We start from the raw sequence: 72089 nt of genomic DNA on the forward strand, positions 1-72089 counted from the left end.
AACTTGACATTGTTTACTTGCCTTAAATTTTAAAGATTATCTATGGTCAACTCTGTATTAAATTTAGTAGAATTTATCTTTCAATGTTAAATAAATTAAGAATTCGTGAGAAAATCATCTTCCATTGTTAGTAAGATATATGTTTAGTATAATCGGATCCCACTGGATTAACAAAATTAATCTTGATTTATGTGTTCATGTTTCAAGCAATGAAACATTGTTATAAACTTAGGGATTGACTTACCTCTAATACTTTTTAAAAATGAATCTCATTTTGTTTTAATAAGAGACCGACACATCACTCACTCACTAAATAAATGTGGAAATTAAAACCTACTACCACTTGCTATTATATATTTAAAACAAAAGGATATATCCAATTAAAAAAGTACTGAAGGTAAGCCAAACCTATAAACTTACATATGTTACTTGTTTTAGCAAAGGGAGGGGGTTTTAAAAGGTGACACTGATATTATTCAGTATAGGTTTTTTTTTTTTTTTAATTATTATTATTACAACAATTCAATGTATTATGGAAACCTTTAACTCTTTAGTATTTTCGAAGTTCAACAATGTTGTTACATGATATTCATTTCTCTCACATGAATTGCTGGTTTTACTAATAAAATTCACAATGGAATCTACTATTCACATGAGAGGAATGAATATCGTATTACTATACTTTAAAAGTACTTAATAATTTTTTATACCTTTAATGGTTGATTTTTTATTTGTTCTCAAGCTTCATTAAGTACTTATTAATTTAATGGACAAATTCATATCAACAAAAACTCAAAAAATTTATTGAACTTGAAAACAATGATTTTATGAGAGGCCCATATTTCCGCTTGTTAATGATCCAAGTAAAATGATAGGTATAAGTGTATAATAACCACAGAAGGTACTAAAGAAACCCTTGTACTACTAAAGAAACAAGCTAGAATGCAACTATTTACTCATCAACTAATATATTTCTCTTTTTGATACAAGATAGAAATTCTACTCTAATCTAATTTAAGTATATAAGTGTGTGAAGTTCCATCATGGAGACTTGAACCCTAGCCCTTGGCCCCCCTCCCCCCTTACACCCCACACCTCATACCTCACAAGCACTTATATTTGTGGAGTGACCACCACATTAAGAGTGTGCGGTGGTCAACTAATATATTTTTAAAAAGTTGAAAACTAAGTGATAGGGGTTTTGCCATACGTATTTTAATTCCCATTACCTTTTTCTTTTCTTTAAAAAAAAAAAAAATCTCATTACTAATTTTATAATTTCACCATGGCTTTTAAATTGAGCTGGCTTCTCAAAGTTGGTGATCGAAGGAGACAATACAAATGTGATGAAGGAAATCTCTTGCTTTGCAGATAACAACTCTTTGCTAGGACACAACTTTGAGGATATTCATAACCATATCCGTGGGCAGCAATTTGCTTCAATCAGCTTCATTAAAAAGGAGGGGGAGGGGATATGGTAGCACATTCTTTAGCTCGACATGTTAGGAATATCATTGATGAAATGTATTGGTTAGAAGATTCTCCACCACCTGCTATGGACGCTTTGTACCAAAATTATTTACATAGTAATGAATGAATGAATGAATTCTTTGTTTTCAAAAAAAAAAAAAATTGAGCATATTTGTATTAGAATCAATCTCTCTCTCTCTCTCTCCTGAGTTTGTGTGTTTGTTTCTCATGAAAATTTCATAATTTCAGACTTACTTTATTATATAAATAAAAGTGAATTTTACCATATTCCTTACTATTTTACTTAACCAATGAGTTTTCTCCCAAAATAATAATAATAATAATAATATTGTCCGATTGGAGTGAGAGTACGTAATTAATGCACTATAGCACACATAAAATTGGAATCATTACCATCATTTTAATACCATACCTGTGCTTTTACCATATTCCGAATCCTAGTTGGACATTAAGCAAATTAGGTAAGTTTTAATTTGTGTGTGTGTTTTTTTTTTTTTTTTTTTTTTTTTTTTTTTTTTTAAAGTTTCATACATTTACAGATTTACAGTTCACAAATGTTGAAAGAAAAGTTTTAAAAGGTGAGAATCCGACGAGATTGTAATCTTGATTCTCTCCTCATAAATATATAAATACCATACCACCCCTCCCTTCTAGTTCCTCTCTTTCTCACTAAATTCTCTTTCTTACAAAGTTTAATTTCTACGAAATTTTTCTCTCTACGAAGGTTTTCTCAAATCAACCCAAGCTAATTAGGTACTTACTCTCTTCTCTTCACTCTCCCTTCTAATTCTTTTTACTTCATTGTTTATTTATAGCTGCCAATGCTATGTACTATGTTACAAAGTTTTGATTTTGAAAGGAAAACAGATTAAGTTTTGGTCCTATATATAATTACAAAGAAAAATTTGTCCTCCAACTTACAATTGAAATAATAATTCAATTTGGTACGTGGGGTCTATTCAATATTACAATGAATAGCCTAATTTCAATATGCTTTTGTATTCTGTAAACTGTGTTTGAATTTGAATGTATGTTTTATGTTTGTACTTGGGTTTTGTTGATGTGTGTTGGTTTGGTCTCCTATATTAAGAAGGAATCTAGTTTTTTTTTTTTTTTAATTATTTTTTTTAGAAGAAAGAAGGAATCTAGTTGTGCGTCATTTAGAGTTTTTTTTAATAATAAAAAAAGTGGGTCCTAAACTCCTAGGTATAGACTCATTGACCTTACATCATGTGACAACAATAGATAATAACATGTGTCATTGAGAGTTTGTACTTTATAGCATCCTATAGTAAAAAATGGATAATATTCAAGTAATCAAGGTTTTTTTAATTTTTTTTTTTAAATTAGATAAATTTCATTAACATACCCTGAGATTTGGGTTAATGCCAATTAGATCCAAAACTTTTTAAAACTAGATTTATTCCATAAAACCAACTTAATTCCTAAATATTGTTAAACTTGTTAATCATTTTTCTCAACCATCTCAGAAACTAAGTTAGCTTTAGGGATCAAATTGATTAGTTTTGAAAATTCTTAAACTTGATTGGCTTTAGCCCCCAAAACTTAGGGTATATTGATGGAATGTAATTACCCTTTTAAATTTTACTGAAGCTCGATCTTGGATTTTAATATAGCGGAGTGAAAGGTTGATTATAAAGACCATCATAGCCTTGCTTTTGACTTGAATCTAGGGTGACAATGAATAGAGAAACAAGTAAGATAGGGGTGAGATAGTCATCGTATTAAACAAACAGAAATCTTGCATCGATATTCATCAAAAAACTTTAGAATTTTGATTCTTAAAAAAAAAAAAAAACACTTCAGAATTTTAATTGGAACCCACTCAATTGGAGAAAAAGGATCATGATACCCTTCTAAATTTATGCATAGTAATTGGCGGATGACAAGGTCTCCGGTCTCCCTAGCCCGTTTTATCTTTTCTTTTATCTTTTTTTTTTATTGAAACTTAATTTAATCGAAAAAAAAAAAATCTAAGGTATTTGTCTTGATAACTTTAGCTTTATATTATAAGAGAAAAGCTTTTGGATGACAAAAAAATATGGTACTATAATCTCTAACAAGTAATTAAATATGATTTGCCAAGAATTTTGTAATTCAACTATTTAGTATCTTTTGACAGTTCTAATAGGAAAATCTATGATTTAAATTCCACATCTCCCAACTATTGAATTATATATATAAAAAAAATACTTAGATATATTATTAAATTATCCAAAATACATAGTTCTATTTTTTTAAAAGAAAATATTCTAGTATCCTTTATTATTATTATTATTATTATTATGGTAAGTTTATCAATTCTTTTGGTAAGAATTATTGCTATAGGGGTCTTAAAGATTGTCTATTAATGGTGCAAAGCTTCACCTTTTTTTTTTTTTTTGCAGGACTCCATTAAATATTTTTTTCTTCCAATTTTAATTAAAAAAAAATTTTTAAAAAAGGCCACACAAAGCAATATTAAGTGAAAATATGAAATACACGTTGTTTTTTTTTTTTTTTTTTTTTCCTTTTTCTTAACATCTTTGGGTGGTTAGTTGAATTAGTCGATCCACTTTTATCCCTTACGTTTTTAACCCAACTTTTTTAGTCAATTAAAGTCATCCATTTTCAAAAGAAAAAAATATATTAAAAGAGTGAATTATGCATGGTTGATATTGTCTCAACCAAATATATGTGAATGAACACATTTTCTTGTACCATTCTACCAATTATTCTTGTATCAACTATGAGTCTAGTCTTAGTTTCTTGCTTTGAGCTTGATTTATTTCCTTTCTTTTTTCATTTTTGTTTAATTAGTGTTGAAAAATTAACTAACTCAATTTTATTTAACTATGGTACATCTACAACCGCCTTCAGGTCCCTTAAACGTGGAATTCAACCCAAAAGAAAGATTTGACGACAATGGAGATACAATTAATGGTTCTTATGATGTATGGCTGGTAAGCACACACTATATTTAATGATCCAACCACTAGAGATGGCGATAGTTTATCATGTCATGCCTTATGTTACACCATTTCGCTATGAATCTTTGATTAAAAGAGTTTTCAAGTTTTCAACTCATTACAAACTATATTTTATACATAATTTTTTACTTTATGTATCTTTCTCTTTTGATTGGGTACATTATTGTGTTCATTAATATTTTTTTTAAGAAAAAAAAAACATATATTGCATTATGTACCATTTCTTAAAAGCTCTATTTTTTTAGGTTCAACTATATTCTTATCTTCTTTCAAAAAATAAACAAATCAACACACACCAAATCCAACCCAAAAGCATATTAAAGCTTTCTTGTTGTAGTAAATTACTAACAAGTGTTTTGTTTGGCTGCTATAGAAAAATCATCCTTCTGCTTTGAGCTCCTTTGATGAAATAAAGAGAGTGGCTCGTGAGAAACAAATGGTTGTATTTTTGGATTACGATGGAACCCTCTCACCAATTGTAAACCACCCTGATCGAGCTTTCATGTCTAATGCGGTAAGTACTTTATCTAAAAAAAGTTACAACATGCATTAATTGTGACCATACATATGTAGGGAAATACCATGAAATTCCTAACCCGTGAGAAACAAAATATAGAGAAAAACACACGCTAAAGAAAATATAATCATATGCACAAGACAATATTTATGTGGTTCGGTAATTTGCCTACGTCCACGGAGTTATAGGGATTTTATTATTATTACGGAAAAATACAAAGTCTGGCTACAGTTTTTTTTTTTTTTTCCTAAAAATTGACAACAACAAACCCTAATCACAAAAACAACGTTTTCTACATTCTGCGCATAGGATTTACAATGGGCTATGAAATGGGCCAAAAAAATTTTCTTAGGCCTGTCAACCCAAGCCTTCGCTCCATGGACTAAACCTTAGAAAATCTCCCATTAAAAACTACGCAACATTATTCAGGTCGAGTCGGGTTGTCAACCAGATCAAACACAACTAGGCTCCACAAAGCCCAACAACATACATTATTAAAGATTATATTTTTGTAGTAAAAAATTCCCACAAACTTTATGGAGGAAGAACTAACTTGTCTAATCTTTTTAACTAGTTCATGTATCATTTGGAATCAGGAGCGGCTTAATGTATTTTGGGGCCTAAGACAAAAACTGAAATTGAAGTCTTTTATATATTTAAATATTACTTAAATTCTATTATCTTGTTTTAGATGCAAAATTACTATTAATTAACACGAACCATGTAGATTTTTTTTTTTTGAAAGTCTATAGACAAAAAAATTTGACAAAACTTTTAACACATGTTGATGTGGCAAATTGATAATTTGATAGTGGTAAGTAAAAAAGTGATATTAGTGGTAGACTTAAATAAAAACTAATAAAAGTTTGTCAACTCAAATGTTGTGATTTTTTTTTATTGCTCTTTTTTTTTTTAGAAGTGCTACATTCATAATAAATCCTAGGTGTTAATTTGTTACTAGTTTTGATTTGAACTCATTACTGGAATTATTTTTTTTTTATCATCAATAATACCTTGTAACAACCTGTCTCTTAGGATTTATTTTGAAAGTGTTGTTAAAAATGATGTGAACGTAACATTTTTTTTTCTTGTTTTTTATTTGATAAAAAAATATTATTTTATTTATTGACTATTATTTTGACTTAATTAATACTATTATAATATATATTTTTTTTTAAAACCCTATTGATTAAAATTTGGGGGCTTTTTTTCTACTTGGGGCCTTAGGCGGCTGCATTGGTTGTTTCACATATAGAGTCGTCACTATTTGGAATTCATTTGGCTGAAATCAAAACATTAGGAGTTTATGCCTATTACTATGATTGGAATTTTTGTTTTTGTTTTTTTTTTTTTACTTTGTTGGTTAAGCATCGTGCTATAGAAGTACATGCCATACCATATAAAAATGAGCATGTTTTTTTAGAGAGAGTTTTAACTTATGACATCCGTTCCTGATAATTTTTTAAAAAAAGTTACTTGTATCAAAACTATTAACATACTATTTTTTTAATTACTACTTTTCTTACTCCAACAATCCCCCATATATGATATAACACAACCACTGAATTGTGCGATATGTTTGGAAGTACAACATTATAAAAATGATGCAAACTAACAGCATCATTTTAATATGGTAAGTGCAAGTTTTGTTAATGAAAAAAATTTATTCCTCCAAAAAAATGTTGTCTTATAACACTATAATTGTGTGCCTATTGATTGATAGATGCGTTCGGCGGTAAAAAAAAGTTGGTAAACATTTCCCAACTGCAATTATCTCCGGAAGGTCTAGGGATAAGGTAAATTGCTCTTACACAATTAATGCAACAATGAGCTAGACTTTATAAATACAAACTTTTTTTTTTTTTTTTCAAATTAATTAGCACACTTGTGATATTAACAAAGTGTTTTTTTTTTCTCTACTATAGGTGTTCCAATTTGTGAGATTAAATAATATCTATTACGCCGGAAGTCACGGGATGGATATATCAACCCCATCAGTTTCTTTCTATTATGGTAATTATAAGCATCAAACTAGGACTATTGATGAAAAGGTATATTTCTCAATTGTTTGTGGTTAATTTTCTATACTTGGTGCTTGTCATGGAAATTGCATGTTTTATGTTGTGCTCAAAACCTCTAAATCAAATTTTAAATTGCAACGAAAATATACCTAACGTTTTCCATTAATTTTTTTGATCTTGTAGGGTAATGACATGGTTAACTTCTGCCCAGCACAGGAATTCTTGCCTAGAATTCAAACAGTAAGAAATTATGTACTGTTTACAAACTTTGTATCCTCTTTGTCAAAGATAAAATAGCAAACTGATACGAAAATGCATAATTATAGTATCAAAAACTCCTCCTTTTGTTCCTAGCTAGGACTTAGTAGTATTAGAATGCAAATAAATTCTCTTTTTCTTTTTTTCTTTTTAAATTTCAATAATGCTTTGTTCTCTTGCAGATAAAGGTTATGTTGCAAGAAATAACAAGAGGCATAAAAGGTGCCATGGTTGAAGACAATAAATTTTGCCTCTCCGTACACTTTCGATGTGTGAATGAAGATGTAAATATTATAATGCAATAATGATAATTTGATCTGATCAAATAAAAATAAATGCAATATGATAGCAATGATATTGTTAACACATAAAAAACATGGTAAAATATAGTAGTTCTCAAGTTTGTAGATAATAAGATTGCATGTCAAAATCAATGCAGAATGTTGTCGTACTTAAGGAGAAGGTGGAATCAGCAATGAAATCCTATAAAGACTTTCGTATATCCGAAGGAAAAGAGGTATAAAATTTTTTTGTTATCTTTATAATAATTTTAAGATTTCTCCCTTCTTAAAAATATAATTTCCCATTAAGTAGTAGTAAAGTTTGGAATAAATCAATCATGCAATCATATAATCCATCTCTTTTGATTTTTTATTTATTTATTTGGAAGATAGATCATAGTATATGCATGTGTCCAATCCTAATTATTCTGTAAAAAATTTATAATTGACTCCAAAATTTTTTAATTAAGACTTAGTTGTTTTTGTTAATGTAGTTATTTTTGTTATAGGTCATGAAAATCCGACCTAATATAAATTGGGATAAAGGTCTTGCTTTGCAATATTTACTTGATACTCTTGGTTTTGAAAATTCTACCGAGGTCCTTCCTATATATATAGGAGACGATAAAACTGATGAGGATGCTTTTAAGGTATAGATTATCTACTTGATGGTACTTTATTATTGTTACCAATTTTAAAATGTGGTGATTCTTCTTAAAGCCTAGCAAGATAAACCCATTAAATATTGATCAAACCCCCTCTTCTTCCATAGGCTTGGTGCATGTTGCCAAAACCATTGAAATCATGCATTTAACTCTTTTGTTTATTTTGATGAATAATCAAGCTTCTCTTTAGAGCCACACTAATGTAATTTGTATATCAATGTTTGTAGATGATTAAGAACATTGGAAGAGGATTTCCTATAGTTGTTTCTTCTACTCCAAAGGAGACAGAAGCCCTATACTCTTTACGTGACCCAATAGAGGTCATGTCCTTCCTAATAGGTATTGCAAAGTGGAAAAAGGATTGTGGATATAAAAAAACATCTTTGTTTGGTATGTTTAGGAGGTTAATTAGGTAGAGAGATGCTAGCTAACTTCTCAGTATGAGGTATGCTTATTAGGCACAAGTGAACTGGTTCATACTAATTGGATATTGTTACATTATTATCATATATGGTCAATTGTTTATAGTTATATATAAGGGCTATTTCTTCTTATTTGCCTTTCCCCTATGCCAAGGTTCTAAAAAGTATGATTTTTATATTTACTGCTCATGAAAAATCATGTTAATTGCTTTATTAAAATCAGTTTTTTTTTTTTTTTTGGCACTTTGAACTTGGTCTTCTTTCTCGGTTGTTTGGATTATTCTTCTGTCTTTTCTTCTTCTCAGTTATATAGTCATTATTCTCTCTCTCTTTTTTCTCTCCCTTTATATGTTTGCTTTTGATAATTGCTCTTTATCATCATACCAAAAACATTAATTGGGTGTTTTGGTGTATGGGGTAGATGCGGATCAGAATTAGAATATCTAAAACTGGTTTTGGGTTATAGTTCTCTTGTAACCAAACAGCCATGGAACTTGTTCAAGAACTTGGAATAGTACTGTCCACAAATTGGAATAGTGCCTGTCCCTATTTCAGAAGAGTGGCATCCAACATGCATCACCAAACAACAATGATGAAATAATGCCATCCCTATTAAAGTACTTATTATATATAGCAACAATGATGAAATAATGCCATGCCCTTTGAAGCTCATGGCGTAAATCCCTTAGCAAAGTCGTAATTTTTTAGTACCATTTAAGGAATCCAAAGAATTTTAAGATTTTTTTTTTTTTTTTTTTTTTTAAAGATAGAAATTCTATTCTAGAATAATCTCACCTAGAGATTTGAATTTCACAAGAACTTGTCTTTGTAGAATGATTATCATGTTAAGGTTGCGCGGTGATAATATTACATTTTTAAGATATCACAAACCTTGTTTTTATAATAAAAAAATAAAAAAATAAAAAAAATAAAACATAAACCATAAAGAACAACCAGGCTGTTTATATAGAAATGCCTTATGTGCATGCTTCCACATGACTCTATCTCTTTGATTCCAATGCCCAATCTTATATTAATTGTATTATTTAATACATCAATTATATATGTTATCTTTTAGAGTGATGTTAACCCTATGACATCACATAGCAAACAGCGTTTTATACACGTCATACACATTTGAGCTTCTTCAATACACCCAAATAAATAGACATTTTGATGTGTACTATTTCATTTTATTTATTTTCTATTATAGATAGTTTCAACCTATGACGTCTGCTACTGAAAGTAGCTCTTTATCATTAAACTAAGACATCAATCGATTTTTAGTGTAGGAGGGGATTGAATCTCTGATCTCTTATTCAACCATCAGAGACTTTATCAGTTGAATTAACTAAAACCCACATTTAAATTAAACTTTAAAATTTGTCATTATTAGAAGTATAAAACACATAATTTACTGAAATACATATATACATTAGTTTTTTTGCCTTCTATTGCCTTTTTCAATTATCCATGAAAAAATTCTCTTTTTTCTCCAAATGATTATATGTGTCCCTTTGTCAATATATTCAATAATTATAGATGTTATCCTTAAATTTAGTTTCAATTTCAATTAATTTTTTTAATATAAAATATAAAGAAATATTAATATCCATACAAATATACAATATATAGAAGGGAGGTTTAGTAATTAATTTTGGTTTATTGACTTTTCTTTCTCCCTATCATTCTTCCAAACCCTTTTCTCCCTTTCTTAACTCTTCTTCTTCTCCCATAGTTCTTCACCATACTGTTACTCTTTTTCAAACTCTTCATATCTCTTTTCTAAATCTCCTTATTCCCATCTTTGTTTTTATAAATTTCATATTACTTCTCTCTAATTCATTCCACATTCTTCCTACAAATATATATATATATATATATTACTCTCTCTCTCTCTCTTCTTTTTTCTACATATTTATTATTTTATTTGCCTTTTTTGTAGCACAGTTTTTATTCTTTCCTGCAACTTTACCTTAAGTTGATACGTTTTAGTGTTTTGATTACCCATCACAAGCCCCCTTTTTTTTATGAATTTGGTTTGAATATATATATATATATATATATAAAGTTTGGGTATATACTTGTTTTGAAAGTGAAAATTTAAGTTTGTATTATAACATGTTTGACTTGGCTATGTATTTGAATGTGTTTATCAATTATTTGAATAATTGATTATTACAAATATTATATCTTATGACATTAATTTAATTTTAATTTGGGTTTGAGATACTTTTTCTTTATTTTGGACATTAGGGAGAGAAAGTTTGAATTTTGATGTTATTTTCGCTTTATTTTTTGTTTCAATTTGTGTTTATATTAGGTTTTTGATCCTAAAAGTGTACGTCCAAAAAACAATTCTTGATTTATAAATTTTTAGATAGATAACATATTTTTTTGGATATAGGGTGTGAAATTTGGATTTTATGATTTTTTTTAAGCAATATTAATTGCCAATATCTAGTGAACTTTGATGACGTATGATGATGCCAAAAATTATCAGCAAGTTGCACAATTCTCACATGCTCTAAACAACACCTGCGAAATAGAAATAAAGAAGACCTTGTAAAGAGTACAGGTGTAGTACTAGCCAAATACCCTCCGAATGTCAAGTTAGAGAACTTTCACAACTTTAGAGTGCTAGAGCTGGGATAAATTATGTGTACCTTGGTTTGTCAGGGTTTTAAGGTTTTTATAGAAGTGTAGAGTTGACATCCGTTTTTTGGCAGAGAAGGTCTTTCTTTGTAAGGAAGATCCTCATTAATATGTGTATCTTGCGGGATCCTTTCCTTGTAGGGATCCTTTTGATTAGGGTTAATCGTGGGACACAAGATGTTTTCTTATATACTCATGCGTGGAGGCCAAGCAAGGCATTGTCAAACCCGTCAAAGGTTTCTTTATCTCCGTTAGCTTCCTTCTACTAGCTTCTTATCCCATCTAGGTGTCCTGGTCGTCTCATACAAGTGTCGTTGATCTTAAGGTGGAGTCGTCGGCCTTGAGGTGGAGTCGTCTATGTCTCTGAATGCACAAGTAAGGATGACGAGTTCATTGGGACCGTCGGCTTCATCTTACGTGAACAAGTTTAACATATTTTTAGAATTACCCTTATCAATGTACAAAATTTTGTAAGAAAATATTGTTTAGAAATGAATATTTTCTCTACTTGCCTTTTGAGTTCTTGAGAAAGTTTGTTTTGTTTTACATATTTTATTTATTTATTAATTTATAGTTATGATAGTATTTCAATCTATAGCGTTTATTCTTTGATAACTTTTCTTTATTATCAAGCTAAGACACTAATTGATTTTTTAGTATAAACGGGATTCGACTCTAATCTCTCTTATTCATCGACAAAATACTTTACTAATTGAGCTAACTGAAACCTAAATTTTACTTTTAATCTTCTTAATAAAAAATGTTTTAATTAAAATGTGTTATATATATTAACTTCAAAAAAAAAAAAAAAAAAAAAAACTTGCATGCACATCACATAGGTTAGCGACTAGCTTCTTCTTAACTCTTAGCATAACCTTTCCTTGTCTTTTTTTTTTTTTTTTTTTTTTGATAACAATAACCTTTCCTTGTCCGTTCCTTGCATGTGTCTCCTAAGATAACTTTGAAAAATCCTTCTCAACTATCTATATTCCAAGTGGTGCCAACCGACAACCACGAATACTGGTATCTATAAAGACACAAATGGGATTAAAGAAACATAGTTTATATTTTACAAATTAAGCATATCTATAAAATAATTCATGAGTGTACAGTTAATAATTGCTAGATTGAATAATAGTTTGAAGTCCATCGCCTATAAAAAGCTTGGTATGTTGAGGGCAGAGAAGCAAAACTAGAAAGATAACACAGGCCTGTCAATATAATTGCACTGTTCATCTTCTTTCTTTTGTTTCAGTTCAGTCATCCCTCTATACGTGTGTCCGTATATACATGTTAAAATGTAATTTGTAATTGACAAGTGGCTCCCCAAGTGTCAAAGAAAGAAGCAATTGAAATCTAAGTGTCAACAAATAAAGAATCCAGCAGCAGCAAAATTGAACAAGCATGCAAGTGGACACCTTAAGGACCAGTGTCAATTAAAGAGAAATGAAGCAAACTTAAAATGAAGCTAACTTCTGTAGTATTCTTGAAGCTTGTAGTCATTCTAAACTCCTAACACATCTATCTATAGATGTGAGTTGTAAAATGAAGCATGTAACATCCGGAAAAAGAACAATGAAAATTACAATGAAATATTTGTGCTGCAATACTTGTTTTGAAAGTGAGAATTTAAGTTTAAAGTGAGAATTTAAGTTTATATTATAACATGCTTGACTTGGCTATGTATGTGAATGTGTTTAGCAATTATTTGAATGATTGATTATTACAAATACTATATCTTATGACATTAATTTCATTTTAATTTTGGGTTGAGATATTTTTCTTTATTTTGGACATGAGGGAGAGAAAGTTTGAATTTTGATGTTATTTTCGCTTTCTTTTTTGTTTCAATTTGTGTTTTTATTAGGTTTTGGATCCTAAAAGTGTATGTTCAAAAAACAATTCTTGATTTATAAATTTTTAGATAGGTAATATATATATATATATATATATATATTGGATATAGGGTGTGAAATTTGGATTTTATGAATTTTTTAAGCAATTTTAACTGCCAATATCTAGTGAGCTTTGATGATGTACAAAATTTTGTAAGTAAATATTTTTTTAGAAATGAATATTTTCTCTACTTACCTTTGAGTTCTTGAGAAAGTTTTTTGGTTTTACATATGTTATTTATTTATTTATAGTTATGATAGTATTTCAATTTATAGCGTCTATTCCTTGATAATTTTTCGTTATCGTCAAGCTAAGACACCAATTGATTTTTGTTATAGGCGAGATTCGACCCTGATCTCTTTTATTCATCGACAAATTAAATGTTTTACTAGTTGAGCTAATTGGAATATTTTAATTATAATATATATATATATATATATACACATATTAACTTCAAGAAAAAACTTTCTTGAGCATCACATAAGTTAGCAAGTAGCTTCTTCTTAACTTTTTTTTTTTTTTTTTGATACAGCTTCTTCTTAACTCTTAGCATAACCTTTCCTTGTCTGTTCCTTGCGTACGTGTCTCCTAAGATAACTTTGAAAATCCTTCTCAACTATTATAATCCAAGTGGTGACAACCGACAACCATGAATACTGGTATCAAGGAAGACACAAATGGGATTAAAGAAACATAGTTTATATTTTACAAATTAAGCATATATCTATAAAATAATTCATGAGTGTACTGTTAATACATGCTAGATTGTATAACAGTCTGAAGTCCATCGCCAATAAAAGGCTTGGTATGTTGAGGGCAGAGAAGCAAAACTAGAAAGATAATAGCCCTATCAATATAACTGCACTGTTCATCTTCTTTCTTTTTGTATCAGTTCAGTCATCCCTCTGTACCTTGTGTGTTTAAGTGTGTCTATATATACATATTGATGATGCCGAAAAAATCACCAGTGAGTTGCGAGCACTTCTCAAACCAAAGCAATACCTGCGAAAAGAAAATAAAGGACCTAAAAGAGAGCACCGGTGTGGTGCCGGCCAAAAACCCTCCGAAAGTCAAGTTAGAATCTTGTTTCTTTAACCCTAGGATGCCAGAGTTAAGAATATTGTACGTACCTTGATATCTAGGGTTTCTGGGGTATTTATATTGGGTAGAATTGCCTTTCTTTTAGGATACAACTTCCTTCTCAAGTTCCTTTCCATATAGGAGTCTTCTCAAACGTGTGTCGCAAGAAGTCCAAGTATACACGCTTGCGTGGAAATAAAGCAAAAGTCGATTTAAACATATCAAATGACTGGCAACCTAGGATCCGTAATTAACTCATAATATGACGGATACTCAGCAAAATCGAACCATCATACTCGCATCGTCTACGGTGTCGGTCCGTCTACATATTATCTGTCCCTTCAAGTTCAACGGAAAGACCCGTCTCCCATTTTTATCCTCTTCACATATATATATGGAATCAATCACCATCCGACACGTGGCGGCTATACCTTTCCCATGCCAAGGCCACATCAACGCCATGATGGGTGTCTGCAAGTCATTATCTTCAAAACAAGGCCATGGAATTCTCATCACCATCGTTGTCACTGAAGAGTGGCTCAGCTGCATCTGTGGCTCCGACCACAGCAAGCCAAATGATAACAGTAACAACACCATTCGCTTCGCTACCATCCCTAACGTGGTCGAGCGTGAAAAAATGGGTGACTTTGGGCCCTTCAACGAAGTGGTGAAGGCGAAAATGGAAGCTCCCGTTGAAGAACTCCTGGATCGACTCGACCCTCCGGTGGATAGAATCATAGCTGACTTTGAGCTGCAGTGGCCACTTGACTTAGCGATTCGAAAGGAAATTCCAATCGCCTCGCTTTGGAGCATATCAGCTTTTTTTTTCTCCATGCTTCATCGTTATTATGTTTTCACACGGCATCATCATTTGCCGCTTCACTTTATAGGTACTTCCTTTAGTAATAATGCATGTTTGAGTGAAATAAAAATAACAGATCTCATCTTTCACATTTTTTGCCCCAATTTAATAACACACGTGACTGTGATTTAAGAACCATTACTATCATATTGATTGACCCATCATTTTTACTCTTTCACTCACAATTGCATATATCATGATTGCACTAGAAATTATGGTACAAAAATTGTGTCTTAACCAAGAATGTTATGATTCAATTGGTTAACACAATCTGATATTTTCAACAAAAACCTTCACGATTCAAATGACCTTCTCTCATTGTAATTATTGAATTTTTAAAAGTTAAAAGTTGGGTCTATAAACTTTCTCTAAAAATGATAATCCTTCAAGCATATGATATACTCTTTCCTTGGGCCACAATATTTTTGCAATTCTTTTTTCATAGCTACTGACATAATTTGTTGTGATAGGTTCCATTATTAAAATAAATTAAAAATTAACAAAAAAACCTAATTGGAGTAGTGTAATAATTGTTTTTATAAAGTTGTTTCTATCAAAGATGTTCAAATGTTCAAATTTCTCATTTTCTAACTAACGAGAATATATATATATATATATATATATATATATATATATATATATATATATATATATATATATATATATATATATATATATATATATATATATATAAGACCCCGAATATATATATATATAAGACCCCGAATATTGAATCAATAAAATGTCAATCCAATTAAAAACCTAAACTATTTTATTAAAAAAATTGTTGTAAGAAAAGTATGACAAATTATTATTGACCATAAAGATGATCAATAATTTTTATGCCAAAAAGTAAGAAGAGTGTATTAGTTGTTATCAAATTAAAAGAGAGATGCAAAAATTTAATTAATAATTTTGTATTTCAAAATCAAGAAGAGTAAGGTTATGTTTGGTAACAAATTTTTTTTTTCAAAAACTTGTTTTTGAGAATTTAAAGAAAAAAAAATTCTTGTATTTTTGAAATCAAAAAATGTTTGGTTAGTTGAAATTAAAAAATAGTTTTTTGAAGAAAAAACAAAGAAAATACTAAAATATGTTGTTACTAAAATTTGAACTCTATTGCTAACTCATTAAATGAGATAGATTCATTAAATTAAATGCGTGTTTTTATTGAGTTTTGAAAATTAGAAACTAAAAACAGTCTTTTGCATGTTTTTAGTTTCCTTTACAAATTGAGTTTTGAAAACAATTTTTGTTTTCTATCCATTTTGGGTTGTCAAACAAGTTTTTTAGTCTCAAAAATAGAAAATTGTTTTTGGAAATAGAAAATAAGGAGAAAAAACAGTTACCAAACATACCCTAATTTTTACATAAAAAAAATTATGATATCTAAATTTAAATAGATGTTATTTAATTTATATCTAAATATAGATAGGAATTCACTTAAAATCATTGCTTTAGGTGTCAAATTCTATTGGGTAGGCTTTGACGATAATTGGTATATAACATAATAAAAGTAGTGTCTATGATGAATTCAGGTAAGAGTAATGTCACTCTAACCACAATAAGTCATGTCAACATTTTAGAAAAATGACATCCTTAGGAATAAAATCATATGTTTTACTCTTAGCGTTCCACTTTGCACCCTACTATATGTCCCTTCTTTTTTTCATTTTAAACTTTGATTATTATTATTATTATTATTATTATTATATAAACATGTGACAAATTATAATTAGTAGAGCATATATAAAATGGACTATTCAATATGGGACAAAAGATTTTTATTCATGTCCCTGGTATTACTTGAAAAATCTCCACTTCCTTACTATAATTTTAATATATGTATATGTTTACTAGTTGGACACCTCATAGAAATTAAATTTAATTGGTTTGCATGTTAGTTTCAAATCACAAGAGAGAATCCATTTCAGTGTACATTTTATTTCTTAAATCAAACAATATATTTGCCGCATCAGAGTTTTAAATGGTAAAGCAATGGATAAAATTTTAAATTTGTAATATTTAATCCTAACCATGAAATATGTTCATTTCAAATGTGGAGGATCATTTTCCTGGCTAACTATTCACTTTGTATTTTCAAATAAGCCCACCTAGCTATTTCAAGTGCAAAAGATTGATTTGCAATTAGTGCATATTAGTCGGTTTCATAAGATATTATTTTGTCCTTCTTTGGTGTGATAGATGACGAAGACAATCATGTGGAAAACATACCCGGGATTTCTTCAACTGATTTAGAAGACCTACGAATCGTATTTCATGAAAACAACCCAAAGGGAATGGAACAAATCTTGAATTGCTTTTCAATGGTGTCCAAAGCACAATATCTTCTTGTTAATTCCTTCTATGAGCTTGAAGCTCAAACATTTGACTCTTTGAAAGTAACATTTCCTTTCCCTGTGTACCCTATTGGTCCTACCAACCGTTACTTGGAACCAAAACTTGATCAACATAGTTCCTTTACAACTACATCGACTATTGAATATCTAAAATGGTTGGATTCCCAGCCTTCAGCCTCTGTCTTGTATGTTTCATTTGGAAGTTTCTTTGAGCTCTCAAGCACTCAAATGGATGAATTCGCAGTCGCGCTTTGTAGTAGTGGTGTTCGGTTCTTGTGGGTGGCTCGTGGGGAGGCTTCTAGGCTGAAAGAAACTTGTGGTGGTGATAAAGGGTTGGTAGTGCCTTGGTGTGACCAACTAAGAGTGTTGTGCCATCCTTCTGTAGGTGGATTTTGTTCCCATTCTGGATGGAATTCAGTCCAAGAAACTATTTATGCAGGCATTCCTATGCTTGCTTTTCCCTTATTTTTGGATCAAGTTCCTAATAGTAGGAAAATTGAGGAAGACTGGAAGATTGGGTGGAGGGTAAAGAGAGCAGAGATTGGAAGTGAAATTTTGGTGGCAACAGAAGATATATTACAACACATACAAAGGTTTATGGATCTTGAAAGTTGTGAGGGAAAAGAAACTAGGAAAAGAGCAAGAGAACTCAAAAATATGTGTGATCAAGCGACTGCTAAAGGTGGATCATTTGATTCTCACTTGGATGCATTTGTTAGTGACTTTTTAGAAGGCAATATCAACCATTAAGAAGTTTCGTTATTTTGTTATCATCAATAACTAGACGAATTGCAGCGATTGTAATATATGGAATTTATGTGACTTTTTTATTTCTTTTTTAAGAAGAGAATTTGGGTGGCTTGTTGAACATGAATATGAAATTAGTAGTAAATTTATAATATATACTATTATCTCAACTAAGTTAATATGCCAATAATTTTTTTGCATATGGTTGATTTAGCAAATTTAATGCAATTATGACCTTAAGTTGCTTAAGGTGATTAATGACATCATCAATATTTTTGTAATAGTAATGATAGTTACATACTGTGTATATAGGACACAGCTAAACATCATGTTTTCAAAACATAATTTTAGTTATAATTGTAAAATCATGTTTTAATAACAAGATTTTAATTGAAATATTCAACGTGTGTAACAATAATTAGCGTTTTTGTAATTTTAATCTTCTATATTTTGATGGGCCTCTTGCCCACAACAACAAGCGATAGCCAGCCCAGCAACATTTAGTTGATCTGTAGTGGCAAGTTATTGATGTTGTTGATCCTATATGTGGACGGCAGTCCAATTAGGGTGGAAGTCACACTACAGGATAGAATAGAGGGAAAAATTATGTATTGTCCAAATTATGGACTATGTCAATCTGACCCAAGATCCGTTCCAAATGGGTTGGATTTGATTCGATCGGAACTACTAAATTACACCTTTTTAATATTTAATCTGAACTACAATTAGTTTTCGAAATAAGAAAATATTGGGTATTTTTTACAACAAAAGAAGAGATACAAACTGGTAAATGACTCAATATTATAAGATGAATAATTATTAGTTCACTTCACACACCTTATTGCCCACAATTCATTTTTTGAACTAAAATGCGTGTACATTGTGGGTAATAGACAATGTTTAATTAAACACTGCCCTTATAAGATAGAATATGATAGGTTGTAAGAGCATTGTGAGAAGACGTGACTTTGCAACATGACAATTGGCCTAGTTCCCTACAGCCTAAAGGTTCAAATTCAAAGTCTATTGACTTGGCCTGATTGCGAAATGCTCGTTTTAACTCTATTTAGAAAGTCATAATGAGAGGAACACATTTACAAACCCCTAGAGGCTATAACTATAATTTCAATATCTTCCATTAATGCTTGAAGTGGGAGAACCTTGTGGCCCAAGTTTCCAAAGGGCCTGTGCTGAGTCCCATTCCACTTCCTAACGTTTTTGGACACATTGTTCTCAAATTCACGCTTAAGAGTGGATCAATAATCAGAATGTCGATGTCAACAAACGAATTAATGATTGCATGAATCAATTGAGGCTGCTCTGCAGCCGACCCTTTCTTCCATGTTGTAATCTAGTGAAGTCCATCCATATGGAGGCAGCAACATCTACAAGTTTCATCAGCTATGACTCAAGTTTATATATATTCTTTCACATGGCCAAAGGCATATAAGAAGAAGTGAAGAACATTACACAGAAAGGGGAAAAATGAAAAGAAAAAGAAACACAATGGCAAGCAAACAATAGGCACCCTTAGATCGGAGAGCAGTTGCAAAGACCAATCATATTGATCATTTGCAAACAACTGGCACTATCTTCACTCTTGGGGCTTTTCCCACTTGAGGGGCTTCACTACCTCCCATGTGAAGTCAGCGTCATCTCTTCCAAAGTGGCCATAAGCGGCTGTCTTCAAGAACCTGCCATTTCCACCTCTCTTAAGATCTAGGTTAATGGCAATCATTCCAGGCCTGAAATCAAAGCTCTCCTTAACAATCTTGAGAATCTCCTTGTCTGGAATCTTCCCAGTGCCATATGTGTCAACAAATACAGATAATGGCTCAGGAACACCAATGGCATATGAGACTTGCACAATGCACCTCCGAGCAAGCCCATTGGCAACAATGCTCTTTGCAGCCTGCCTAACAACATATGCTCCACTCCTGTCAACCTTGGTAGGGTCCTTTCCAGAGAAGGCACCACCGCCATGGGCTCCCCATCCACCATAAGTATCAATAATGATTTTGCGGCCAGTGAGACCTGCATCACCATGAGGTCCACCAATGACAAAGCGCCCTGATGGGTTCAGATGGAAGATTGTCTTCTCATCAAGGTACTTCTCAGGGATGACAGGCTTGATAACATGCTCTTTAAGATCAGCAGCAATCTCATCATTAGTAACAGTTTCATCGTGCTGAGTGGAAATAAGGACAGTGTGGACACGTACTGGAACCATAGCACCATTGTCATTGTAGTATTCCACGGTGACTTGAGTTTTACCATCAGGTCTCAACCAGGGGCAGGTCCCATTTTTACGAACATCAGTAAGCCGTGCACCAAGCTTGGTAGCCAAAACATGGCTCAGAGGCATAAACTCAGGGGTCTCATCTGTAGCATAGCCAAACATGTGACCCTGGTCACCGGCACCAATCTCCTCAGGCCTCTTAGTCAGATGGCCATGGACACCCTGTGCAATATCAGGGCTTTGTTGCTCAATGTTAACTAGAACCTTGCAGTTGTCAGCATCAAGTCCCACATCATCAGAAACAAATCCAATCGTACGGCATGTGTCGCGTACAATCTTCTCATAGTTTACATTGGCTTTGGTGGTAATCTCACCAAAAACCATAACCATGTTGGTCTTGGTGCATGTCTCACAGGCAACCTTGCTCTCAGGGTCTTGTTCAAGGCAGGCATCAAGCACTGCATCAGAAATCTGATCACAAAGCTTATCTGGGTGACCCTCATTCACAGACTCGGAGGTAAATAGGAAGGTATCCATTATTCCAAAGCTGCAAAGGACAATATAACACACAGATATGTCAGCATAGGGATGAGCAGAAGCCAAGCAGAAAATTGGTATATAATACAGAAGTAAGGGTCAATCTATTACTAAAAATACCTACAACTGAAATGCTCGCTCAATTCATTAGACAGAGCAAGAAAAAAGCATCTGAGATCAGTGCCTAAACAGATTCCCAAAAGCAGATATTCTAAAGGCAAATAATAGTAAAGAAAATAGCATCAAACAAGCTTCCACTACACACCAATTATGGTGTAAAAGTAAAGAAGCACCAACAAGACAAGTATCAAGTAATATTCTCTAATAATTACATTAAAATGAAAGTTTACTAGAAGAAGAATATGATCCTGCAATTCAGAGATTGAGAAAAGCCACTCTTAACACAAATCTAGAAAGCATAAAGACTGATTCTGTTTGGCATCAACTTCAGCTTTTTTCTTTTTTATATATACATCTTTTTGAAACCTCATTTTTTTTTCTACTATTAGTATACTTTCGGCAAAAAACTAGATAAGTTGTTCCAGCTGGGACACTATATAACCATACTTTCAAATCAAGCAAATCCCAAAGAGTTAAACAGAATCTTCCATGTGAAATAGTAAGAACAAATCTGTATGCTAAAGCTGAGTACAGAACAAGGAAACCCCATGAAAGTAATGTCACTTTGAACCCAAGAAACTGTTCACACAACTTCAACTGTAAAAAAATCACTAACTTTTTTTTCTTTAAAATTTCCATAGAACAAAATAAGGTATCAAAACTCAAAAGCCTCAATTTTATTTATTTTTATTTTTTGTAATTATAACCCAAGAACAAAAATAAGAGCACAAACAAAAGCACAAATTTCTCTAATTTTGAACCCAATGAAGAAATTTTCATCATTTCTACGCAAACTATAAGTAAAGACATATTAGTATTACACTGCTCCAAAGAGTTCTGCAACATTTGCAACCGCCCCATAACAAAGATTTTACTAACATAAATCCCAGCAAGTAAACACATATCAAGCATTATTACCCAGAAACCAACAAAAAACAGAGACAAAAACAGAACTTGCCAGCAACCCAAATCATACAACAAGTAACAAAACAAATCCCTCTAACTTAAATCTTACACTAACAAGAAAAACCAAAGCACTAACAAGGGAAATTATCAAACACAAACACATGGGCTAAACCCAGATGTGTGGTTAAGGCAAAACCTGACCTTTGAGTGTCAAACCGTGTCCCCGTCTCTTAAAGGACTCTTGTCTTGTGTGCCTCTTACACTGAGACTTTGGATCTGTATTTATAGGCTGATAGTAAGGTTTTATCTATACGACTGAAAATGACCACTTTGGATATAATATGCGGGATTATCAAAAAATAAAAAAGAATGGACGGTCTTGATTTTATATTTTTTTTAGGTGGCAAATGCTACTATGGCATAGGCACTTTTGTAAGTTACATGAGCTCTTTTTCTTCCCTATCAAATTTGTCTAAATAACGTGGTTTCAATTAACACAAATGATAAAATATTTAATAATTAAATAAAAAATTTAGGGTTCAATTTTTACCTACACAAAAATTAATTAGTGTTTTAGTCTGATAATAAATAACACAATCATTATAAATAGAAATTCTATAATAATAATAAAAAACATTTGTCCTAATAACATCAAAAGTATTATTTTTTTTTTTTTTTTTGAAAACAAATCACATCAATGGTTAATGTTACAAATTAGGCTAATATACTAGTATTTATCCCCTTTTTTATATTTTGGATTGTTTCAACACTTTTAAGTATTACAAGAATATATTTCTTAAAAAAGAAAAAAAAAAGTACGGATTATTACAAGAATATCAAAATGTTTCTTTTGTCAAGATTCGGTAAATGCTAATCCACTAAAAAATGACACTATTCTAAAGAAAATATAGAAAAAAAAAAAAGTCTTTTCTAATAGGATTAACAACAAATGCAATGGAGCATAATGGAATGAGTGCACTGACAATGTTATAATAATCAACTGTATAAATTACAAATTTTACAAATCTAATAACTGATTTTGAAGCAACCTAAAATTTAGAGGGTGTAAAGTAAACTTTAATCTACAATTTTTTTTTCCCAAATTATGTTGGTAAGAAAAGTTTGTACGAATTTTTTTTTTAAATTTTCTCTTGATAAATAATATAAGGAAAACTATATGATAAGAGATAAAATAGTGAGTCACTTCTTTTATTATCAAACAAATGAGTTGTAGTTTGTAAATATAAGAAAATAATAATTTTATTTAATTTTTCTTGTATGTCAAAACAATTTTAAAGGAAATGCTTTTTTATAAAATACGTTTTATTATAATTTTTTATGTTTTGATTGGCCTATTTTATTGAACTTATTTTGTTTAAAAATAACCTAAATGAAAATATAGATGCATCTAGAAAAAAGTGTGGAATTTGTTTACTTTTATAGTTTTACCAAAACTTAACTTTTTTACTAACATATGTAAACTTGTTTTTTTTTTTGGGTTAAATAATATGATTTGTACTTGGAGCCTTTTACTTTCTAATAATATTTACATGTTACACCATATGAAATAAACAGGAAGGAAAAAAAAAAAACTGAATAAATATATTTTGTTGAAATTAGTCGATTAAATAAATAAGAATGTTCATGGGAAGCAAAATGAGAATGGTGATGATGACCCCCAAATTGTTGGAGAGCTCATGGGAAGCAAAATGAGAATGTTCCCATCATAAGACAACTCTGTCTAACTAGTTTTTCGGTGGTGGGGTCCAGATTTGGAAACTTGTATATATGGAGTGAGATATGGACCGTTGGATGGGGTTGGATTGGCGGTGTGGATTGGTTGGAGTCGGTGGGAGAGAGTGACACAGCCACCGATAGATATAGGTTTTTTCTTGATTTGTCTTCGCTGTTCGGTGGGTCACCGGCTGAGCCGGTTGGTATTTTTTTTGTAGAGTTCACCCACTTTGATGTAATTCTTAGCTTCATTTTCATGGCTTAGCTTAGATGAGGGGCTTGGCTCAATTGACTCTTTTTTTTCTTTTTTCTTTTTCTGACTAAAATACATTATAATCCTTTTTAAGTTTTATAGGGCTGTTATTTTGGTCCCTCTAGTTTCATAACTTATAATTAACTCTATAAATTTCTTCTCAAAGTCCAAGAACTTGGTCTTTGATTTCATTTTTAATAAGAGCGACTCTAAAGTTGTTGTTGAGACTCTTTCAAAGGTAGAGTTCGAAATCTTATAGAGAATTCACAATATCTGCTCTAAAATGTCTCTTCTACTTTTCCAATTCATAGAAGTTTTTGTAAAATGGGTTCTTAGGATTTCTAATGGTGCAACCCACACTCTGGCCAAATGGTCACATAATATATTTGGTTCTTTTGATATAGGTTGTTGTCCTCCCTATTTTGAGTCTATTATCAAGGTCGAGGCAAGTAGTCCTGCTTCTTTATAGTTCCTCTATTTTGTTTTAATAAATTCTTCTTTCCCATTAAAAAAAAAAAATCCAAAAACTTAAACTCCTCTTGGCTTGACTTGAGTTATTAATCAAGTTGAGCTCAAGTTCAATATTAATTACAAACTGCACTAACAAATTCATATTAAGCATATTATTAAATCCATTTGGTTTGGATGTGTGATCATAACTCCTAATTAATTAAAGTTTTAATAAGTTATGAGTTATTTTTCAAGTCTATATTAAGCTGATTACCAAACCCATCAATGAGTATAGACTTTGCTTGTTTTTTATCGAACCCTCTTATTCACAAGTCTATTTATAAACCTTTTTTTTGCCTAGGCTCAACTCATTTAGTAAACAAGCCTAATACAAAGGCTCGAGATTGACTTGTTTATAGATAAACAAATATAAATAAGTTTTATATCGAGCCAAGTCAAAGTTGTTTGTGAACGACTTGAGTCATTAATTTACCGCCCTAGGTAAAACTCCCTATTTATTATTGATTATTCACAACTCTTAATGGATTTCAAACACACAACTTCAACCTACATTCTTTTCTAATGGGAGAGAAAGAATCATTAAAACGTTACTAAAGTTTTGTTAGAAATTAAATACTTAATAAGATAATGTACATTTTTCCCATCTTAATTTTTTGTCTATGTTGGAAAGTATAATTTACTTTGATGAAAGTGAAGAAAAAATCAAAGACATTGATTGCAAAAGAAATTATCGTTGAATAATATGTATAATTTCTATTATAAATATGAATTCCATTATAATGTATACTATCATGAAAACTGTATGAGAAACTATAGCCATTTGAGCTCTTGTCCCATGGATGTAGGCAAAAGGCCGCACCACATAAACTTTCTTTTTTTCTTTTTTCTTTTTCTCTTTTCTTTTCCACCTCACATCATAGATTTCTACGGTCTATTTTTCATGGTTGAATTTTTGGGTCAAGCTGATTGACATAAACTAAAAAACATAGGAGCATGAAATCCCATGTGTTTGAATGCTGGGGAAACACACACACACACCCCTAGAGGCAAGAAAGGTAAAAAATACAAAACCTTGAATGTTAGGTTTAGTATTGTACAGATATCATGTTTGGATCCTCTGTACCGACAGCCCTTAATACATTGTTTGCACCGGTTTTAGAAGTGTTGAATGTTTCTTTGACAGCTACTGCTCACATGTCTGGGTACTCAGAATCTGTTTGAATACAGTTTATTTAGTTAAAATCGAAAACTTTTTATTGAAAGTGTAAAAAAAAAATATTAAAAGTTAGTTGAATAATACAATGAGATAGTACCAAAAAGAGTAATGAGACCCATAAATAGTACTAAAAAAAAGGCTAAAAACTAAATAAGTTAAAGCAAATAAGCTCATCCCAAACTCATCCTCAGTGAAAGAGAGAGTTCTGCCATCTTAGACAAGTAATATATGCATGCATGACTAGGATAGACATGAAGGGATGCCCCCCACATGTTTGTGTATGCAGCAAGGCCAACCATCAGCTTTCCCTTGTCATGAGCTAGCTGTAAAACTTTTTGGCCCATATCATTAAACCAAAAATAGCAATCCCTTTTGATTTCTTCTAACATTTAGTGAAGAAAAGGTCTAATAATTTTAAGGGTAAAATATTATTTTGGTCTCTAAATTTTACTAAAAGATTTTTTTTCATCCTTAATCTTTAATAATTTCTATTTTCATCCTTAAACTTTATAATAAAAAAATTAATAGTTCAAAGACAAAAATATGGATGAAAAAAAAAACTATTTTTCAATAATTTAGAGACAAAAGAGTAAAAAACAAATTTTTGGTAAAGTTTAAGAATAGAAAGTAAATCATTTTCAATAATTTAGGGACGAAAAACAAACTTTTGAATAATTTAAGAATGAAAAACAAAATTTTAAGAATTTAAGAGTGAAAACAAACTTTTGGTAAAGTTTAGAGACTAAAGTAGTATTTTACTCTAAACTTAATGATTTTTTTTTTTTTTTACAATTGTTAATAAATCATGTTATAATTAATATATAATAAATATAATGTTTATAGTAATTGTATGTAAAACTAATTTTATACCAATTATAACTTATAAACTTAACAAGTTGGAAAAAGATATGTCCTAGTTAACATTACTGATTTGGGACTATTGCAGATTGTAGTATTACAGCCTCACTTTTGAGCTGAAAATAAAGAGCTAGACTCCAATGAGTTTATGAGTTATATTAGCTATTTAGCTCCATTCTTTAAGAGGGAGGGGGGAAAGGTTCTCCAAAGATGTTGGATACAGACACGTGGCAGTCTAACGTGGTTGGTGAATTGTTGGTGACTACTGAGGGAGGGGGGCCAGAAGTAAGTGGACAGAGGTAGGTAAATATGGAGAGGGGAACAAAGAGAGAGACTTTGCCTCTGTTATTGGAGGATCTTGGTGATGATGAGTTGGTCACCATTCTCATTTTGGAATTTAATTAGTGGCACAGATCTATATATATATATATATATTACTTCGCAAAAATGACTAGTGGGACTCTCTTTTTTTGAAATTTTCACCAACTTTCCACTTCTTCCACAAAATGACGGCATGTTCCATGTTGGTGTTAGAAAGGGAAGTCTAGGACCACATAATTTTTCACAATTTTTTGTTATAATTGTGATGAGGTAGAGTGTGATTGGTAAAATAAAATGGTGGGTCTATGTGTAAATGATAGTTAACTACTCACAATCTGCCATGTTAGAGTTGTGACAAAAAAATTGTGGAATAATTTGTGATTTTAGAATTACGTGAACATAAATGGCTGGTTTAGCCAAAAAAAAGAAAAAAAAAATCTAACTATTGAAAGTAGAATATTAGAACTAGGGAAGAAAGGAATGGGTTGAAAGAGATTTTTAAAGAATATTCTATTCATTCCGTTGTAAAAATTCCTTTCTAAAGTAAGAGAAACATGTACCTATTGAATTATATTAAATTGAACTACCAACTCTATTCATATTTTGACAACCAAACAAAATATGAGTGGTGACTGGTGAGTAGTACAAACGATAAATTCTCATTCTCATATAAAAAAAGTAAATTTTAAATTTCGTCTGCACAAAAAACTTAATGTTTTGGTATAATAATAAAGAATAATCATTATGAAGTAGACAATTAAAATTCTATCATATCTAAAAGAGAGAGAGGAAAAAAAAAAAGTAGTATATAATCGTATAATTCGTTTATTTCCATTTCTTATTTTAAAAATTGGTAAAGCCTTCTAGTTCCCTCAAAATTTGAGCTAAATATGAGACACACATCATTTATAATTTTGTGTACTTTATTCTTTAAAACCATTTGATTTTTTAAACGTCACTTCGTGTTATGGATTAAAACTAATTGGAGGAAATTTTGTGTGATAATTGTCTATTACTTATAATCAACCGCTTCAACAAATTATGACAAAAGTTATGTCCAATTGTCTGTGCACTTATATCGTAATAATTGATAAACGAACTCCCTTTTTCTTCTCTGACTGTAATGGAAGGACAGCAATGCATCTATAGATAAGATGTATAGGAAGAGAATTATTTTCACTCTTTAACTTTTTTTTCTCTCCCTCTATTATAGGCAAAGAGTCTCATGTGAGATTAACACCTTTCATAGGAGACATCTCCTTATCGAAGGACCCAACACTCCCTTACCTTTTAAAAAAAGAAAACTAAAATAAGACAGTTTCCATAGAATGAGACCAATATTTACAAGCATCGAAACTCAATAATTAGTTTTTTGCTAAGGTTTTCTTCTCCCAAAAAAAAAAAGATTCTTACTATGGTAGATTCGATAGAATAACATGTGCTATTACATTCTCTCTTTTTGCCTTATCTCAGCATATTTGACTCTTTTAGTAAATAAAAATATATACTACTTTTGAATTCCCCACGTTTTCATGCTTTGGAAATTTGGTCATTTATTCCTTTGCCACCATCATTACTCGTGATGTCAAACGAAGAAAATGCTAGTGTTTTTGAACATCATTTGCAAGCTATATTCACCAAGATTAGTATATTAAAAAATCATTGTGCTTCTAAACGTTTCACGATTTCTTTGCGTAACAATTAATTGAAAAATGCATCAAATCATAAAGGACACACACACACACATATATTTATAGATCTTAATTATTTATAAGATCAAAGGCAATCTAAATGTTCATGAGGTGCTGGAATCCACTTTGTTAACAAATGGTGAAAATTGTGTCACCTAACCTCTTTAATCTACCCAATAATAATAATAAGACGAAGAAGAAGATACCATATGGTTGGTAGGTTGGTTGGTGTACTAATTCTGATTAAGAAATGAGAATGGCTTATTTTCTAGTTGAAGCAGCTTTAAGCATGATGTAATAATGATGCTATTTAATTAATTGTATTTGATTATACAAGCATGCAGTGTCTCTATCCACTTTTACTTATTAAAACATTCTTTTTAGTCCATTTGCTTCTCTCTAAAGACCAAACTAGATAAAGCAGGGTGACATCGACTTACAAAAAATTCCAATTCATGCAAGATTTGGATCGTCTTGCATGCCTTATATATTGGTTTGTATATTTGAATAAAATTATATATGTAAATGCATAAAGATGACACCTAGCTTTCAAATCTTCTTTGTATCAAAAAAGAGCTTTCCGATCTTCATGTGGCTGAACTCATCATCCACATTGGTAATGTTCTTTTGCTCAAATCAACTTCAGCAGTGGAGTGCCAAAAATTTCTATTGCAATTTACTAAAGTAGTAAAAGTTATTTATTAACTATACTATCCTACCAATCAATTTACTGTTATTTACTAAAAGATTCATGTGATCTCATTCTGTTTGGCATTCATTACACTTGCGAAATCAGCATATACTTACACATCAGTAGTCTCAGCTGACACAGTTTTCACCTCCTTTAAGATTTTCTAGCACTATCATCAAAATCACCTCTCTTTTTGGCTGACTAGTCTCAAATTCTGTATCTGAATACGTGTATTATTTTCTTGGGGGCAGAATGAATTAAAAATGAAGATCTTCATTTGCTTAATGGTTTTCAAATCAACCACTCCATGTGATTAAAGCATGCTAATTAGTTGAAGTCAGAAAAGCCTATTACCTCTTATTACCGATGATAAAATGATCAACACTGACAATGTAATCATAACCATTGACTTTCTTGGCACAATGGCTACAACAAAGGTGATTTGAGGAAAATATAGAGGTCTTCTTAGTTCCATATATTCCCAGCTTAAGAACAACCATGACATTTTCATCTATCACAAGCAGCTATACAGATACGTGCTGAAATTTATTGGGCACCTTCTTTTATGAAAAAAAACCAGAAACAAAAACACAAGCCTCAAGTTCTGAGGAGATTTTAACTCTAATCAACAATGAATTATGCATGCCGTAACAAAAAGGACCCAAGTCACGTTTAAGTTGGCCAACTTCTTTTAGCTTTTTAGCTTATGTACAGATTTTAAAGAATCACCTTCTCTAGGTGAAATTATACTTTCAACCAACTGTCAGCAAATAAGCTTTCAACAAAAAACTGTACCAAAGGGACACCCCCTTGTTCAAGGCAATTTCCCTCTTCTAATCTGGCATCACAAGTCCATTAACAAGTAGAAAAATCCAGCCAGTGCACAAAATATACAGACCAAGTTGGAAACAAATGTACAATTGATATTTCAAAATAAAAATAAAAATAGTAGCATTCTTGTGTCTAAGGTGCCAGCTTTCCTATACTTAAAAACTAGTACTTCTCCATTTGGATTAAACAGAAAATTCATCACTTTCTGGGGTCTCTCTGGGTGATTGACACAAGTCTCCGCCCTCCACCATTTTGCCAAACTCCATGAACTGGCCACCCTCCAGGCGGCTCCTTACCTCCATCTGATTTTTCTTCAGTCTGACCAGGACCAGGATCAGAATCACCAAGATCTAAAAGTTCTGCGGCATCATTACCTAGACGGTTTCTAAGGAACTTAGAAATTTTTTTCTTTGGCTTATTTCCTACTCCCCCAGTCTCCACATTTTTTGTTGATCCACCACCCGCTAAATGAGAACCATTTTCGGATTTTGGCTCCATTCTTGAGTGATGGGTAGAAATTAAGTTGGACAGTTCATCATCCACAGAAGCTTTTAATTTGCCTTTGGTAGACCGATACCCATCTTTTGATAAGACCTCCACCTCATCGTCATAAGGCTTATAATTTGATTGGAAGCTCTTCACACTGCTCATGATACTATCTGCCAAAGCATCCTTTGAACTATGGAATGCATTTGCTTCACACTTCTCCTTACCTTTTTTGGAACTTTTTTTGTTTTTGGACCGACCACCATTGCTACTTGAAATGTTTTCAGATGAACCAACAGTCATGTTAAAATTGTAAGTCTCAACAAGCTCTTTTTGCTTCCGAGGATCAGGACAGAGTCTAGCTAGCTCAAGAACAAGATGTGACAGACCAAACTGAAAAACATAGGCAAGATATTCCCCTGCATCAATTACACCCTGGCGATACTCTGTAGATATTTCTCTGAATGCAGCAAATTTGTTCTCATCAAATTCTAAAGCAGCACGAATTTTCCCCACCAGATTCTTGTTAGCATTTTGAACATCTTCCACCTTTGGCAGCGGGTGGCTACTTGAGGGCGCCTTATTAGTTTGAGAGGAAGAAACCGGAGGAAAACTAGAGAGAGAAGTATCAAAAGACCGTCTATCTACAAGGTTTGGATTTGAAACAGAGTGGCCAACCTGATTGGTGCTACCTGAAATCCTTGGTGAACCAGCAAAATTAGACGATGCAACTAGATGAGCTGTGGCTAGTCTAGACTGAGCAGGGCTTGTATAACTAGATGATGAAGACTCATTAACCTTCACAGGCTTCCTCTGGGAAGAACTAGGAAGATTAGATAATGAGCTACTGGTTGATGAGCTAGTTAAATGACTTGCTGCTGGCCAAGCTTGAGAAGAATGAAGAACAGTTACAGTTCCATTGTTCCGGCGACGAAGGCAAGCAGCCATAGTGTTCCCTTCTGAATGATTTCTAAATTTCTGTCGACTTCTCCTTGAAGCCACAGGTAGCGGAGGAAAGGATGATTCTTCCAGTGTTCCCGTTGTATTTTGTGCTGAAGCAGGGCTTTGTCTTGAAGGTGTCTCAGATTCTCTGGTAGCTAATGATTCAAATGCATTTGTGATTGATGCAGTATCCCTTGCTTGGTGATTGGAAACTGCTTGGGCACTTGATGAAGCATGATGATGATGTTCTGTATTGGCTGTCTCAAGACTAGCTTGAATGGCCAAAGAAAGTCGATTGTCTGACAAATCCGAATGAGAGACACGTCCTCTACCTTGACGATCTTGCTCATTTCGCCGGTACTGGAAGCTTGTTCGTATCTGGACATAAATAAGAAGAAACAGTAGAGACACCCATATGCCCAAGAGAAGAAGGATTAACAACAGAAAGTGGAAACATTTTTACACCAAACAGGTCTACAAATTGTCAAGATTGCAGCAGATAACAGACAAGGCTACAAAAGGAATTTAAAAAATGCATACAAACCTGAAGAGCGGCATTCCTCTTGCAGCGAGACATGTGCCCTCCATGCTCCATGGCATTATGCCTCTATAGATATTGGATTTAAGTGAGACAATAGAATCTACAAAAAAAATAACAAGCGGAAACATACTCAAAACAAAAAGAGAATGTAGAGCATATTTAGGCCGACAAAGATGTCACCTTGAGTTCAGATTCGTTTGTGAAAACAACAAATTTTTTGGCAATGCAGGCCTCATTCTCACATAAATGATGGTCTTGACGAAAATGGATCTGCAAGATTATACTCTTGATGTCAACATAAATTTCAAATATGACTATTCACTGAAATGCATACATGTAAGAACACAGAAAACAACTGGCCTCCAAGTCATCATAATCCTTATAGTACTCATATTGTCCTGGATGGCGCCTGCAATGAACAAGGTAAATTGGATCCATGGTCTGTATGTTTGCTTAAACTTCAAGGAAGTTACAACCTTCTCATAAACAAAAGCATCATTTACCTTTGGCATATATGGCAAGTATAATGTTCAGTGGACATATGCAAGTACAGCTCGTTATCTCCATAGTGTGGATTTTGGCAAAATTCACAGATAGGATGTCCCATAAATCCACCTCTTTCACTTTCAGTGCCATCAACCTCCGAATCCCCCGTCTTTATATGCTGATTTAATTGTGACTTTTCATATAACTTTTGCTCACTGATAAATATCTGGTACACAATTCAAAGTGAAGTCAGTAACATTGTAGTGCAAGGTCAGGTACAACGTTCATGCTTCTAAAAAAAGAGAAGAATTTCAGCAAGATAGTAACAATAATTTTCTACAGAAAATTTATAAGGTACCAAAACCCAAAAGATGGAAAGAGAAGAGGGTGCTAAGGTTAGAACTCAAAAATCTGCATAAAAATTTAAGATGTGGAATTCTACAAGCAACCCCCTTGTGTCCTTTCACAAACCAGTTATTCAGTGAGTATTCAACTAAAATAAACCAAATCCAGAAGCCACATTGTAAATACTTTATATGCAACTCATTATATTACCATGTCATGTTTGACAAATAATAATAATAATTCATCAATGTTTATTTCATGCAAACATATCTCACCTTCCTACCTTCCAAACATAGACTGCACATGAACAGCCTATGTTGGTGGAACAAATGGCCTCTCAGCTGCTCAATGTTCTTGAACCCTGCTCTCCTCTTTGACCCTTCATTCCTTTGTTCATTTTTCTTATCACAAACAATGCATGATAGTTTGCACATGGCCTTTATCATCTTGTAGTGATCCATATCATCAAAATACGCCTGTGTTCCTTCATGATACCAATATTGTCCAACTTGACCCTCTGTTGGATCAGCTGGAAAAACTGAAAAGTCATTAATCATCCTTGTATAATCTCCTAAAGCCTGGAAAAAAGGGAAGTAATGAACAAACATTACAACCAATGAGTATATAAAAAATAAATCATGTAATAACTCATCAAAAATTGCAGCTACAACTCAGTGTAGTGTGAAAATTGGTCTTTTTCTCTTTCTTAGCAGTGTCTGCACGCAGAAGATAGACGAACAGAATTAATTGAGGAGAAGTTACCATATAACAAAAGATCTCGGTTGGATCCAACAAGGATGAAACATACAAGTCTGGAAGAAAACTTTCTTATTCATCAGAGTTGCCAATTCTCCCAAAACCAAGCACAGCAATCATGTATGTACGTTAAAGAACTTAATGAAAAATGCTAACCTTAGTGACAAAGATGATATTTGATTCGGACTTGCAAAGGCAGCAACGACGATCATCACAGATGAAACGGAGACGAATGACACAGGTGGAACAGACCTCCCGATGGCCACATGATCCATATGCAACCCACAAAAGTGTCTCAGCACAGACAACACAGCTATCGTCCATGGTATATCTCTTCCTAAATGGAAAAAAAATGATACGAGAAAAGTGATTTTATGCTCTGATCACCTATTTACATTCTGACCGTAACCAAGTAACCAAATAGATATACAATATGCTTTTTTCCCTTAATTTGCAATAGTTCCCACTAAGGACTCATTCATGTTCAGATCATGACGCCAATAAGGTTGACAGATTAAAAGTTGTTTATGATGGGCCTTCATTTGTAGTCTGGCCACTCCATCATATACTCATATGAATTATATTCTTATTACTGAGCACTAATAATGAACAAAAGTTTACCTACCAAAGACCAGTGAATACATGGCTCCTTGAAGATTTATTTCAATCAGTGAAATGACTAAAGAAAAAGAAGACTTAAAACTTCAAAACTCATAAGTTCCCATCACCAGTAAATACAATCATCTCATAGATCTCAAACCATAAGGAATTTAATAACTAATAACAGTGAATTTTACACCACTTTGCATTTGGGATATCAATACACGTTAATTATCACAATCAGCACCAAGAACCTTGATAATGCAAATTAGACCTCAAAACCAATTACTACTTGCAGGGAGCTCTGCATCAAACACCAAAATCAGCCCAAGAACTATGTATGACCTTTCAAACCTATTATAGCAACAAAGCATATTAACCACAAAAGCAATATACATTGAATAATGAACATCCAAAAAATGTGCTTCTTGACTAGATCTGTACATGAGCATCTGTATGCACAAGCGTATATGTACATAGATAGGGTCAAATCACGTTACACCTAGCATAATTCTTCCTTACTTTTACACCATCTAAAAACATTTTATTGAAGTAATATTTTGAAAATCCCATAGTTGTACTACATGTTCTTTATGTTCTTGACACATTGATGTGTACAAGAAAGAGTTCAAAGAAAAACAAGATTAAATACCAAAAGATTCAAGATTTGTGGTCTAGTTTTGATGTGGGACTTTCTTGACACTTATCATTGGTTACTTTAGTTATTATCGAGTCTTGGTATTAAGGTTTTTTTTTTTTTAGGTTATAAAGTTTTTGGTTCAATCTTAATAGTTTTACTAGAATATGGGCAATTTCGAAATTTTCAGATTTTTTGGAATGGGCTGCTCTAGAGGAAAAAGTATTTTGTATCAAATAATACAACGTCATCCATGTCAAAATCCCATAAACGAGAGACGTGTACAAAAATAACTACCCACTAACACATATTATTAAATTGTTAGTGGGTTAGTTATTTTTTACTGATATGTCTCACATTTATTAGATTTTGATACTGCTGACACAGTATCATTCATATCAAATACCTTCTTGTTCTAGAGGCCCATGAGTCTTACTTTACATTCTAAGTCCTTTTCCTATTTGGTTTACATGTTAATAAGTCTTTCTAGGAATAGGTTACTTAGAATACTTGTCCTTCTAGGAAAGGATTTAACAATAGCCTATATAAAAGGCTATTGTCGTCATTAAAATTGATAGTGAGATGGATATTATTAATATTCCAGAAGCTTATTTTAAGCTTTGAGGGTGTGATTGTCTTCTTCTAAGTGTGATTGCTTAGGAAAACCTATGTATGATTGCCTAGTGTTTTACTTTAATCTATATTATTTCTTGTTCTATTCCCTGTTTTGACACCTAACAGCCATCAACATATTCAAGATTCAATATTTTCTTTACCTAACCCTTAAACACCAATTCTTATTCAAGAACCCTTCAAGATCTCATCCATAAATTTAATTTAGTGCAAACCCCTTAAAGATCCTAACTCAAAATTGGTATCAAAGCCCAATTAAGCTTATGTCCTTCGTCACATGCACACCAATTTTCATATCATTCGGCTGTTGTTTACTTTTTGATCTATAGACTCACATGCTATATTTACAAGAACAACAACAAACAAATCCTTAGTTCCAAAATTTTAGGGTCAGCTATGGATCCTTGATAGATTAGTTAGGGTCGACCATATGTATTCTTTTCATCCATTCTACCCAATCTAAAGTCATACACTTAATTGACACGTCCTATTTTAGTACTTCTACTAATGTGAAAAACTTGAATTTTAAACATTTTTCAGATGTGGTATTTATTATTCTCCGATCATCTTGATATTTTGCATTATTATAGGGTATAGGGGGATAATGTAGTTCAACATACAAGCATACAGATGCACATGCATTTAACTAAGCAAAATGCTGAATCAACCTATTTCACCATTTCAAGAAAAACCCATTAAAATTAGCGATCCAATAACTCCGTTTGCATGACTAAGCATCATCGAAAACAAACACCTATTACCTTTTCCCTTTTTTTGTGATAAGTAACAAACACCTATTACTACTTAGCACAAATAGCCATAAAATACACAAACTTCATCAACCCACTTTTGCTAATCCTCATATAGCTCCAAAGCTCAAGTCTTTGCATCACAACTTCTCTAATTTCATCCACAGCAAACTCATTGCCACTGTTTTCACTCCTAAATGCAATATCACACGCACTTTCCCATGCTCTATTTGCCAAGATTTTACATCAACTACTCACAAATGCAAATAAAGTCAAACAAAAAGCAAACTAAACCCTTCATACATTTCATGCAAAACCCACAAAAATTAACCAACCCACCACCCCTTTTACCCAACTAAATTGAATAAACAGTGCCACAACAACCATAACCCAGAAATTCTTTCATTCACATACACAAAAAACCCAAAAAGATCAAAAATTTCATTTCATTTACACACACAGACACGCAGATAGACAGATATAGAGTCTTAGAGAGAACCTGAGGGACTTTTGATTAGTAAGAACAGATCTGCAAGAGAGAGAAGAGGGCTTTGTTAGAGAGAAATACAATAGTGAATAAAATGCAAATAAAATCTTTTATTGAAAAAAATGGATTTTTTTTCCTGACTAACAAAAAAAACAGGGAAGAATTTTGTCTCTGGACAGTGTGTTTCTCGGTGCCTGTTTTTCAGTTTGCTTTGTGTTTTTCCCCTGAAACCGAAAGAAACCAATTTGATGATCGGGACTGTGACAGACACAGTCACTGTGAACTTATATTTGTCAAAGGGGGAGTGACAAAGTGACGTCGTTTCTTATTTTGAGAAATTGGAAAACTCTTTAAATTTTCCTATGCTTTTTTTGGATTGCAATTTTTAGTGGCAATGACTTTTTTTTTTTGGTTAGAGAGAGAATTATGAAAAAAAAAAATTGTTGTTAAATTAAAAATTACATCATTCTAACTTTGACTTGTTTTCGAAATTTTTTAAAATTCTTTTCTTAATTTAATTCTTTAGTTTCCACTCGTTTCTTTTTTTTTTTTTTTTTTTGTGATAAGTAATTTCAACTCATTTATAATGTAATCCTTTTGTTCAATTCATGTAGTTAACTTCACTAAAATGACATTATTTTGAAAACTAAAAATACTCAAACTAATGATGAGATTGAATGAATCTAGATGGAAAAATTAAATAGAGAGTACATATAAGTTAAACAACTAAAAATAATAAATAAAATAAATGGTTGAATTTAAAATATATCAAAGTTAGATAGGGTAATTTTTTTGCTTAAACTTTGTTTTTATAATGATATAAATTAATGGACGGATTTGTGCTTTAGAAATGCATATTGATGTGGATATGAAATGATGAAATATAAGAAAATTATTGTGCATAAGTAATAAAATATGAGAATATGTATCATAAAAAATAATTAACTTTTGTACACAATTATTTTCACAATTTTTTCTTATGGAAAGTTATGAGTGGTGCACTATTAATTTTACACAAATATACTATTGATGTCATTTTTGTTTCCATCACTCATAGCTTGTAACTTCAATAAGTTGTAGACTAAGTTGGGCAACTAGATCCATTCAAAACTAATAAGACCCTAAATTCAATATGTAATAAATTTTTTTCATAAAAATGTGTATAAGCAATAAAAGTTTAGTTTGACAAACCCATTTGAACAATTTTGAACCCTTACGATGCCTCCACCATTCTTTGCTCTATATTGCTCTTTGGCATTCAAAGTTTGCCAAATTCAACAAAGATCTAAAGATTGCCACCATGATGCCACCATTGATGAGAAGACTGAAGTTTTTGACTTATCCAACCTCCAAAATTCTCACACTTTGTCAATTAACAACCCATATAACAAGTTAACAACAGTTAATATCAATTGTGGATTTTTGAGATCCAACCAAGTCTAGTGATGGGTTGATGAAGAATCCAACTGAACCCAATCCGTTGACACCTCTAGTGGAGAGAAAGAGGAATCATATTATTTTTAAAAATGAGGAAACCTCGGTTGGTTCAACCAGGGACGGACTCAGGATTTCAAGCTGAGGGGGGTTGGAGATAAGCTAAAAAAAAATTTCAAATATGCATCCATATAGTATTAATAAACTATTAACCAAGCAACATTAGTTGTTGGCAATCTTACGTTGACTTCTGAAGAATTTGAATCTTTTTCTTTGAAAAAATCAAACATTGTAGTTGAATTTTTCATGATCTACAAAAAAAATAAGAATCACATATATTATCTCACAAACGGTTGTTGTTACTAACTAAAGACAAATACTAGAATTTAGGTAATATGTATGATGCATTTAATTATAAATTTAGTATTTCTCACTTCTTTTCAATTTATAAATTTATCTAATTTAGCATTGTGAGTTAACAATAGACGCGAGTGAATCACTGTTATTTTCTTAAATTTGTGTGACAATTTTCTATATTATATGATTAGTTTTTGTCTATTGTCTTTGGTCTTTACCTTTATTTATCTTTGTCTTTGCCTTGTTTCCATATTTTTGACACTCACCCGATCCCACTACCGAAAATATGAATTTATTCTGCTTTCTGCACTAGCAACAAAAAACTTTTCCTAACTTTACCATTTTTTTTTTCTGTCACTTGTCCCTATTATTGCCTAACTACCAGTCAAAAAAGAAAACAATCAAACACTACACTAATCTCTACAAACTCTACTCTCTCTATGTTTCTCTTATCTGTATAATATAAGAGAGAGAGTCACAAACACAGAGTGACAGAGAGTCACAAAGCCAAAAGGCCAAAAAAAAAAAAAAAAAACACCATAGCTAGGCATAGATTCAATTCACAATCACCAACTTAGTTCATCACTCATCAGTAAAAACACAAACACCACAAGTCCACAAGCAGAGATTGTTAAATTCTGAGATTCACAAATATTATATTAGGTTTTGAAGGAAATGATAGATTAAATACTTATGAACTGTGAAGGCTGGAGCAATGAAACTGGGTTAGGCAGATCGAGCAACTAGTGGCAAGATGGGTCTCGTGTGGGCCGTGGTGGCGTTGGTGTGGCCGTTTCCCGTTTGGGTATGCTATGCCGACAATTGACAAGGACGGGTCTGTTGTCTGCGACTCTGCCAGATGGGTGGCGAGATGGGTCTCTCTCTCGTGTGGTGGTGGCGTGAGTGGCGGCGTGAATCTCTCTGAGTCTCGCCTCTCACTCTTTAATTCACCTCTCTCTTTTCTTTTCTTTTTTCCTTCGTTTTTCACTTTTTCGATTGTTCCATTTGGTTTTGCCGTTTTGGACTGTTGGTTTTTTTTTTTTTTTTAAAGATTTACATGGGCTGTTGATTGGGCTGGCCAGCTATGGTTCATGAAAATAAAAGGGGCTCAAGTCTTTTTTTTCTTTGTTTTTTGGAAAATTTTACCTACTAATTTTTTTTTTTTGGGCCTGGGGGGCCAAGTCCCCCACTTGGGTCCATCCCTGTGGTTCAACTAAAGTATTTTTTTCCCTAAACTTTTATTTTAGGTCTATTATATTGATTCCATTCTATAGATATTTTAACTTTCCAATTTTAATTCTCATTCTTTGAAATTTTTTAGGCCATCTTAGACATGTATCTTATGTATGTTAATTAGTTACTTTGTTTCTTTATAAGTTATATATATACACATATATATATATAATATATATATATATATATATATATATATATATATATATATATATATAAAAGGTTGGGTTCAAGTTACACCTGGTATAACTTTAATCAATGTTATATCACTCAATATATTTTAATTTGATATGACTTTTGACAAATCCCCCATCAGATTATATTATCTTTGTATGTTCTCTATTCTTACAAAACTTCAAGGTGATCAAAGATTAATAGTTATGTCATCAATCAATTGTTTAAATTCAAGTTTTTCTATTTTAAAATAATACATAAAAGATGAGTTTAAAAATCGAATGGTATATAGCATCCAATTGGCATGAATATTAAGAGCATATAAAACATGTAATTCAATAGTAAGATTTTCAAAATATGAATTTTTTTTTTGAGAAATAATTACAACATGCTGTTAATCCCGCAGCTTGAATCCTTTCCCCCCTAAACCACCAATGTCACGACCCAAACCTGTACTTCAGAATTTAGAGCATGACTGGCATGTTAATATCAAGTTTACTTTAATACTAACACGAACCAACCTAAACAGAAGGTGCTTATCAAGAATTGTTTCCTGTACACCTGCTTATTTTCTTTCATAAAAGCCATAATATACAAAAATGTGAAAACCTTGAAAATTCATTTCATTTGAACTTTGCAAGATTGCCACTTGGCTGAAACTTTAGATATTCGTGCAAATATTACATAGCTAAACATTTAGCAAAAACTCTTATTTACAAACCCAACCCCAAAGACATACAACTGGGGTTCAAACCAAACTAAAGTTTAGAATTACATCCGTGCTCAAAGGATCAAGTACATATTGATTCCTCTTATACAACAAAAGACCTAAACAACTATACAAAAAAAAAAAGACTATACAATCTAAACAAAAGAGAATCACAGAATCTTACCACCTCTAATACTCTCGCTGCTTCCAGGAAAAACCTGTGCACTGAAATATAATAGGGTGAGCTGCGAAGCCCAGTAAGGTTTTTAAGCTCTATGGGACTTTGATAAGAATACATGTAAATCAAATATTTTATGGACATGCTGGCTTTGATAAAATATCCTTCATACTATTTATATTGTTTTTAAATTAACTTATGAACTTTCAAATGAAAATACTTCATTTTCCTTTCATATAATAATAAAAGAACATGATAAGGAACTTAAACATAATTCAACATACTTTTCTTATCATCATACTTTTCTTATAACTTCCAAATAGCTTAATAGCTCTTTTATAATACATATTAGTTAGTCTAATTGTAAGTCTGTCACAACTTTGGGAGGCTTCTAGCACTTAGTGCCAGGCATCCAGCATTCCCCACTATGCTAGGTAATTCCGGAATTATATCATAATACATACTTTCAACCATGGGGGTAGATTGACATCCTCCACAAGTTGGCAGTTACCAACAAAGGCGGGTACAGTAGAGCTAGTCTTACTTTTAATGGCCAAATAGAATCTCCATGGAAATACCAGTACTATAACCCTTACAGGCTGAGTTCAGATCATGACAATGGAAAAACTAAAAACTATACTTTTCAGATACTATACTTTTACATAACTATTTAATAACAGTAGCATATCCAATTCTTTCTTTAAACATTATGTTCGTAATATGAGTAATAACATCAATATGCTAAAATTATCTTATATATAGGATTCAATAAGTCACGAACATAAATCTTTATTTGAATCATGCTTATATGTAATATCTCTAATTAAAAGGTTTTAATGCATTATAGTTTTCTAAATAGTCCTTATACTTATCAAACGCACCTGTCACAAATCTCTTACCTGAAAACAGAAGACGCGAGAGATTTGTACTAGAAGAGCTCAAGTGTCCGTGTTCTCGTTCTCGTCATCTAAATGAAAGACCAAAACTTATTACTAACAACTCTTCCTAAAATATAAACTTATACCTTAAACACAACCTAACTCTCAACTTAGTAAAATCTTAATTCCCATCACATAGAGTTTCCCCTAAAACAAGGCACAATCACCAAACTCATAACATACCAAAACACAGAGAAACCAAGCCATAAAAATTCATATATGATATAAACATACCAAAAGATAAGCACATTAAATTATAGCTCAAAATATTTACCCTAACTTCAAAATTAAATCTACAAAATCATAGTTATCCTACACTGTTTACTGATCATTTCAGTAGCAAATTCCCCATTTGTAAAATACGAATGGGCTGTCAAAACACATCCAATTGTCATGAAATTTTACAGAGCTACTCCCCTGTATGTCTAATATATACCGTATAAATTTCAAAGTCAAAGCATAAAACCATAATTTATTAAAAATCGTACAAGGAAACGTGCTCAAATCTGTCCTGACAGAAATATGCAACTTAGAAATTAAACCATTATTAATCCAAATGCAGTAAGACCACTTCCATGACAACCATATGTGTCCTAGGATTCATAAAAACTACTCCTAGCATCCTAATTCACAGCAAATGATTTAATACAGAATTTTCTTGTAGCGAACATCAAATCTGTCACAGTGACAGCTTTAGTGCATGTTGATACAAAATTCATCAACTAAATGCAAATGATGTTCAATTTGTTTGGGTATTTTTATACCAATACAATAAACATTAAAATAACTTATTAAGCATCCAATAGACCATAAAACCATCAAACTTTCAACTTACAAAAACAGAATCACAAGTTCAGCCCCTAAAATCAGATTTGAGAACAAAGAAGGGAAAACAATTAAACTATCAAAATACTCTAAAATCAAATAAGGTTTTAATTACTTATTCACAAGTTTGAAGTTGAAACTTTAGTTTTAGGCTCTTAATTCCTTCTTTAGAGTGAGATTTATTGTTTTGGTGAGAGAGGGAGAGAGAGAGGTCTTGCCATGTGAAAGCAAAGAGAGAAAGAAAAGAAAAAGTAGAAGAAATGAAGCAAGAAGCTTCTGGTACAACAAAAGAAAGGATGAGAAAATTGACTTTGAGGGGTTGTACGTGTATAGCAAAGGAGAAAAAGATCAAGACCACTTTTTCCCACTCTTTTCCACTTTTTGACATTTATACTTTTCACCCCATATAAACTTATATGTCAAGAAAGACCCAATGCCAAAATAACTTTACATATATATATCCTTACCTTGATAAAACTCATTTCTACAACATCAAAAGAGTATACATGGTTTATAATATCACAACATCAAAAATTTATGCACTTAAATTAATTAAGATAATAACAAACATATAAACTCATAAATTTAATTATGCAATTAGGTTGAGGTGTTACAACCAAGCACTTTTTTTATTAGATGGTGTAACATTGTTTAGAGTTACAGTAAGTGTAACTTGACAAATAAGTATTTAAGGCATTACAATTTTACATATTATTATTCTAATATGCATTTTGGATAAATTACACTAACACCCTTGAGATATACAACAAAATTGGATTTGCTCTACCTCATTTTTAAGAAATAACACTTTATCCCAAAATGATCAAAATAATTTACACTTCACCCCCAAAATAATTCAAACAAAGATGGCACAAATGTCAATCTTTTGATCATTTCAAGGGAGGTATCATTTCATGAGAATTTCGAGGGGTACTATTCCTTAAGAATTTGGTGTAGGAGGAGTGTGTCAGAATAATTTACCCATATTATTTTTTTATTACATTTAAATTCTTCTTTTTTTGAGTTCTTAAGTTCTTTTTTTTATTAAATTTAAATTTGTTGGGACCATAATTTAACTTCCTACAATCACTCAAAAAACAGGTTCGTGTGGTGTGATGTCGAATGTCATAAAAGATTTGAGTGTGTCTTCCCCATCACCAATTAGTTTTGAGGTGAAATGACATAGCTCACGGTCCAATAAATGATATCAAAGCCAAGGTCATGGGTTTGAGTCACAGGAGTGTCATTATGAAGGAGGGATTGTTGGGGGACCACAATTTGACTCCCTACAACCACTCTAAAAACAGGCCCGCATGGTGTAATATCAAATGCCATAAAACATTTGAGTGTATCTTTCTCATCACCAACTGGCTTTGAGGTGATTTGAGTGTGTCTCATCACCAATTGGTTTTGAGGTGAAATGATACAGCTCACGGTTCGACAAAATTCTATTCTACATTCTTTGTTAGAAATAAATAGTAAAATAATTTAACCATATCATTCTTTCTTTAAAAGGTAAAATAAATAGTTCTATATATAAATGCAATCATAATAAATACCTATTAATAACTACCATAATAGATAGTAAAAAAAAAAAAAAATCATATTCAATATATGGATTATTGATTAGTTTATATTTAAAAGGTAGGACAATTGGTGCGATGGTCACTCTACAAGTATAAGTGCTTGTAAGGTGTGAGGGGCAAGGGTCAAGGTTTCAGTCTTTAAAAGGGAGCTTCATACACAAATACATTTAGATTAGGTTATAGTAGAATTCTATCTTGTATAAAAAAAATAAATAAAAAAAAAGGAAGGACAAACCAAACAAACACCTTAAGTATTTTATTTTATTTTATTTTTTTGTGGAGATAATTACAATATACCGCTAACTCCGCAATTCAAACTCTTTCTTTCTTAGACTTCTAATCAGGCTTATGTTAATCTGTTAGGACTTTGTGGTTGGAGTCTTGGAGACAATTCAGTCACAAATTCATAATTTTATTTTATTTTTTAAATCACAAAGTAACTTATTTGTTAACAATAAATAATAAGCCTTTTTCCTTCAACAAATAACAAAGACACGTCACCATAATGCTATGGCCTCAACACCCACCTCTCTCTTTCATTTTTCTTTTCTTTTTGAGATTTTTTGGATAATTAATTTTTTTTATAGGTTGGATAATTAGTTTTAACCCCTTTACCAGTCATAAACTTTTTTTTTTTGGGGGTACCCCCTCGGAATATGACTGCAAGGTTGGATAATTACGCTCTTGGCATTTCGAGGGGGGTACCCAAAAAATGGCAGTCATAAACCTTCTTCTTTTATCTTTCCAAAATAGTCCGCTGTACTAATATATATGATTCGAACCAATCACGTAAGTTCTATAATAATTGTTGTATATTCATCAAAAAAAAAAAATTGTGTATAAAAAATTGCGTAATTAAAATGTATAAAAAAAATGATAACTTAAATGAAAAAATATAATAGTTAATATGAAAGGTAGGGAATTAATCAAATATTTAATCCCACATTAAAAAGGTGAGAGACTTTTTTATTTTTATTTTTTAAATGTGGTGATTAATAGGCTAAAATGTATTGGAGTAGATATTGGACCAGATACGTGCGCATGAACCAAACATGTAAGTTCTATAATAATTGTTGTATAAAACATTGTGTAATTAAAATGTATATATAATGAAAACTTAAATGTAAAAATATAGTAGTTAATATGAAAGATAAGAAGTTAATCAAATATTTAATCCCACATTAAAAAGGTGAGAGACTCTTTTATTTTTATTTTTTTAAATGTGGTGATTAATAGGCTGAAATGTATTGGAGTAGATATTGAACCAGATACGTGCCCATGAGAAGGTGAAGAGAGAAGATGTTCACCCATTTCATGAAATAACTGTTTGAGCTTATTTATTTATTCAAAAACTCCTTATCATCATTTATACAATAATAAAAAGCATTATTTATTATTAAAGCCTTTTTTAAATGAAAATACATTTTAAAATAGAAATATTTAGGGTTCAAAATTCAAATATAAAATAAAAGATACTCATATATATTTGTTTTAGATGGAAAGTGTGCTTAGAACATGTTTACTAAGATAAGCCTTCTTCAATAATAACCAAGAAAAAAAAATGCGTTCTTTTTTCTTAAAAAAAACATTGTGTATATAATCTTCTTACCAAACGTCTTCATCATTTATACAGCAATTACAAGCATTCTTTATATTAATGCCTTTTTTAAAAACATTGTGTATATAATTAACCTTCTTATCAAACGTCTAGAAATAATTTGAATAATGATTATCGCAAACTACTGGACGCACTCAGATATAGAAGTGTGGATATCTACCTTTACAAAATGTGGACATTGTTTAGTTTTCATGAAATAAACATACCATATTGGAGAATGTAAACTTCTGGATCTATAATTTGAAGAGTGTTGAGTCCAAGCCCTTTGGTTCAGCTTCAGGAGGACACATTATCCCAAGGCCTATCTGTGTATTCTATCACTCAAAATAAGAAGCTAAGTTGAGAACCATTTATCGGCCTCTCATCTTTGTATTAGAATTAGAATTTAATCATTACGCAGTCACTTGGTAAAGCAGGTCAGGCCTCTTTGAGTACCTTATAAGTGATATCCCGATCACATTTTAGCCAAGATATGAGAACTTTTAGCCCTCATTTTAGCCAACGATTTAATGATACGTATATGCCCAAATACTAGGTTGGTCGTAATTGGTGAATGGAGGCCTAGGGCTAGGACTCAGTCTTGAGCCTACACAAGTTACAACCAGTCAGCAAACCCTTTAATGAGCCAACTGCAAACTACTGACAAAACTAGCATCATTAGGAATCATTTATAAACCCTGAGAATGGTTGGTGACCATAATATCAAGACAAGGGCCATCTTTCCCAACTGTGCTAGAATGTACGTACGTATCAAATATTAGAGTAATGATTTCATCCTAAGTAATCTTTAAGGTTACAATTAGAATAACATTTCTTTTACTTGAATTCATCGCTAACTTTTCTTTTACTTGAATACATCGTTAAGAGTTTCCACGTTAGTATTGTAAATTTTTTTTCTATTTTATATGTCTAAAATTTACTTTTTATTTTATTTTATTTAACACATATTTTTATAAAATACCCATATCAGTTTATTTATTATAGTATTATAAACATTTATCCAAATAAAATTTTTATTTCTTTAACATTGTTAATAGTTACCGTGAGAGTAAGGTGAGAAAGGAAATGAGAAAAAGAGAGTGGGGAGAGAGGGAAAAAAGAATAAAAAAATTATTTACATGGTAAACAGTAACCATGTATATATGCATGGTTACTGTTCATTTATAAAACCATTGTGTATATTTAGACATTTTTACAAAGATTGATATGAGGATTTTTGAGTTAAAATGTGCAAAATTGAGCACTTTTTGTATTTTAGAAGTTGGTGTGATTGCTCTAATACTAATTTTATTATTTACTAATCACAGTATGTTATATCAACATTTTATATTTGGGAAAAAATTTATACAAAGTAGTGCATGCGCTTGTATACTACTTATTATTGTTTAATTTAAAAGCATCTACTGGTTTTCAACATTTGGTCAAACTCTAATGAATAGGTAGTAGCCCAGAATCAAGTCCTTCATGTTGTTTATAGTACTTGAACTGAAGCAACAATCCTTGAACTTACATTTTGCTTATAGTGATTCATTTCAACTTAATTTTATTTTTCTGATCATAACATGTTCTCTGGAAATTACCACTATTGAACCATTAACATCTGACCTATTTGTTAGTGATAAACTGATAATATCATAATATGTATAATAATAATAAATAAAAAAACGTATTGGTGTTTCCTTTCTCCCTTTTTTCTAAGGATTTAGCATTAGGTGGACATATGTAGTATCTTTGTTGGCTAAGGGAGCGCAAAATTATTTAGGTACAATTTTTTCGACGTTGTATCTTATATTCCTCAATTAAATTCAATCATATAGTTTTATTAATCAATACAACAAAAATGTGTTATTTTACCCTAATACAATTTATTTAGGGTGAGTGTGCACTTCTTTTTTTCTGCAGTCCTAGACAATGTTCTCAGTTTATTAGTCTGGTTACTTTAATCTTACAAAAGTTCATTCATGGAATGATTAATGGCCAGGGCAAGGCTAACTATAGCTTTATAGACATTATTTTAAAACGGTTCATATAAAAACTATAGACAAATGAGTTGCAAGTATAATTTTCTTGTCATTTGGACAAAGAAATGGTAAATGGATCATGATATACATTCATTGAAGTTCACCTATTTTTTATCTGTTTTTTTCCCCTAGCATTTGATGTTTGAGAGAGAGAGAGAGAGAGAGAGAGAGAGAGAGAGTAGTTGCAACATACAATCATGTTAAACCAAGTACAAGGACAAAACTAATTAATAACCATATATAAGATAGATAATCATGTAGATGGACTTTGTTCACATAAAAGTAATGGAAAGCCATGTCAAGACCTCACATTCTCAAAAAAGCAGCAAACATTCCCAAAGGTAAAAACTTTCTTTTCTACCAAATATAAAGTCCTAACACTACAAGATTTGGCCCCAACAACACCATCAAGACCCAAAAGACTAGAAACTCACAAGAAAAAGAAAAATAAACAAAGCACACAGCAACTAGTTAGTAGGTCCCAAACTAGTTATACCAAAACAAGTCCTAACTCTGAAAGACCTCAAACAAGACCAGCAAGCCAGAGACCCTATTGTGCATCCATGTCCTTCATTCTTTCATGGTGGTGAACCAACACCAATGGGAACACCACTACCAGGGATTGTGGGGAGGATTGGAACACAGCCACCTGGGAAGAAAGAACAAAAGCTTGATGGACCAGAGCCAGAGCCAGAGCCAGAGCCAATGCCACCAGCAAAACCTGGACTTGGAATGAACCCACCAACCCCACCAATGCCTCCAAGAAAGTTCTGAGGTTGTTCAACCTTGTCATTGCTCTTGAGTTGCCTTCCTCCTTCAACATCAGATGAAAGGACCAGTAGCAGGATGGTGAGCATCAAAAACACCTTAGTAACTCTCTCCATCTTAACACAAATACAACTCTCTGAAGTCTGAATACCCTAGCAATGCTCTCTCTCTCTCTCTCTCTCTCAAACACACACTGTACAATGAGGAGAAGCTTAGTCATATACACCCATCTTATAGTACCAAGCTTTTCCATTTAAAGAAGGGTCTCAATTACTCTCAATTTGCTTAGCTTATAGTGTGGTCCGGGATGGAAAAGTATTGAGAGTAGTCACTAAATGCAATTTAAATTATAGTCCTTTTGGAAGGGATATAACACACACCAAACAACCAACTTACTTGAAGTTACTAGCTAACCATGAGTTGGTAATTTGTTCTCATAAATGGGTGGTGGATTAAAGAATTGTACATTTTGTAGCTAGGTATAAGTATAACTGCATTTTTTTTGTAACTTATTTTTTTGAACCCAATAAGTCAATAAAATAAAATAAAATAATTCAAACGTAAATAGCTATTTCACAACAAATAGAAGTATTTAGGTTGCTTTTAGCACATTCCATTATTTGGTAGCAAGTGATAAATTTCATTTCCATAATCCATTCCAACGTTTAACCCAAGGACACATCCTCTAAATTTTTGTTGGTCTTTTTCGTGGCGAGGATTTATGATACCTATCTGATAGGATGGGAATGTCCAGAGAAGCATCCATGTTGAACAAAAAGTGACTACCTATGTCTTAGCCAAAAATAATAAAATAAAATGTTAAAGAAAAAACCATCCATATAGTACAAAGGATTTAACATAACTTATGAATTTATGACGATCCTACCTAACAATAAATGAATTGCGTAATGAATTTATGACGATCCTACCTAACAATAAATACATTTCCAAATTCTTGAACTGTTGTTCACTAGTTCATATATCTACTACCCCCACTGATACATTTCTATTATAGCGGGGTAATATTTAACTGTTGCGCAGCTTTGTCGCAAAAATTAAATTTGCCATCGTTACTATATTGAAAGCGAAACTCTATAGAAAGGGATTAGTTTAATGTAAATTCAATAGTTTATATAATTCATTTTTCAGTGGTTGGTCGGAAACTTGGAATCAATAAAATAGGAAGTATGGACGATTAATTTCTGCCTCTTTTGGTCTTTTGGTGAATGAAATGATATGCTCCACATATATGCGAAAGAGGGCTAGTTTTCAAAAAAATTTGTAACTCATTGTCATTATTTTCTCCCAATAGTAAGAATTAAGGTTCAAATATCTTCATTTGTTGTTCTTGTAGTTTATTTATTTATTTTTAATACAAGATAGAATTCTACTCTAACCTAATCTAAGTGTATATGTATGTGAAGCTTCCTCATAGAGACTTGAACCTCGACCCTTACCCCTCACACCCCACACCCCATAAGCACTTATACTTGTGGAGTGACTATTGCACCAAGGGTGTGCGGTGATACTTGTTGTTAAACATATATATATATATATATATATATATATATATATATATAATATAGAGAGAGAGAGAGAGAGAGAGAGAGAGAGAGAGAGAGAGAGAGGATCAACTACAATTTTTATTGAATTTGATTGAATGAAAACTAGAATAATCAAGTTAGGGTCAGCTAATTAGTAAATAGCTTTTTTCAAATCATTTTGCTTGTGTATGTTATATTCACTTTACACGTTTTTTGTATCAATTAAAAAAAAAAAAAATTAAGATAGAGTTATGCACCTTTTTTATAACATCACAAGTACAAATTTATCCCATTATTTTCTCAACAGAATTTATTCAAAGACTTATGGCACGTTTGATACATTGAATGAGAATTACAGCGGGAATTGTAATCTTCATTACTAGGAATAAAATATGATGTAATGAAATATATAACAAAACCTATTTATAAGTTTGGTTGTAAGTTATAACATTAGAATAAAACTTAAGATTTATTCTAGGAAATATCTTACTTATATAATTATATTTCCTTAAAATAATATTTCTTAAATTTGAGAGAGAGATGAGTTATTTTTTATGATTTTTTATTTTTATGATTGTTACATATATATGGAAAATTTGTTTATTTGGAAATGCATTAACTTTAGAAATTATTGCACCTACTAATGAATAGCTATTACAATCTATTAGAGAGGAATAGTTATTTCTCATTTTAAAAAATATTCATAAGAAATGATTAGTCTTTGTAATAAAAACATTATCAAACTAAAGCATGACTAAACCATAAGAATAACTATTACATTACAATGCTTATTACAGTATACCAAACATGCCCTTACAGAGGAACTTATTTATACTTGAATTATCCTTGAAGAATGAAACTGTGTAAGTAATAATACAAAATAATTTCAACTATCACACAGCTTATAATTTAGTTCACAAACTTACAATCTTTCCTAATCTCACCTTGGCTTCCTGTAATCACATCAATGTAACCCATTTTCACCATAGCTGCTGCAAACTTATAAGCCCATATTTCACCTTGCTTTGCATTATTCCTAACAATTTCAACTGTTGAAGAGCTGCTCAAAAGAGTTTGATCAGAGGTTAATAATCCATTGTGATTCTTCAAATCTGTATAGTACTTATTATCAAGCCTATGTGGTGTAAGTACATCAAGGGGCACAGTTATTGGATAGTCATCGCTAGCGGTTTTTGGACACTTGGCCTTTAAGGCTCTAGCAAATTCGGGATCCATTGAAGGGTCTTGTGATTTTGTTTCACTGAAATTGTATAATCGTTGTTTGAAAGAAGAACAATGTGATATTCCTATGGAATGTGCCCCAGAAAGTGTGACCATTTCATCAAGACTAAGGCCTTTTTTAGCAAACCATTTTTTGAGTTTCTTGGCATTGAAGTCAGGTGCTGGAAGGTTATTGTTAGGCTCATCTTTGCGGGAAACCCTGCCATCACGGCGTCCTGATGGTACTATGTAACTTATGCCTCCAACTTTGTAAGCACTGTCACGAGCAGCAAATGCAATAATATCTGCACAAGAAACTGTTTGTGGGCATTGAGCTTCAAGTTCAGTCTTTGCCTCATATATCACTTCAAAGCCTCGCAAGGGTTTGTTCGCTATATTTTCCTTCTCTGCTTGGTTTCCAGATGTTGACTCCAATAGGATGGAGGCATCACAACCCTAGCATAGATAAAATGGGAAAATATTATTTAACTCTAACATCTTAGTAGCATTCAAAATATTCTTTTAACCCCTCCCCAAAAAAAAACTTAAAATATTGAAATATGATGCAATAAGTATCTTACGTATCAGATATAATCTATTATGTTTTTTAGAGTATGTAGATCCCACAACTATGCTGTCGAAGTATTCTTCTCACCATAATAATAATAATAATAATAATAAACAACTTCAAATTTTGGCACATAACTACATCTATATATGATAATTATATATGCAGTGGACATATGCAGTATGTCTTTAAGTATAGATGGTAATTCATGTTTATGTGTTTTATCAACTTATAAGATTTTAGTTGTATAAGTGTTTATTAATTGTGTTAGGATTTCTCAACAATAACACGATTTGTTTATTAAATAGGTTAACATGATACAACTTGACACGACCCGTTTGACAAATAAATCATGCAATCAAAGTTAACACATATACTTTACATGAATAACCTATTTGCAATTCTCACATTTTATAAAATAAAAAAGTACACAATTAGATTGCAAACAAAGTTCTTCTTAAAGATTAAAGATTTGAAACAAAGTCACAAACAATTAAAATATAATTATAACTATAAATTTTGAAGAGTAAATTTATCAAATTAACCTTAAATTAAATGGATCAAATGAGTTCAAACTGGTTTCACATGTTAAAGCAAAGAGAAAGTTGTTTCATCTATATTATGAGGATCTGCTGTTAAAGCAAAAGTTCCACAAAAGTCGTGGGTTAGACACCTGTTGCTATATCCTGTCGGTTAAGATAAACCTTTCTTCGGCGACATGAACGAAAAGGTCCATATCTACGAAAGTTCGTTCACGTAATGGTCCCGTAGCTCAGTTGGTTAGAGCGTTGGTCTTATGAGCCGAAGGTCGCGGGTTCGAGCCCCGCCGGGACCATTTCTCACTCCGAATTTTTATTCTAGCATTTTTTTAAGGTAGCCTATATATAGCATAATAGCCATTTGCAATTATGTTTGACTTGACTCTCTCTCTCTGTTCTTCAAATATGACAGATATGACTTTGAAATTAACATGTACAAGAAGCTTAACAAAAAGAAAAAGAAAAAAAAGAAGCAGATTTTATTGAACATAAGATGTTGATGGATCTTGAAAATGACTTTGAAACATGCATAAGAGGCTTAACAAATAACTAAAACAGATTATATTGAACAATTGAACATGTTAATAGGTCTTAAAAAGTGTCTTTGAAACATGCTTGAGAAGCTTAACAGATAATAAAAGCAGAAGCTATCGAACACAAAATTTTAATGGGTCTTGAATATGACTTTGAGTAATGCATAAGAATCTCACAAAAAAAAAAAAAAAAACTATATGTCGAGCATAATATGCTCATGAGTCTTAAAAAGTGACTTTAAGAAATAGCAAATTAACAGATTCTATATATTGAACATAAAAATTAATTTAATTGGTGTATTGCAAAATTGAGCTAGCATACCCTGACAAAACAGTCATGATAATGCATTCTGATGAGGCCAGCAGCTAGGCCAGGGTTCCTTGACACAGCTTTGTTCACGGTGTTTCTCACAATGATCTCTGCAGAAGGACAAGTTGATTGATAGTAACCCACTTTGAGTGATGATGGCATGGCCAGTGACACTGACACCATCATAGACATAGTAACAAAGAGAACCAAGCAAATTTTGATGGTTGTTGCCATAGTTACTCTACAACTGATCAAATACTGTAAAGAGTGAATGATGAATAGGCGAAAAGAGCAAAGAAAGAACAATATATATTATAAGCAAGTTAGAGATGAAGGGAAAGGTTGATGCTAACCAAGTATATATAGGCAACAAAATAGTGAAGATGAGATTGGCATGCAGTTTTACTTTTACACGAAAACGCGTATAGCTAAATGGAGGAAAAACTTGAAGCTGTATAAGTTTGAGGGTTTCCGTGGTACGTAACATTTAGGAAACAGTCTTCAATGGATTCATTCCAAGTAGCTTATTTTGTACAAGATCTTTTAGCCTATTAGTTTTTTAGTGGTTGGTGATGTATCTATCTTCTTAGACTTTCAGGGAACACAACTTGACAATGGAGAGAATAAGAAGGCAAAATAATCTTCATACACTCAATGCGTTCATAATATGCAGACTGGGTCAGTCATTCATATTTGAGCTTAATTTTCAGTATCATTAGGGTTATAGTTTCTCTTACGTGTTAACAACTTGATTAGGACAATGAAATGGATGGAAAACAACCGAAAGGAATATTAGTACATCCCGCTAATACTATTCTACTGTTTGAGAGCTCTTCAGAAGAGAAGAATGGAACAAGTCTAATAGGGAAAATGCTGATCATTTTCCTAAATACTGAAGAGGAAATGAATTTTATGTACCTATTTAAATGGAAAGAAATAAAATATAAGAGACTCAATAGTAAACATATATATATTTATTTACTTTTCGTATTTAAAAAAAAATTCAAATAGACTAGAGAAAATAAGAATAAAAAATAATTATTTTTTCTATTCCATTCCATTTTCATTACAATTTACTTATTTCATTTCATTTCATATATATAGTGATTATGGACATCCATAATAGAGTATAATTTATTAGAAAAATTAATTTATGAAGGAACAAGTACTTATTGCAATTGGAAAAATAGGTTACAAAAACATTTTTTTATTTTATTTGAGAGAGTTTTAACCTATAGTGTCTGTTCTTGATGGTAGCTCTTATCATCAGATCAAGATATCAATCAGTTTTTGATGTGCAATAATTATTCAATATTTTCAAAATTTACAGCGTAATACTTCCTCTCTCACATTAATTAATAATTAGATTTATATGATAATATTCACCATTCATATAAGATAAAGGAGTACTATGTTCCTTTACTTTGAGAGTATTTAGTAATTTTCTGTGATTAATAGGGGTGGCGCTAGCTGATTTGCAAAAAAAAAAAAAAAAAAAATTTGTATATTTTATTTTGTTTTGACCCTCCTAAAATAAAATTTTCATCACCTTGACCTTAATATTTTTTTTCTAAGTACATCTAAAATAACCTTGAATATGATACCCTTACCAATATCTTAACATTTTTAAACAAAGAAAAATGTCCAACAACAAACCAATTTGATCTAAAACGTTGAAAATAAAAAAATAGTTGCTAAATCTAAATGTGTTTTTAATTTGTTATTTGTTGAGTGGGGACTAGGGGATGAGATAGGCTGAGAGTGATTGGAGGAAGATATAAACAAATGTTAACACAACAAAAATTTTCTTCACTTTTTACTGAAAGTAGTATAAATAAAATGTAAAAGCTAAATAAAACAAGTAAGTACTTATATGGGACCTGCATATAGCAAGAAAAGAAGAAGAAGAGAGCAATAAGCTCGCTTATAATCAAGACTCAAACACACTTAATAAAATTACAAAGAATAATAGTTGTCAAAGTTGAGTTGAATTGTTAAATAAAATAATCATAAAGAGTAAAGACAAACTAATAGATAAAAGAATTCTGGGCAATAGTAATTAAAGTTCACTTAAAAATAATAATTAATATGTTTATTGTATTTATAAACAGTTGATGATTTTTAAGATTTCATCTTAGCAACAATAATTATTATGTTCATTGCATTATGAAACAATATGCCAAATGAAGTAATAATTTATCTTTTATTCTCTTGCATGCTAGTACTATGGTTAAATTTGTAATAAGGAAATCTCATAGACTACAAGATTCATTTTCTATACAAATTCATCTTTTTATTGACACTTCTAAAAATAATTCTAGAGCCACCATTGGTAATTAACCGTGACAAATTAGATAAATATATCCCATTAATCAAGTAGCTACATTTCAAAATTAATTGGAACCCACTTAAGATGACCATTTAAGTGTCATCCATAGGGAAGAGTTCGTTCTTAGCCTAATGAAATACCTTTTTCGGCTTACAAATCCCAGCTTTAATTTCATGGATTGATACATATGGCTAACTATGAGAAAACGACTAGTTTCTTAATTAGTTCAACCATTCAATGTTTACTGCACCTTCGTAATTATTTCAGTTCTGTTAAAAAACCTATTAATAGATAAAAGCATACTCCAACTAATTCACAAAAAATACTTTATTTTATTTCAATTGAGTTTTGTGACAAGAGATTTATTATCCCTAAATTTTAAATATTAACTTTACCCTTTAACATAGAATGTTTCTAATAATTTTCAAAGATATTTGTATAGTCTATCAAATAGATATGGGGATCCCCTATTCTTTTCTTTCAATTATTACTTATTAAAAAAAAATAACAACCCAAAGTCTCTATATATTCTATCAGTCTCTACCTCATGGAAAACATGAAACAAAGTAAATTGAAAAAAAAAAAAAAAGACCATAGCAAAAAGATGTGACACTGGGAGATTTGCCCTATATATGTGCAAATAAAAATCGAGTCTATCTTTATTCAGAGTAGAGCATAAACCTTAAAATATTAACACTGAAAAATTCACATAAAATTTCACTTATTACTCCATCACATTGAATAATAACTCACCTAATTTGGCCCCTCCGCAACATAGAAATAAGATTGGGGTATGGAAATTACAAAAGGTTTTCAGTGGCTATAGAAGGGTTCATAGCACAATCTTTGGAAAATTTGTTGCCATCCTACATCATGTTCAAATTTATTACTTCATTTAGTTGAGAAATGTCAATTGAAAGAATAAGTGGAATTGGTCTTTTTGCTTATTCTTGTTTGTATCTTTCAAAAATTTGAATTTAGGGAAGTGCTTTCTAAACATATGTATAAAAAGACTAGTGATCATGCATTATAATTTTAGTAGCATATTATAACTATCTAAAAAAATAAAATTTTCGTTTAGATTTTAGTTTTTAGCTTTTATTTTAAATCTTTTCCAAATTCAATTTTTTTCAAAATACAAATATAATTTAGCCCAATTTCAAAAAAAAAAAAATAGTGAAAAGATAAATAATTTGATACCAAATGCAAACTTAGAGGGGCAACTACCAAGTGTGTTATAACTCGATAGTATTGTCTACGTTATTCCGATATGGAGAACTTAGGTTTGAAATAACAAGTTATCATTATAAGAACTAGAATGTAATTTATGCAAACGTATGGATGTATTTAAAATTAAACACAATTTTTATTATAAAAATATAAATAGTTAGACTAGTTATTAAAAAAATATCATGTAACTCATGCATTATTGAATACATATAGATACATTTAAAATTAAATACAATTTTTATCATAAAAATATAATAATTAGTCAAATTATTATTTTTAAAAGTAAACGTAATTAGTCATATATTAAAATTCTTACCTAAATTTAATACTACTTATGCTCTTTTTTTTTTTTATAAGATAGAACGTGTGGTGATTTTTGTTGCGTTGTGATTTTTATTAAGAATATGTGATTAGTTTTTTTTTTATTATTATTTAATTTTATAGTTTATTAATATTAGATTCTTAGTATTTTACAATACTCACTAACTCACTTGACATAATGATTAAAAAATTTAAGTGGACACATAGAACAAACTTAAGTGAATAATTATGAAGTGTGGTCTCCACATAAATTTAGACATATAGCTTAAAATTGGATTCTAATTTCAAATTCAAATTGAACTTTCTTTAAGCTTTTCCTATATATATATATATATATATATATATATATATATATATATATATATATATATATATATATATATATATATAGATTAATAATAATATTAAAAAGATAGATCAACAATTATTATAACACTACAAAAAACGGGGTCTATAAATGCGGTTATAGGTTAGGTATAGCCGTGTTTTTTTATAAACGCGGCTATAGCCCGCGTTTTTTGTAGTGTAAGAACTAACATGTAACCCATGTAGACACATATATGCATTTTAAATTAAACACAGTTTTTAATATAAAAATATAAATATTTAGTCAAATTATTTAATGAAAAAAATAGCATGTAACACCATTTTAAAATTAATGTTATAGATACATTTAAAATTAATGCTATTTTAAAAATAGCATGTAACACATTTTTCAAAAATAGCATACGTATAGATACATTTAAAATTAATGTTATCTAAAAAAATTAAAATTAAACACAATTTTTATAATAAAAATATAAATAATTAGTCAAATTATTTTTTTAAAGTAAACATAATTAGTCACATATTAAAATTCTTACCTAAATTTAATACTACTTTATGATAATTTTTTTTTCTAATTTTAATAATATAGGATGTGTGGTGATTTTTGTTGTGTGGTGATTTTTATTGAGTATATGTGATTGATTTTTTTTTTTAAAGTTTTATAGTTCATTAATATTAAATTCTTAATGTTTCGCATTCATTTAACTCACTTGGCATAAAAATTAAAAAACTTAAGTGAACACATGTCACAAATTTAAGTGGATAATCATGGTGTAGTTCCCATATTAATTTAGGCACATGATGCAAAATTAAATTCTAATTGAACTTTTTTTAAACTTTGTTTATATATATATATATGAGATGGGTTTTTTTTTTTTTTTTTTTTTGAATGAAAACCACTATTTAAATGATAATTCCCCGGAAACATATTACTAACTTAACTTGAAGGGTAGGCTGCCACGCTGGAGTGTGAGAACTCTTGGGAATCAGATTATAGTTATTGCCACGGTATAAGCTCAATGTATTGCAGGGGCACTTAATAATTACCCAGCGATCTTGGCAATGTTAAGGAAAATTTGTAGAATCATTTGGTGACAATCTATCTCGGTTTCCCCATCAACTAATAGGATCAAAGAGAAGAGTTGTTCGCCCCAGGCTAGTCTTCATTTTTCTGGTGGAACGACATTGCTTGGTTCTGCGATCACCATCGTAGCGGATAGAAACAGAAACAGAAACAGAAGCATCGGGATTATACATGATAATCCTAATGGAAGTCTTGGCATCCATTTTTGCTACAAGAGACGCGAAAAATTATACTTCATTACTTCTGTGATATATACGCTAAAAAGGACAGCAATGTCTAATCTCCAACAAGAAAAACACACGTCATTCTGCTACGACGCCATTTTCCACAAATTAACGGAAGACATTCAAAAGCATCCATCTGTAAGTTTATTTTTTTTTTTTTTTTTTGAAATGGGGCTATTCATTCAATTAAATGGAAGAAATATCGTGATACAAAGCATCCATGGCCGGTGGGGGAGAGTCCTCCATCCAGTACAAATCCTCATCTAATGTATGTTTAGCATATTGAGCCAAATCATGGGCTACCCTATTCCCACCCCCTCCTAATACAGCAAACACTAGACCAATGCAATCCCCTCATCAAATGTCGAATGTCATCCACAACATTGACGAATAGAGAAGAATTTTCCACAGAAGAAGAGATGGCATTAATAACATTGCTGTTGTCTCCCTCAATAATCAACTTTGAAAAACCAGCATCCACAGCAAATTCTATGGATCTCCGGCAAGCAAGCAGCTCTGCTTCTTCACTTGTGTGCACATCCGGTCCACTAGCAGTCATAGCAGCCATAACCTCTCGCTTTTCATTTCGAACAATTGCTCCAAAACCAGTTCTGCCTAAGTCCGAAAATAGTGCTGCATCAAAATTGAGCTTGTACGCCTCTGGTGGTGGCGGCTGCCATACCTCTCCACTTGGTTGCTGCCTTGGCTAGACATTAAGTTGGGTTTGAGCACGTTTGAAATCTTCAATGCATTCCTCAGCTCTTTTGTTCAAACCGGTTGGGCTCTTCAATTTTCCTCCATGCAATACAGAGTTACGCTGATTCCAGATCAACCACGCTTGGGTCCAAAACAGATCAAGTTCTTCTATTGTCAGGCACCCCAAAAACTCCTTCATCAGTTGCAACAAGTCGGCCTGTCCATGCTTATATTTCTGCAGTTTATGGACACTTCCAGCCCAAATATCTTGAGTTGCTGCACAATCCCACAAAGCATGAATGGTGGATTCTGGTTCTCTTGTACAAATCAAACATTTATCTTTATGGATTACCCTTCTTTTGGTTAAATTCACTGCTGTTGGAAGAATCTCATGGCAAGCTCGCCAAGCGAAAACTTTGATTTTATTGGGGATCCGTAACTTCCATATTGTAGTCCAAACCTTTGTTGCAACACAGCCCCTAGATGTTTCAACCCGAGTTGCATCAGTTAATAGTCTTCTCGCCACATGATAAGCAGACTTAACAGTAAATGCACCCCTTGGATTATGCAGCCAAAATATATTATCAGCTACATTTCTTCGACTCAACGGAATGTTGCAGATTGCATCAGCTTCATCCCTGTGAAAGATAGTTTGAACATCCTCATATCTCCATATATTCTGCTCTGGATTGATCAGCTCACACACCATCAGTTCACCCCAACCTTCTTGGACTGGATGCAGGACTTTATTTGTGGGAAAATTTGGGATCCACTTATCCTTCATAGCATTGATTGAAACTCCATTTCCAACCCTCCAACAGTGTCCAGATTGAAGAATAGGCAATGCAGCAATCAAACTCCTCCACACGTATGAGCAATTGGGAGATTCTTTAGCCTCTAGGAAATTTGATCTTGGAAAGTACCTTGCTTTAAAACATTGGTAGAGCAGCGAATCATTGCCTTGTACCATCCTCCAACCTTGTTTGGCCAACTTGGCTAGATTAAAAGCTCTCAAATCCCGAAATCCCATTCCACCCTCTTTCTTTGAACTAGTCAGCTTACCCCAACTCTTCCAATGAACTTTCCTTTCATTGCCCACTTGCCCCCACCAAAATTTTGCACATAAAGCATCTAATTCATCACATAGTTTCCGAGGTAGTTGGAATACACTCATAGTGTATGTGGGTATGGACTGCGCCACAGCCTTGATGAGGATTTCTTTTCCAGCTCGAGACAATAACATGCCCTTCTATCCCTGGAGCTTCTTCCAAATTCTATCTTTCAAGAATGAGAAAGTGTGATACTTGGCCCTTCCAATCAAAGTTGGTAGACCAAGGTAAGTTTCAAACCGGTCAACCTCCTTTACACCCAAAATTTCCAAGATCTGATCCTTCTACCCATCCGAAGTGTTGCTGCTGAAATAGGCTGAAGACTTTTCTAAATTAATACTTTGCCCAGATGCTTTTTCATAGGTTTGGAGGATTTCTGCTATGGTTTCCCCTTCAGCCTGAGTTGCCTGGCAAAACAGCAATGAGTCATTTGCAAACATAAGGTTTGTGATCTTTGGTGCCCTTCTACAAATGGAAACTCCCTTAATCTGTCCTTCTGGTTTTGCTCTGTTTAACAGTGCAGTAAAGCTTTCTGCACACAATAGGAATAGGTAGGGTGATAATGGATCGCCCTGGCGGATTCCTCTAGATGGATGAATCATACCATAAGGTTTCCTATTTATTAGAATAGAAAAGGATGGTGTTGTCACATAGCTCATCACCCTTTCTATCCAATTAGTAGGAAACCTCAACTTCCCTATAATTCGTTGAAGAAAATGCCACTCCACTCAATCATAGGCTTTACCGATGTCTAGCTTCAATGCCATAGAACCCTTCTTCCCCTTTTTTCTAGAATGCATAGTATGAAGTGCCTCATATGCCACCAACACATTATCAGTAATTAACTGTCCCGGTACAAAAGCACTCTGAGTGGGTGAGATGATCTGAGGCAGTACCTGTTTTAACTTGTTGGCCAACAACTTGGAAATAATTTTGTAAATAACATTACACAGACTTATGGGTCTAAACTCAGACATTCTCTTTGGATTTTCAATTTTAGGAATAAGCACAATATTTGTATGATTAATATTAGGTAGCATATTACCATTATTTAAAAAATCCAGAACAGCTAGAACAACAGAATCACCCACAACATGCCAGAATTTTTGATAGAAAAGTGCATTCATACCATTAGGTCCTGGAGCTTTTATTGGTCCCATTTTAAATAGAGCCACCTTCACTTCCTCAGCAGTAAATTCAGTAGAGAGAAATTCCCTCATATCATCAGTCACTATACACTACACTGCATTAAGGCACTCCTCCATCTGGTCCCCCACTCCTGCATGAAAAAGGTTATCAAAATAGGCTGAAGCTACCTCAACCACCTCCTCCAATTCCTCCACCCACTGCCTTTAAGTATTCTGTATACCCCTTATATAATTTTTCCTTCTTCTTTCTGTTGCTTTGACATGGAAAAATTTTGTGTTCTTATCCCCATGTTTTAACCAATTAATTCTAGACCATTGAGCCCAATAAATTTCCGGCTTTTGTAAGAGATCATCCAAACTTTCACTCAAACTCAAAAATTCAGCTTTGGAAGCTTTAGTACATTCAGCCTCATTCAATTTGTCCAGCTGTTTCTGAATTTCTTTGATAGCAACGGTATCCGAATCAGTTATGGGAGAACCCCAAGCCATAAGTTCTGCTCCACACACCTTTATTTTTTCCTGTGTAGCTTCTAAACCGACCCTATCCTCCCCAGCCTTCCCCTAAGCCTCCTGAATATCCTCTTCACATTCAGTCTGGAGTAACCAAGATTCCTTAAACTTGAAGCTTCTCCCACGTTGCTGCTTTGGTTGTGAAAAGGATTGAACTTGTAGTAAAATAGGTAGGTGATTCGATGCATGAGCAGACAAGTGCAAAATTTTACTTAATTGAAATTTGTCTGTCCATTCCTTACTAGCAACCCCTCTATCAAGCCGAATCTTGGTATTTGCTTCCCCAGGTCTCTTATTACTCCAAGTGTATGGATACCGGCCCCTTAAATCCTAGGTCTTGAAGATGACAAAAATTCAAGGCCTCCCTAAAGGCTTCAATCTGAGAAAACTGTGGCTGCCTTACACTCTTCTTTTTTGAGTCATTTAAATAAGCATTAAAATCACCAATAAACACCCATGGCCCTAGTACAAAGGATTGTAAGTATTTCAATAATCTCCAAGAATTTTCTTTTTGCTGTGCTTCCGGCCATCCATAAAAGCCAATCAAGTACCACAAAAAACCATCTTCTTCCATGACTTTAGCCAAAACATGGTTAACCGTGAAATTAATTACCTCCAAACTAACGTCATTCTTCCACAAAAAAGCTAACCCTCCCCCAGAATCCGGATGTTTAACGATGATTTTATTCTGAAACGGTAAATTTCCATATAAATTTTCAAAACCATCTTTATCAAGTCTTGTCTCCGTTAGAAAACATACCGTGGGAACTTGCTCCCTTACAATCTTACGAAGGCTTTGACCTGTTCAAGAGTTCCCAAGCCCTTGGCAGTTCCAACTTAATGTCCTCATTGCTCCCAGCAAGGGTGGCTATCCACCCTCGCTGATGCATGAACTTTGGCTTCCTCATCAATGCTCAGTCTACCTTTCTTTAGAATCTGCTCTTCAATCTGGCCCCCCTGTGGTTCACGTGTTTCTCTCTTGCCCAAGCCAGGTAGTGTAATGGACTTAGTGAATCCACTGAATCCAAATTCCATTTTGTTTAGACGGGTCCATGTACCTTTGGGCTTAGCACTACTAGTCCCAATCCAGTCCGGAGTTGAAGTGAGACTCCCAGGTTCGAATTTAGGGCCTTCTAGTGGGAAAGACTCCACGTGACTCTCACTTGTGATAGGAGTAATCAGACCCGTGTCATCCACTTCATGTATACCCGTGGCCATTTGTTCAGAATGCTTATTTTTAGGGCTTGTTTCCTCTGTTTCAGAGTTTGTACCCGTTACGTTTGCATGGAAATTAATTACCATGCTATCAACATGCGTTAGATCAGCCCCTTCCCCTTGAATCACGGAATTTACCATATCTATATTCCTAGGGTTTCCAGGACTGATCATGTGCGCTGCCATCCTCCCCAACGTACCACCGTGCTCCACCTGAACAGAACTCTTCTCAGCCTTACAGCCCGTGGCTTTCTCAGGGACAGAAGTTTAACCTGCTTCTTTACTACCCAGAGCTCTTGGACGACCCCCCATAGCCCTAAGAAAATCTCCATACTGATACTCGATATACCTCCGTTTTTCTCCACAGCATAATGGACTGCACAATGCCTCAAATCATGGCCTAAAATTCCACAATAATGACAGAACATAGGCAACCTCTCATACTTAAAGGTCACCCACGACTTCACATCATCTAATCCAGCTATAAAACCTCCCCTCCAAATAGGTTTCGAGATTGGTAAGGCCACTCAGACTTGCATAAACATACTGAGATCATCCTTTTTTTTCTTCCATTCCACCTCCTCAACCTCCCCCAATCGACTCCCAACTTCCTTCGCTACTTGAGGAGAAACCATATCAAATGGTGCTCCCCATATTTGGACCCAAAGAGATGCAACCTCCAATCGAATATTACCCACAGTCATGCCCTTTTTCCACCGTTGCAATAATAGTAACTGATTATCAAAGGTCCAGGGGCCTCCTCTCGAGATCCGATCCAAATCAAACTCTGATTGGAATTTGAATTGGAAAAGATTCGGCCCTACTTCAAGGATTTGCATTGAATCATTCAATCCCCATGCTCGCCTTATTGTAGTCTTCGCTGCCAGTTTATTATAAGACTTACATGTGAGAAATTTTCTGATCAAACTCAGATGACAACTTTCAATAGCTTCCTTTCTTCCTTCATCCGATATAGAAATAGTTTCTTCCTCTTCAGATGTTAACTTCATCTTGTCAAGACTATCACACACATCATCCTCCATTGTTTCGTAAGAAATTAAAATTGAAAAAATTGCCCTTTGCACGCAGCCAAGGGAGGGAGTACTCGTACTAGTACTGAGAGCTCCACGAGAGGGAGAGAAGAAAAAAAAAAAAAACTCAATTGAGATGGGTTCAAGTTATGCCTCTTTTAAACCATTGACTTTAAGTAGATCTACCAGTAAAAAAAAAAGACTCTCATTAATGTTAATATTCTTATTAAGATCTCATTAATTATCCATCATTTATTATATTTATATCTATCTCTAAACCCAAAAAAAGTGTTATATTTGACTCTCTTTATGTTTCTCTCTCTATCTATTTCTCCTCCACCGTTGTTCCACCTCCATGAGAGACAGTGACTCGACTCAAAAACTCAAATCTTTTAGCTTTTATCATCCAATAATTCCTCTCTCTCTATCCCCACTTTTTTAACAAACTTACCACAATTCCATTGGATTTTCACAACCGACACCAAAAGAAGTATTTCACTATGTAGAGGAGGCCAGGAAATCACGCTCGACGATTAGGGGACAATGGAGGTTTATTTTCCAGTTTGAAATCACAGTCTTCGCCAAGAGAGAGAGAAATAATAATACAAAAAGGTTGGTGGTCAACTGTAAATTTTATATATTAAAATATACCGAATAAAAAATCAAACTCTAAATTAGGGTCAGCTAATTGGTAATAGCTCTTCAAATAATTATGTTTGTTTGTGTTACATTCACTTCACACATTTCGGTATCAATAAAAAAAAGGGTTGTAAATAAAGCAATGAACATAATTCTCAACTTCCACAAACGAATGCTTTGCACATTTTGTAACATCCAACAAATACCAATTTATCCCATTAATGTCTCAACAGAATTTACTCAAAAACTTTCAAAAGAACGAATTTACACCTGAATCTCAACATAGAAAAATGAAACAAAAATGTAAGCAAATCATACAAAAAAGTTTCAATAGTCACACAAATAAACCTATAATATATATCTAATTCACAAACCTACAATTTTTCCTTATCTCTCCCTGGCTTCCTGTAAGCACTTCAATGTAACCCATTTTTACCATAGCTGCGGCAAACTTATAAGCCCATGCTTGATCATGTCTTGCATTATTTCTGACAATTCTATTTGTTGAAGGGCTACTCAAAAGGGATTGATCAGAGGTCAATAAGCCACGGTGCTTCTTCAAATTTTTATAGTACTTATTATCAAGCCTGTATGGTGTAAGTACATCAAGTGGTACCGTTGGATCATTGCCATTATTAGCATTTTGTGGACACTTGGTCTTTAAGTCTCTAGCAAATATGGGATCTATTGATGGGTCTTGTGGATTTGTTTCATTGAAATTATATAATCGGTTTGAGAAAGAAGAACAATGTGACCTTCCAATGGAATGTGCCCCAGAAAGTGTCACCATTTCATCAAGACTAAGTCCTTTTTTTGCAAATCTTTCTTCGAGTTGCTGAGCATTGAAGGTAGGTGATGGAAGGTTTTGAGTGGCCTCATCTATACGTGATACCCTGCCATCACGGCGTCCTGATGTCACCATGTAACTTATGCCTCCAACTTTGTAAGCACTGTCACGAGCAGCGAACGCAACAATGTCTGCGCATGAGACTGTTTGTGGACATTGAGCTTCAAGTTCAGCCTTTGCCTCAAATATCACTTCAAAGCCTCTTAAGCTTGGATTGTTGGCTCGATTATCCCTCTCGACTTGATTTCCAGGGGTTGAATCAAGTAGGACAGAAGCGTCACAACCCTGGCATAGATAACATGTACAGTATGATTTAATTCCACATCTTAGTAATTAAGCAGCTTATAAGGTATTTTTTTTAGCGAAGAAAAAACAAAGCAAAAGGGACTACAAATTTAGGTACATTTTCTGTTAAACATATAACAAGTTAATTGGTGTTGCAAAGAGCTAATTAACATACCCTGACAAAGCAGTCATGAAAATGCATTCTGATGAGGCCAGCAGCTAGGCCAGGGTTACTTGACACAGCTTTCTTCACAGTGTTTCTCACTATGGTCTCTGCAGAAGGACAAGTTGATTGATAGAAACCCACTTTGAGTGATGGCATCGCCAGTGAAATTGCCACCATGATAGACATAGTAACAAAGAATGTGTTTGGATTCAACTGAAAAGGGGGCTGCGTTTTGCGTTTTGCGTTTCAAGCCTCTTCTTTTTTTTTTTTTTTTTTTTTTTTTCAGCCGCAGATGTTGACTTGTCTTTCATGAACAGTGCATCCGTGCACTGTTTACGGACCTACAAATTTCACTTTTCAACCACTTTTTCGTTAAAAATGGGACCCATAATTACTCTACAACCCAAATACCGCAATACTCTAATGAGTGAATGAATAAGACAGAGTAAAGAGCAGAGAAAGAACAGATAAAGAAGAATATTATAAGCAAGAAGGAGATGAAGATAAAGGTTGTTGTTAGCCAAGTATTTATAGGAAGTTAGTGAAGATGGGACTGGCAGTTTTACTATGTCATCCAAAACGTGTATTGCTTCATAGAAGAATGACGAAACAGTCCTCTTTGGCAGACTCCAACATACAGTTGCTTATTTTACAAGATCTTCCATCCTATTAGCCTATTAGAAATTCACTGGGTAGAGATGCATTTATGTCAACTTGGCAGTGGGAAGGGTAAGAAGGTAAAATGACGTTCGTATATATATACCCCACATACGTGCGTCTAATGCAGACTAGGTCATTAGTGCGATCAATTTTCTGTATCTTTGTATAGTTTTTCATGATATTTTAATATCTTGATTAGGACAAGGAAATGGATGGAGGTGAACTGATGGGGATAGTGGATCCCATCGTTATTCTACTCTGATATTTTTTCAAAAGAGTGGATGGTAAGAAGTTAGGATAAATGATCATTTTTGTCAATAATTAAGAGAAATAATTTTTTTTTTGTTCCTATATTTTTATTTGATAGTAGGTGCTATCCCTATTTATAAAGGAAATAAATCAAAGGAAATTTGCATTAAATTCAAGTCTAATTCGGACTAGGATTCCAACTTATGCACTAGTTAGTATTTTGGGCATAGCTTTCAGCTCAGATATCCAATCAAGATGATTCAAATTGATCTGGAAATATAACTTAAAGGGCTACAACTTCGTAGTTTATAAAAGTCTGAATTCTGAAGTTAAATGGACCAAAAACATCGATTAAGTGATGCTTAAAAACTTAGGATTTTCTCCAAATAGGAAATCAACTTGTAATAGGATTTCTTGACTTATTTAAAGCAGTGAAGTTAATACCGTACCGTACTGGCCGGTACGGCCGGTATTTCTCGTTCCGGTGGATAAAACGGTACCGAAACACCCTTAAATTGTACCGCTCAAAATACCGGTCTATATCGGATTATGCCGGACGTATCGGCGAATATCGACCATTTCGGGCAGAAAGTAGAAACCGGCCGGTACAAAAAGCTTCTTAAAAAAAAAAAAAAAACACAAAATACAAAACAAAACATAAAAGTACCAAATGGCTCATGTCGCCTTCAAGCCCAACACCACTTTGTTGGTCGTTGTTAACATTTAGTTGATTATCCCTTCCTCTTCCTCCTTCAGTTTCGTTCCTTTCACTTCCCTTCTTTTTCTTTTTCTTTTTCTTTTTCCACTTCTTCTTATCTGATGTTTAGAGTACAGCTGCATCCCTCTTAGTCCTTTTGTTTTGTGTGGCTCCTGTGGTCTTATTTAGTGGTGTGTTTTGTGTGGTTGTTATGGTCTTATAATGTGTGTACTGACACCACACGTACGACATTGAAATTTGAAAAAGTTTGAAATTTCAATTACATCATTTCATTCAAATTTTCAACTATTGTGTTTTCTTTTTATTTTTTTGCTGAATATTTAACTAACGTCACCCACTAGTTTTATATTTTTATTAATTAATAGGCTGATATGTGAGCTAGAGATAAACAATAAATGAAATATTATATATTTATAAACATGGTTTTAGAGATTGTGCGTGTGTATATATATAATATATATAAAATAGCGGTAAACCCGAAACGGTACACCGGTATTGACTGGTATTCGAAATATATCGTACCACTAGCTAAACCGGTACAACCTCCAGTACAGTATTGACTTCCTTGATTTAAAGGCTCTTTAGGGAAAATTTCAAGAAAGAGCTGCAGTAAAACATAATTTAGGTTTTCTTAATATTTCTTTACAGCTTTTAGAGTTTTATTTGTGTTATGACTTATTAGAAGCCTTGCTAAAGCAAGGGGTGAAACCCAACTGTTTATAACTGGTATGTTCTTAACAATTATTTTATGGTTGTAATGCTTATGTTGTTATTTTTTTTTTATTGATTTACTCATTTAGAAAAGTGTTTAGTTCTGTATGATTCTTTGATTTATCGTAAATTCCGGGCACGTTAAATGCTTAGTATTCCTTGTGAACTAATTCACTAGTTTTGTTTTGCCTAAAATCAATCAATTTCATGAAACTGCCTTAGACAATTAATTCTTGAGTTCTTATAGTTAAATCATCCGACTAAGATTATCATTCGTATGAATTTTAGCTGAGTTATAAAATAAATATTGTTAAGACTACTAATAGATGTGTTGTATGTGGATCCCTAAACCTTAGTGCCTTAATATATTGTTATTTTTCTCTCAATTTTAATTTCCTTTACTAAACCATCAAAATCTCTTCAATTTAAAGTAATTTTTTTAGTTTTATTCTCTTGTAGTTTGCTAATCAATTTCTTTTATCCTGTGGATTCGACCTCGGACTTAGCAAGTTGTTAATTCGCTACAATCCTGCACTTGGGAGCGTTATTTAAGTCGCAACAAAGACAAACTAATAGATAAAAGAATTCTGAGCAATAGTAATTAAAGTTCACTATCAATAATAATTAATTTGTTTATTGTATTTATAAACAATAGATATTTTTTAAGATTTCATCTTTGCAACAATAATTAATATATTCATTATATTATGAAACAACATGCCAAATGAAGTAATAGTTTATCTTTTATTCTCTTGCATGCTAGTACTATGGTCATATTTGAAATAAGAAAATCTCGTAGATTAAAAGATTCATTTCCTATCCAAAATTCATCTTTTTATTGACACTCCTAAAAATAATTCTGGAGCCACCATTGGTGATTAACCACGGAAAATTAGCTAAATAAATCCCATTAATCAAGTGCCTACATTTCAAAAATAATTGGAACCCACTTAAGATGACAATTTAAGTGTCATCTTAGCCTAATGAAATACCTTTCTCGGCTTACAAATCCCAGCTTTAATTTCATGGATTAATACATATGGCTAACTATGAAAAAACAACTAGTTTCTTAAATAGTTCAACCATTCAGTGTTTATTGCACCTACATAATTATTTCAATTATGTTAGAAAAGCTATTAATTAATAGATAAAAGCATACTCCAACTAATTTACAAAAAATACTTTATTTTATTTTAATTGAGTGTTGTGACAAGAGATTTGTTATCCATAAATTTAAATATTAACTTTACCCTTTAACATAGAACGTTTCTAATTACTTTCAAAGATATTTGTATTGTCTACCTAATAGATATGGAGATCCCCTATTCTTTTTCTTTTAATTATTACTTATTGAAAAAAATAACAAGCCAAAGCCTCTACTCTATCAGTTTTTACCGCATGGAAAACATGAAAAAAAAAAAAAAACCATAGCAAAAAGATGTGATATTGGGAGATTTGCCCTATATATGCAAATAAAAATTGAGTCTATCTTTATTCAGAGTAGAGCATAAACCTTAAAATACTAACACTGAAAAATCACATAAAATTTCACTTATTACTCCATCACATTGAATTACAACTCACCTAATTTGGCCCCTCCGCAACATAGAAATAAGCTTGGGGTACGAAAATTACAAAAGGTTTTCAGTAGTGTTATTAAGATCTCTCATTTCGATAATCAAATAAAGGATTTCTTTCTTTCTTTCATTCTTTCTTAAGGAGGGGGACCTAATGACTTACCAAAGAAAAACCAGTGTTCATGCATTTTAATTTTAGCAACATATTATTACTATCTAATTAAAAAGACAACCTTTTTGTTTAAATTTTAGCTTTTAGCTTTTATTTAAACCTATTCCAAATTTCACTTTTTTTCAAAATACAAATATAATTTAGCACAATTTCAGGAAAAAAAAAATCAGTGAAAAGATAAATAATCTGATGCCAACTGCAAACTTAGAGGGACAATTACCAAGTGCGTTATAACTTGATAGTATTGTCTACTTTCTTCCGATATGGAGAACTTAGTTTTGAAATAACAAGTTATTATTATAAGAAATAGAATGTAATTCATGCAAACACATGGATGCATTTAAAATTAAATACAATTTTTATTATAAAAATATAAATAATTAGTCACATTATTAAAAAAATATCACGTAACACATGCATTAATACATACACACACACACACACACACACACACACACATATATATATACATTTAAAATTAAATAAAATTTTTATCATAAAAATATAAATAATCAGTCGAATTTTTATTAAAGTAAACATAATTAGTCACATGTTAAAATTCTTACCTAAATTTAATACTACTTATGCTCATTTTTTTTTTTGTAATTTTTAATAAGATAGAATGTGTGGTAATTTTTATTAAGAATATGTGATTGGTTTTTTTTTTTTTTTTAATATAGTTTATTAATATTAGATTTTTAGTATTTTACAGAACTCATTAACTCACTTGACATAAAAATTAAAAAAATTTAAGTGGACACATGGAACAAACTTAAGTGAATAATTAGGGAATGTGGTCCTCACATAAATTTAGATATATGACGTAAAATTGGATTCTAATTGAACTTTTTTTTAAGTTTTGCCTATTAATATATATATATATATATATATATATATATATATATATATTAATAATAATAATGAAAAGGTAGATCGTCAGTTATTATAAAACTAACATGTAACCCATGCAAATGAATGGATACATTTAAAATTTAACAAAAATTTTATTTTAAAAATATAAATAATTAATCAAATTATTTTATAAAAAAAAAGTATGTAACACATGTATACGTATAGATACATTTAAAATTAATGTTATAAAAAAATTTAAAATTAAAAGCAATTTTTATCATAAAATACAAATAATTAGTCAAATTATTATTTTTAAAGTAAACATAATTAGTCACATATTAAAATTCTTACCTAAATTTAATATTATTTATGGTCATTTTTTATTTTATTTTAATAAGATAGAATGTGTGATGATCTTTGTTGTGTGATGATTTTTATTGAGTAAATGTGATTGTTTTTTTTAGTTCATTAATATTAAATTCTTAGTGTTTTGCACTCATTTAAAGCACTTGGCATAAAAAATAATAAACTTAAGTGGACACATGACACAAACTTAAATGAATAATTATGGTGTGATCCTAGACACATGGGGCAAAAAAAATTCTAATTTTAAATATTAATTGAAGTTTCTCTAAGTTTTGCCTCTCTCTCTCTCTCT

The 72089-nt window shown here is 32.0% G+C and overlaps 6 protein-coding genes and 1 non-coding gene across 11 annotated transcripts; 3 read left to right on the forward strand and 4 right to left on the reverse strand.

Annotated features, from left to right (window-relative positions):
- Positions 1-4346: 4346 nt before the first annotated feature.
- Positions 4347-8639, forward strand: LOC142627878 (putative trehalose-phosphate phosphatase 3). Its single transcript, XM_075801761.1, has 9 exons — positions 4347-4454; positions 4855-5017; positions 6745-6794; positions 6924-7049; positions 7203-7259; positions 7460-7561; positions 7717-7794; positions 8068-8208; positions 8451-8639. The coding sequence occupies exons 1-9, from the start codon at positions 4347-4349 to the stop codon at positions 8637-8639; spliced, it is 1014 nt and encodes a 337-aa protein (XP_075657876.1).
- A 5899-nt stretch (positions 8640-14538) lies between these two features.
- LOC142627879 (UDP-glycosyltransferase 87A1-like) lies at positions 14539-18333 on the forward strand. Its single transcript, XM_075801762.1, has 2 exons — positions 14539-15166; positions 17344-18333. Exons 1-2 carry the CDS (start codon positions 14539-14541, stop codon positions 18246-18248), a joined length of 1533 nt encoding a protein of 510 aa, XP_075657877.1. The 3' UTR covers positions 18249-18333.
- Positions 18334-19649: 1316 nt separating this feature from the next.
- Positions 19650-22375, reverse strand: LOC142629304 (S-adenosylmethionine synthase 3). Its single transcript, XM_075803264.1, has 2 exons — positions 22249-22375; positions 19650-21031 (listed from the first exon to the last, which is right to left on the reverse strand). The coding sequence occupies exon 2, from the start codon at positions 21019-21021 to the stop codon at positions 19840-19842; it is 1182 nt and encodes a 393-aa protein (XP_075659379.1). The 5' UTR covers positions 21022-21031; positions 22249-22375; the 3' UTR covers positions 19650-19839.
- Positions 22376-30050: 7675 nt separating this feature from the next.
- LOC142628050 (uncharacterized) lies at positions 30051-37039 on the reverse strand. 5 transcript variants are annotated; one of them, XM_075801994.1, is made up of 9 exons: positions 36920-37039; positions 36788-36817; positions 33826-34006; positions 33189-33491; positions 32586-32794; positions 32443-32491; positions 32263-32352; positions 32086-32148; positions 30073-31919 (listed from the first exon to the last, which is right to left on the reverse strand). In XM_075801994.1, the coding sequence occupies exons 3-9, from the start codon at positions 33991-33993 to the stop codon at positions 30312-30314; spliced, it is 2490 nt and encodes an 829-aa protein (XP_075658109.1). In that variant the 5' UTR covers positions 33994-34006; positions 36788-36817; positions 36920-37039; the 3' UTR covers positions 30073-30311. The 5 variants fall into 5 exon arrangements, with proteins under 5 accessions (XP_075658110.1, XP_075658111.1, XP_075658109.1 ...); XM_075801995.1 differs by having other exon boundaries at positions 30051-31919; positions 33826-36817; positions 36921-37032; XM_075801996.1 differs by having other exon boundaries at positions 30051-31919; positions 33826-34002; positions 36788-37028.
- Positions 37040-50912: 13873 nt separating this feature from the next.
- LOC142629341 (peroxidase 5-like) lies at positions 50913-53650 on the reverse strand. The gene is made up of 2 exons (XM_075803303.1): positions 53344-53650; positions 50913-51837 (listed from the first exon to the last, which is right to left on the reverse strand). Exons 1-2 carry the CDS (start codon positions 53563-53565, stop codon positions 51070-51072), a joined length of 990 nt encoding a protein of 329 aa, XP_075659418.1. The 5' UTR covers positions 53566-53650; the 3' UTR covers positions 50913-51069.
- TRNAI-UAU (transfer RNA isoleucine (anticodon UAU)) lies at positions 52711-52784 on the forward strand. Its single transcript has one exon. It is a non-coding gene; the product is annotated as a tRNA-Ile (tRNA).
- An 11902-nt stretch (positions 53651-65552) lies between the features above and the next one.
- LOC142629850 (peroxidase 5-like) lies at positions 65553-66679 on the reverse strand. The gene is made up of 2 exons (XM_075803893.1): positions 66502-66679; positions 65553-66326 (listed from the first exon to the last, which is right to left on the reverse strand). Exons 1-2 carry the CDS (start codon positions 66676-66678, stop codon positions 65556-65558), a joined length of 948 nt encoding a protein of 315 aa, XP_075660008.1. The 5' UTR covers position 66679; the 3' UTR covers positions 65553-65555.
- Positions 66680-72089: the final 5410 nt, after the last annotated feature.

Source organism: Castanea sativa, chromosome 3 (assembly GCF_040712315.1).
Source record: "Castanea sativa cultivar Marrone di Chiusa Pesio chromosome 3, ASM4071231v1".
Taxonomy (NCBI): domain Eukaryota; kingdom Viridiplantae; phylum Streptophyta; class Magnoliopsida; order Fagales; family Fagaceae; genus Castanea; species Castanea sativa.

Coding starts and splice junctions, on each gene's coding strand:
- LOC142627879 (XM_075801762.1), top strand. CDS start 14,539: ATGACGGATACTCAGCAAAATCGAACCATCATACTCGCATCGTCTACG. Junction 15,167..17,343: donor TTTGCCGCTTCACTTTATAG/GTACTTCCTTTA, acceptor TTGGTGTGATAG/ATGACGAAGACAATCATGTG.
- LOC142629850 (XM_075803893.1), bottom strand. CDS start 66,678: ATGTCTATCATGGTGGCAATTTCACTGGCGATGCCATCACTCAAAGTG. Junction 66,327..66,501: donor TTCATGACTGCTTTGTCAGG/GTATGTTAATTA, acceptor TATCTATGCCAG/GGTTGTGACGCTTCTGTCCT.
- LOC142629341 (XM_075803303.1), bottom strand. CDS start 53,565: ATGGCAACAACCATCAAAATTTGCTTGGTTCTCTTTGTTACTATGTCT. Junction 51,838..53,343: donor ATCATGACTGTTTTGTCAGG/GTATGCTAGCTC, acceptor TATCTATGCTAG/GGTTGTGATGCCTCCATCCT.
- LOC142627878 (XM_075801761.1), top strand. CDS start 4,347: ATGGTACATCTACAACCGCCTTCAGGTCCCTTAAACGTGGAATTCAAC. Junction 7,795..8,067: donor GTATATCCGAAGGAAAAGAG/GTATAAAATTTT, acceptor TTTTTGTTATAG/GTCATGAAAATCCGACCTAA. Junction 8,209..8,450: donor CTGATGAGGATGCTTTTAAG/GTATAGATTATC, acceptor CAATGTTTGTAG/ATGATTAAGAACATTGGAAG.
- LOC142629304 (XM_075803264.1), bottom strand. CDS start 21,021: ATGGATACCTTCCTATTTACCTCCGAGTCTGTGAATGAGGGTCACCCA.
- LOC142628050 (XM_075801995.1), bottom strand. CDS start 33,993: ATGGACGATAGCTGTGTTGTCTGTGCTGAGACACTTTTGTGGGTTGCA. Junction 33,492..33,825: donor ATATCATCTTTGTCACTAAG/GTTAGCATTTTT, acceptor CCTTTTTTCCAG/GCTTTAGGAGATTATACAAG. Junction 32,149..32,262: donor CAAACGAATCTGAACTCAAG/GTGACATCTTTG, acceptor CAATATCTATAG/AGGCATAATGCCATGGAGCA.